The 71,043-nt window shown below is 48.6% G+C and overlaps 1 protein-coding gene across 4 annotated transcripts; it reads right to left on the bottom strand.

The window, feature by feature from the left end:
* Positions 1–31,848: 31,848 nt before the first annotated feature.
* Positions 31,849–54,419, bottom strand: IRX5 (iroquois homeobox 5). Of its 4 annotated transcripts, none has more exons than XM_072827041.1 (5): positions 53,675–54,419; positions 52,168–52,573; positions 51,228–52,007; positions 32,976–33,059; positions 31,849–31,863 (listed from the first exon to the last, which is right to left on the bottom strand). In XM_072827041.1, exons 1-4 carry the CDS (start codon positions 53,921–53,923, stop codon positions 32,995–32,997), a joined length of 1,500 nt encoding a protein of 499 aa, XP_072683142.1. In that variant the 5' UTR covers positions 53,924–54,419; the 3' UTR covers positions 31,849–31,863; positions 32,976–32,994. The 4 variants fall into 4 exon arrangements, 3 of the variants coding, with proteins under 3 accessions (XP_072683142.1, XP_072683141.1, XP_072683143.1); XR_012031445.1 differs by lacking the exon at positions 31,849–31,863 and adding an exon at positions 43,812–43,891 and having other exon boundaries at positions 32,945–33,059; positions 53,675–54,418; XM_072827040.1 differs by lacking the exon at positions 31,849–31,863 and having other exon boundaries at positions 32,945–33,059.
* Between the last annotated feature and the right edge of the window lie 16,624 nt (positions 54,420–71,043).

A 71,043-nucleotide genomic window follows, 5' to 3' on the forward strand; every position in this document is an offset into this window, starting at 1 on the left:
TGGACCATTGGCCGGAGCAGCAGGTACCGTACCCCCAGCCGCCCAGAGCTTCTAGAAGTCCCTCCTCCCTGCCTGCCGCCCCAGCCCAGCTCGGCAGCCCCGACTCGGGTAATTTCCAACGATAATTATTTAGTGTGCACAAAGGCCTGGCTTGTTTTCTCGTCCGGGTGGGGGCCTGGGCAGCTCTGTTTGGGCCGGGAATTGTTGTAGGGCCTCTGTTTAGCCAGCTCTGTCTCCTCTTTGTTAACATTCCTCACTAACTGTGGCTCCTCTGGGGCTGGAGAAGAGGGAGAAAAGGCGGCACCCGTGTCCGCTCACTTCTGTGACCTCGCTCCCAGCATCCTGAACCCCTGGGAAACTCCGGCCCTGCTCCCCTCCCACCACCCCCTCTGGGGACAGGAACACCAGGCCGGCAACTGACGGGGCCCAGAAATAACTCCACTCACCTGGCAGGTGCAAGCCCCCCATCTCTGGCAATTGCTTTAAACACGGGGGCCTTTCCCGTTACCCACTGTGGGCCGAAAACAGTCATTAGGTGTCACTTTCTATGGCAGTCTCCTCTCTCTTTGGGGGCAGAGCAGATAATTACACACCTGGCCCTTTGCTACCTTGCACAGCCCCCAGGACAAATGCTACCTAGGTCTCCTCGGTACTCGGAGCCCATTCCCACCCAGCACTTACACGGCCGACAAATGAATGTTTTTGCCTGTCCTCGGTTCACATAAATAGCCACAAATTCCTATAATTAACTACAGTAAGCTAGGCTGGGATTAAAACAAAGACGGGCTTGTTTACTGGGATGTTCTGAAACAAGCAATTTTCAACATTACAGTGTCAACTGCTGTCTCTGTCTTTGTTAAGCAAGGCATGGGGTAAGGGGGGGCCGGGCATGAATGGTGAGGGGCCCCAGCTGGGAGATGGGAAGGAGGGGTGGGGATGATAGTTTCTGATGTTTCAGCCAAAAACCCTTTGTCCATGGGTCATTGGGTCCCTAAGACTCCAAGACCAACTCAACCTCCAGGGGAGCCAGGCATAGCCAAGTAGACTCCCTCTCCCCTTCTCAGAGGACAGGGTTTGAGGGCCCCCAGAAGGGTTTCCGCCCTTATTCCTGGCAAAACTGTGTCCTTCCACCCACCCAGCAAAATTCCTGGTTTCCACCATCAAGTATTCAAGTGGGATGGAGTTTTGGAGACCACCTGCCCCAGGCCTTCCTTTTCCAGACAGGGAAACTGAGGCCAAGAGAGGTGAGCTTAGCTAACTGCTCAAGATAACCTGGTGAGTTGCTGATCAGGTGAGATTTGAACTCAGGTTTCCTAGTTCCTAGGGTCTGCAAACGAGGGCCCGCAGGCCGACCCTGCCTGCCACCTGCCTTTTTTATAGCCTGCGAGCTAAAAGCAGCTTTCATATGTTTAAATGGCTAAAAAAACATTAAAAGAAGAATAATAGGACAGGGCATCTGAAAATTACATGAAATTTAAGGGTCCCTAAAGAAAAACTCTTTCCGAAACACAGTTTCCATATTGTCTCTGGCTGCTTTCAAGCTGTGTGAGCTGAGTAACTGCCAGAGGCTGGATGACCCACAGAGTCTAAAATATTTACTATCACACCTCTTGCAGGAAAAGTTTGCTGATCCTTGCCCTGCCACATTATATGCTGCCTTATTGCTCTATTAAAAATAAGACAGGATTTTTTTTTTCCTTTTAAAAAAGATTTTATTTATTTATTCATGCGAGACACACGGAGAGAGGCAGAGGCACAGGCAGAGGGATAAGCAGGCTCCCTGAGGGTTGCCCAATGCGGGACTCGACCCTGGAACCCCGGGATCACGACCTGAGCCAAAAGCAGACAGTCAATCACTGAGCCACTCAGGTGTCCCAGGACTTTTTTTTTTTTTTTTTTTTTTTTTTATCAATGGTTTATTTTCTACTTGGTGGGATTCTTTCTTCAAACAAAATCTGGGGCAGACCCTCCATGGGAAAAGCCTGTCAGAAGGAACCTATTCTGTTAAGTTGGGTGGGAGTGGGGTGCCAACCGTGAGGAGGCTCTGTGGACTCCCCAAGGAGCTGGAAGAGTGTCTGAAACCCCCGGGAGATAAATAACATCTCCTGCTCAGGCCTCCTTGTCCACAGCAGAGCTGCAGGGGGAAGGGTCTACACGGCCTGCATTACGATTTCAGCGGAGGAGCCAGGTTTCTTAGATGGTCCCCGAGGGAGGAATGGCAAGGAGACTCTTCTCACAAGGTGGCCTGACTCCACCTGTGCGGGGCAACTGAATTTAACATTTGGCACGTCTTTTTGAGCTCCTCCTCTGTGCCAGGTCGTGGGCTGAGCTTTAAGGAGGGTAAGGGAGCAGACGGGACAAGGCTCCGGCCCCCACAGAGCTGATATTCTAGTAAGAGAGACAGCGTGGAGAGGTTGAGGAATGCGGAGGATACTCAGACAAGGAAGAGAAATGGAGTAAGGAGAGAGAGAGAGAGAGAGGGAGGAAGGGAAGGAGGGAGGGAGAGAGGGAGGGAGAGGGAGAGGTGTGCAATGCTAGCATGCTAGCTAAGGAGAAAGAGGAGAATGAGGAGGTAAATTTGAGCAGTGAATGAATGAATGAATGAATGAATGAAAAAAATAAAATGGTAGAGAAAAATCCAAATTTTGGACAGGGCTGGAGCAGGCTGGCCCACATGGGTTCCTAGATAGAAACCTCAGGGAACCCTAGAGAGGCAGATTTGACTTTGACATGGAAAGATGGCCTTGAAAACTTCGAGATCTGTGATAGCCCAGGGGTGGGGAAGGTTTCCCACCCCACCCCACCCCCGCAGTCATACCTTAAAACCCTGTGTCCCATCACTTGTGATCCTAGCCAGACAGCAAAGCACGGACGCATGTCCCTGTTGGCAAGACCCGGTATCTGAGACCCAAAGAAGTCAATGGGGAAGACGCTAGGATCCAGGTGCCCGGGCGTCTGGAGCGGCATCCAGGGAGGAGGGGGTGCCCGGGACCACGCGCAGTGAGCCCAGCTTGCACCTGCCGCAGCTTCCATATCTGCCTCCCGTGGCCTCCGATGGAACTGTCTGGCGTCCGACCCCATCTGTGTTTCTTTGTTCATCTTGATGATCTGCCTTAATGGTGCTGCCATAAAGGCAACTCGGCACGTGGCAAGGTGACAAAGCTCATAAAAAGTCAAAAAGGTATTTAATAGCCCCCAGGTGGTGATAAGGGCGTCTGCGGGCACTGCCTCCTGAGCCAAGGGACCACTGGTCAGAAGCGGGGAGAGGCGCCGGGGGCAGAGAGGCCAACGGGGTGGTGTGCGGAGAAAGCAGGAGGCTTCACCCACGCGACCTCCAGCAAGTCACCCTCTCTGGCCTCTGCCACCACCCCTCAAACATGGGGCTGAGTGGAATGTAGCAGTACAACCTCTCGGGGTTGCCGTGAAGAGCCAATGAGGTGCCAGGCAGGCAGCCCTATACGAACTGTTCGAGATGGGCAGGCCCCGCAGATGATGTAACTGACAGGGACAGGGCAACGAGGGTCCCGTCTGGCCAAGGGAAGGTCCTGACCCATCTGAACGTCCCGGGTCTCATTAAGCAACAGGCTTCCTGCAGGAATTAAAGACAAGGCCTTCTTGGGGCCAGGCCCTGTGGGCTCCAATCCCACCCTGGGCTCAGATTCTAACGCTGATGCTCAGAGGTCATGTGACTTGGGCCAAGGGGCTCTATTTCTGGGGATCTCGGGGTCACCATCCATAAAATGGGGCTAATCAAGGGGCTCACTCGTATGTAGGGGTCACCACCAGAACTACCTGTGTTAGCCCCATAAATAACACAGTCCGAGCGTGCCCGGTTCCTCGTTACTAAAAGGCACCACCCCTGCTGCCCAGGGCCATCGTGAGGACAGATCTGGGTTCTGAGCACACGGGAAGGATTGTTCTCACGGGGGTCTGGGGCCGGTTTGGGGAATTTGGCCTGGTGGGGAGGGGTGGGGACGGCAAGGGGGGCCGGGCCTTGCTTCTCGATTCTTTCTCTTCTGCTGGTCTGTCCCGCGGCAGGAGTCGGGAACTGGCCAGATCTGCTGTGCGTTGCAGCTTTCTTCTTCGTCCAGTGATTGGCTTCATCCAGTTGACTTTACTGAGCTCCAGGCACTAGTCTGTGTGCTGGAGACAGGAAGGGGCCCCAACAGACCAGGGCCCTGCCTTGCGGGGACGGGGGGCCGACTTTTCCAGAGGAGGCAAGAAATACGTATGGGAACAGATACATGATAGCAGCCACAGTAGAAAGGAAACAAAGACAGGAGAGGGGCCAGGGGGCAGGGGCTGGGGACTGGTTTTCACAAACTGGGCAGCCAAGGTGTGTCTGAGGAGGTGAGGGCCGAGCCCATGTATTTTTACGGGGCCTTCGTGTGCCAGGGAGACCTGAGCGAGACGCGCAATCTGGTCACTTTGCACATCTTGCTGCCACCTTCAGGGTGTGGGGGAGGCCGTCCTGATCTGTCGCTGAGGGCACAGTCCAGACCCCAAGGTGTCCATCCTCGGCGAGCCCAGGGGCCGGCGAGAGACAGGCACCTGGCCCCTCAGAACCAGTGCTGCAATCAGCCCCGAGGAGAGCTATTTTTTATTCGGACCAAAGGTACAATTAACAGCCTCCGCTTGGGCCTCGCCCAGCCCCAGAGCCTCTGCTCCTGCCTGACTGACCAGCAGGAGGGAGGGGACCCTCTCAGTACCCCTCAGTCAACTGCCAGGGCTATTTTGGTGACTGTTATTTGGGCAAGGAGTGGGCTAGTGGCTTGTGGGAGGGAGGGAAGGAGGGAAGATGCTAAAAATATGGAGGCCACACTGAGGTGACTGGCCTCTACCCTCTCACGGGTCTGGCCTCCCTTCCTGGGTGAGGAGAGCCTGGTCCTGTTCTCCCCTGGGGGACAAGCTACTGAGGACTCAAAACCACCTGACAGCCCTTTTGTCCTGGCTAATGTTAGTCATGGCCACCATTAGTCGGGGGGGTGGGGGGGGTGGGGGGTGGTAACCTGCCGAGGTCACACAGCCAGTAGGTGGAGGACAGATGTCTGGGATGTTGAGAAGCAGCTATAAGTGGAGCGAAGGCCAGCCCAGTGAGAGTGGCCTCCTGCTGAGGATATGGTTTGGAAGAAATCCATGATGGCATCACCACCCCCGGGCCCCTCCCAGCCTCCCATAGCTGCAGGAAGACCCCAGCCACCCCACCACCTGTGCCCCCTGTCCACACACCTGAATCCCACCGGCCAAGGTCGGCTCGTCCAAGATGGTGAAGTGAGGGCCATGGGCAGCTATGACCTCCCTCATCTCCTGAGCAAGGGAGCTGGGGGGGCAGGGGTAGGAGCACCCCCCTGAGTGGCTCTGCTACACTGGGATCATGGACATACACCCCACTTCCCAGGCCCCACACCTTTGGCTCCGACCACCTTGTAGACAGCTATCTGGTGACCCCCTCACCCCCCTACCCCCGTCCAGTGGCTTCTCCCAGATGGCAGCTCCCCATCTGGATCTGTGACTTATTCAGCTTGAAAGTCAAGGTCGACTGCACGAGGGAGCCCCACCTCCCCAGGGGAGAACCGAAGAGGCCCCTGATGTTGGGATTTAGTTATCTGTCGATTCGCTCCTTTGCTCATTTGAAAGGAATTCCTTTCTTAAATACTTGGTGAGTGAGAGCATCATCTGCACGTAGGAACCGTCCCAGGCGCTGGGCGTCCAGAGGGGGGCAAACAAAAGCCCCGCGTTCTAGCAGAACGTACAGGACAGAAGGAAGCGACAGCACGCAGATAAATGCATCACTATGTCTGGCGGGGATGGGCCTCATGAAAAGAATAAAACAAGGTTAAAGAAATAGGGAGTGTGTGTGCATGTGTACGTGAGCGTGCGTGCGTGCGTGTGTGTGTGTGTGTGTGTGTGTGTGTAGGGGCTGGGATGGTGAGCAGGGCCAGTCATAGCTGCACCAGCACTGGGAACTGGTGAGGGGGTGAGCCGTCCAGGTACCTGGAGCATTCCAGGAGAGGGTGTGAAGTCCAGAGGTGCTGAGGGGGCTGCAGGCTTGCAGGAGAAGGGGGAGACCTCCGCACCCTCATCCACCTCCTCCTGCCCCCGTCGGCCCGGGGATGGAGGTGAGCCCTGCACCCTCTCTTGCCCATCCTAGCACCCTCTCCCCAGGGCGGTCCTCTCCCCTCTGAGCCCCTGAACCTTCACCCTACAATTACCATCCTCTGCCCAGGGCTATTTCCTGCAGACTTGTAAATAGAACCTCTTTCAGCTCCACACACATTATGGTTTGTCTAAAACGGTGTCAAAGGAGCCAATTTTCCTGAACGGGGACCATTGACAAGAGGTAAAGTTTACAGAGGACTCCCGCAAGCCTGCGGGACTCAAAAACAAGAGCTTGGGGGTGACGCAAGCACCCAGCTAAGTCTGCTAGAAGAGACTAGAATAGCCGGGCAGGCCTGGGGCTTCTCATGGGGTGGATTTTCTCTGGGACACGGAAATACATAACATGGGCGGCCCACAGCTTGACCTGCGTTCCCAGGAGGGCCCGGCTCAGGTCGGGGGGCGCCTGGGTGCCACCGGCCCCCCTGCGCTCTCTCCTCGCTCTGGGCTGCTTACCCTGGTGAGCAGAAGCCAATGATGTTTGATTTGCCAGGCACCTTGCAGAAGCCGAGACGCATTACTGTGTGGGAGAGGAAAGAGACGTCGAGAGGTAGATGGCTCCAAGGCCTCTTCTCCAGCCTCCGTGCCGTTGGTGACAGCCCAGACGGCCACCAGCCATGTGACACGTGAGCCCATCTAGGCAGAAGCAGCTCACAGTCACAGGCCTGGGTGGAGTGGAAGGCAGGCTGCGCCAGGGGACCCCCGTGAAGTTAGAGTCATTAGCCCAGGCTCCAGATGAAGAAGATGAGGTCCAGGGAGACGTCAGACGTTTAATGCTTAAAGTCTCATGTTTGGGACGCCTGGGTGGCTCAGCGGTTGGGCGTCTGCCTTCAGCTCAGGGTGTGACCCCGGGGTCCCGGGATCGAGTCCCGCAATGGGCTCCCTGCAGGGAGCCTGCTTCTCCCTCTGCCTGTGTCTCAGCCTCTCTCTCTCTGTCTCTCGTGAATAAATAAAAATCTTAAAAAAAAAATAATAATAAAGTCTCATTAAGTGGCAGAGGCTGGATTTGAATTCCAGCCTGCCTGACCCCAAATAGTGGGAGTCTCCCACTATTCCAGAAACCTCTCAATTCTGACTCCACTCGGCCCTAGCGAACCCTGGGCAGAGCCCTGCGAGCGGGAACCTCAGCAGACCGTGACCTTCCCGCGGCCCCAGAGCAGCGTCCTGTGCCAGCTCCGTTGCTCCTGGCTCTTTCCAAGGCCCAGACCTGAACCCGACAGGGCACATGCTGCTGCCTTGGCTGAGGTTCCCGCCTCACTTACGCTTCTATGAATAAAGGCTCAGAGAGCATTTTAGGAACCCAAACCACCTAGTAATCTTCCCTGCCTTTTTTTTAAAAAACAAAGCAAAACAAAACAAAAGACTGGAACAGATGTTCAAGGAGCATCTTAGCTAGAGAAGCCCGCTCACTTGGATCACATAAAGAAAGCTCCAGGATCGGCTCTGGATACAGACTTACCTCATGGTCACTTAACTTCCCCAAGCCTCAGGTTTGTCACTTGCCCAATAAGAGACGTGCTAATATCCACCCTGTCAATATCCCCTATGTCTCAAGAACTGGTTGGGGGAGAAATACCAGCGTCAGGATCAGACTCACCTGGGTTTGAATTCGCAGCCCTACTGTTTCTAGTCATGTGATCCCTGGTATCTGAGAGTCCCCGCTGTGGGTCTCCGTTTTCTCGGCTGCAAAATGGGACTAACAATCTTGCTCTGGCTCTCTTCCATGATGAGCTCGAGGCTCCTGGGAAGGGGGGGGGGGGGCTATAGTGTATCATAAGGTTTTCCTTCTCCCTCTGAGGACTTGCAGTTGTTAAAGGACATATATATACGTGAACACACACAAATATAAAGTGAACATGTGACAACGATTCTATTTAACTCATTAATTAATGACGCAACTGTAAGATATACAACTGTTCAAAAGCACATCAAAGAACCACATGTACAGGCAATCAAGAAAGCTGAAATGAACTTAGAAGTCAATGCAAAAATAATCTACCCAAGCCTCATGAATCAACTGCATTCTGACCAAACAAAGTTCGTTTGCATTCCTATGGACAGGAAGTATTTGAATTATTATTCATTTTCCACAATTTTCAGAGATGTAAAATAGCTCAACGACTCGGCCACTTGGGGAGAAACCAGAAGGATGAGCTAGACAGGACACAGAGCACTGAGGTTTTTTGTTTTTGTTTTTGTTTTTTTTTTCTGTTTATTTCCAGGCCTTTCCCAATAATTCCTGACACAATCATGGTGCCCTCCCCACGCCTCCCCTTCACTTCCAAAACGGAGCAGCAAAGCAATGTGTGTCTCTTGAGCCACTCAATTCAAGGTGGCAGGAAAAGTTTCACCCTAGGGATGAGCTTCACTTAATCCATAGCAGCTGCCTAGAGAGCTGCATGGAGAAGACTGAGGCTGCTCAGCATGGGAGGGAGTGGGTCTGACCTGGGAGCGACAGGTGCACAGAACAATCCTATCACTACCCTTTTCAGTGTGATCCTCTATGATCCTCTTTTCCTTTCTGGCTGGCTGGACTAATAAAGGACCCCAGGGTGACACTGGGAGTCAAGTGCTATAAAGGACAGAGCCACAAGAGGGAAGATGCCTGAGTCCCCGGATTGCAGGATAACCTCTCCCATCAGAGATACTGGACACAAGTGAGAAATTAACCTTTTTCTGTATTAAACCACTGAGGTTCTGGGGGTTATGTGTTGTAGCAGCTGGTATTACCTTATCTTTTCCAGGCTTCACCTCCCTGGGTTTGAAATCTGGTTTACTTGCTGTATGAGCTGGGAAAAGTGACTTTACTTCTCTGAACTGTGAATTCCTCAAATGCACAGAGCAGGGATTGTGATATATCCATCACAGCTTTGTTGGGAGAATCAAATAAGAAAACGTATATGGTAGGAGCCCGTGCCCCCTGTCAGGGGAGACTTAAAATTGAAAGCATCTACTAAGAATTGGTCCTGTCCTCTGGTGAAGCACAGACAGACCTCTTTACAATTCTATAAGAGAAGCCAGCTTCAAGTCGAGGCAGAAAGAGAGAAATGGAATGTTCCTTAACCCAATAAGCGTGAGGGGTGAGGGTGGCAGTGGTTCCCAGCACACGGCAGCAAAGCCACACTAATTGAGGAAATGGTCCTTCTTCCACATGGGAAAACATTTGAACTGACTCCAAAGAAGATGAATGTTCGCAGTGAGGGGTGTGCAGCCTCACAGGTGATCTAGAAAGGACGTCGGTACACATCTCTTGGATGGGGAGATGGAAGTGGAATTGGAGCACTCACTTTTACCTTCATTCATGGGGCTTGATCCCAACCCTAGTCCCCCTTTGGGGCTTGTAGTGGCTGAGCTGGGGGGGTTGGGGGTGTGGGAAGCAATCTGTGCACAGAACCTCTTTCCTCCCATCCTGTAGGAAGCAGAGTGTCTTGAGGACAGATTTGGGGCCACCATTTTGCAGAGCTCAAAAATGCCTATGTATTTTGGGATATATATATATTAAGCATCGGCCTTCAGCTCAGATCATGATCTCAGAGTCCTGGGATCGAGCCCCACATCCAGCTTCCTGCTCAGCGGGGAGTGTACTTCTCCCTCTCCCTCTGAGCTCTCTCTCTCTCAAATAAATAAAATCTGTTTTAAAATGCCTAAATAAAAAAATAAAAAAAATAAAAAAATAAAATAAAATAAAATGCCTAAATATAGAGAAATGTGGGAATATTTTTAAAATAAAAATTTTTAAAGATCATATTTATTTGTTATTTGTTCACGAGAGACACAGGGAGAGAGGCAGAGACATAGGCAGAGGGAGAAGCAGGCTCCATGTGGGGAGTCCGATGTGGGATTCGATCACAGGACCTCAGGATCATGCCCTGAGCCGAAGGCAGACGCTCAACTGCTGAGCCGCCCAGGCATCTCTTAAAATAAAAATTTTAAGAGAGAAAGTAATCAGAAGGATAAAGATCATCATAGTGGCGTGGGGTGGGAGAAGTAGGGAACGATCCCAGTAAAGGTTTGGGTCTGCAAAGACCTTCGTAAAACAGGAGAATGACCAAGCTAGTTATCATTCCCAACCTTTATCTCTGCCACCTTGTCTTCTATAAGAAGTAGTGAACCTTAAAGAAACTTTGCTGTTACAACTAATAAATGAATTCAGTACAGTTGCAGGATACAAATCAACATGCAAAAATCAGTTACATTTCTGTACACTAATAATGAACTAGCAGAAAAATAAATTAAGAAAACAATCCCATTTACAACTGCATCAAAAAGAATAAAATACCTAGGAACGAACTTAACCAAGGAAGCAAAAAAGAGCTCACTGGAAAATAGAAGCCACTGATGAAAAAAATAGAAGAAGACACAAATAAACAGAAAGGTATTCCATGCTCACTGATTGGAAGAATTGATTTTGTTTAAAAAGTCTGTAGTACCCAAAGCCATCTACAGATTCAGTGCAATCCCTATCAAAATTTTGGTTTCATTGTTCACGGAACTAGAATGAATAATCCTAAAGTGTAGAACGACCCAAAATCCCAAATAGCCAAAGCAATCTTGAACTTTGAAGAACAAAGCTGGAGATATCACACTCCCTGATTTCAAACTATATCACAAAGCTATAGCAACCCAAACGGTATGATATTGGAATAAAAAGAGACACACAGATCAATGGAACAGAATAGAGAGACCAGAAATAAACCCACAGATAAATGGTCAATTAATTTATGAAAAAGGGGTTCAGAGGGCAGAAGACAAGCGAGCAAGCTCCAGATGTTTACACTGCAGTCTGGAGCCTTTGGTCTGGCAGAGACACTGAGGATGTGGCATGGCCAGAGGAAGCAGCCACCAGCCCCACTTCTCTTCTTTTGGGGGTTCTTGTAGGGACGAGGCTGAGGAAGATCCATTGCTACTGCATGAAAATGTGTGGCTGCCACTCCTCGTCAGCAGCCAAGTGAGACTTATGCCCCAACAGCACGAAGACAAGATCTTGAGGCAGGAGAGAGCAAGACCAAATTCCCTGATCTCCACCTTGCCATGGCCTAGGATCCCCCCTCTTCAGAATTACCCAGACATAAATGGGCCTGGTGTGAGGTGGTGGGTGATGGGGTATATGTGTGTTGGTATGCTCAAGGGCTGGTATGGCTATGAAATTACCAAGTGGTAATTTCCCCACCAAGTGTCAGTTCCCCACCAAGTGTCAGTTCTCCACCAAGTGTCAGTTCCCCAAATGTGGCACAGTATGCTTGTATCGAAGAGTTCTATCTAGGGCCGCTTGGGTGGATCAGTTGGTTAAGCCTCTGATTCTCGATTTCAGCTCAGGTCTTGATCTCAGGGTCATGGGTTCAAACCTCACATTGTGTTCCATGCTGGGTGTGAAGTCTACTGAAAGAAAAGAAAAAGCATTGTATCTAGAACAAGGGAGACATTGGCCTCGCACTGACCAGACCCTTCAGGGCTGCTGTATTATCATCAGCACCATCATCGCGCGGACCCTCACCTTCTCCATGGTCATCACCATCACCACTACCATTACTAGCATTATTCATCATTATTACATCCTTAGCACCTAAAGCAGAGTGAATGCAAATGTTGTCGCATAGGTAAGAGGATGCATAGATGAGAAAAGGCAAGAGCTAACAGCTCTGGCAGATAGAGGCACCTAGATGCCTTAATCTCAACTAAGAACCAAACTGAGCCTGGTTGCCTAGAGCTTCTGGTACCACATGACAGGAAGTGGATACCAAGCATGCTCATCCCCGAGCACTGGTGTTTCCCGCTCCATGCTGAGAAGATAAAATAGCAATTCCCGGGATCCCTGGGTGGTGCAGCGGCTTGGTGCCTGCCTTTGGCCCAGGGCGCGATCCTGGAGACCTGGGATCGAGTCCCACGTCGGGCTCCCGGTGCATGGAGCCTGCTTCTCCCTCTGCCTGTGTCTCTGCCTCTCTCTCTCTCTCTCTCTCTGTGACTATCATAAATAAAAAAAAAAAAAAAAAAAAAAATTTAAAATAGCAATTCCCTTCATTTGGACTATAAGGGGAAGTTTATGAGGAAAAGTAGAAGAGAGGACGAGAGAAATGTGGGTTCTGGTCTTACTGCTATAACTTCGTCTCTCTATGGCTGTTTCCCCCTCTGTAAAATGGAGTATCAATAATCCTTATTGCGCAGGACTGCTCTAACAGTTAAATGAAGGCATGTAAAGCATTCGTTTGACTACAGGCAATCTGCTATCATTATTAGTACTCTTGTCAAGTGTTATTACTCATCAGAAGATTCCTGAAGCTGGAATTGGAGCTGGGAGCTTGGAGGCCTCAGAAGTGGAGAACACCGTATATGGTCATAGCCCATGGGACCTCAGGTCGCTTCACCGCTCGTGGACATGCCTCTGGCCAGTGCACACTCTTGAGATTGAATCCTGGTGTGATGGTTAATTTTATGTCGGTTTGGCTAGACTGTGGTAACCAGTTGTTTGGTCAAACATTCGCCTAGATGTTGCTGTAAAGACATTTTTTAGATGTGGTTAACATTTGTATTAAATTAAGTAAAGATTAGAGCCTCATCCAATCAGCAGAAGACCCGAAGAACAAAGACTGAGGTTTCTCCGAAAAGGAGTTCAGCTCCAGATTGCAACAGAGAAATTCTGAGTTTGCACTCAAGACTGAAATATCAGCTCTTCTCTGAATCCCCCGCCTGCCAACTTGCCCTACGATGGGGGACTCGCCAGCCTCCACGAGTCATACGAGCCAATTCCTGAAAATAAATCTCTCTCTGGAGACATGTATGTAAATATGCATAAATATATTTTATTTATAATTATAAATATATAATTATGTATTGTTTACATATCATGTATATTAGAGAGAGAGTTGGAAATCCTCAGGAACCTGCAGGAAGCACTTGATTCTCGAAAGGAGATCAGAATTGAGTCTGCACCCTCAAGGGATGCTGCTTCATTTGGAGAAAACAGTTGCTAAATTATGCAATCTTTGCTGACTTCCAGTCACATTCCCCTAATATCACGACCGCCATAGCTGGAGTGACTGTGAACTCTGCAGTAGGCCCTGGTGTTTCTCTGAGCCCCCTGTCTTACAAGCCACACGCTCGGCCTTCACATGAGAGGCTTGCTGCTCAAGTGGAGGCGGGTGGAGCCCACAGGCAGAAAGGAGAGCCCTCCTGCACCCTGCGTGGCCACCCACAGACGCGGGGACACACATCACTCTTATGAACAGGTTTACAGCCAGCGACTGCTTCTTGGAATGGAAGCCCAACAGTTCCAAATGCATCTATCATCTTGTCAACCTCCCTGGCTGTTGGGGGGAACCTGAGAACTGCCTTTTTAAATTTAAACATTCGGAATGGCTCACTCTTACACTTAGGACACTTTGAAGTGGAAATGTACTTGGCACTCAGAGTGATCCTTTACATAAGCTCTGAAAGCCTGCACCCCAGCCACTGAGACATGCCACCTTTCCCACCAGTCCCGCTTGCTTCTTACAGGGACTGTATTCTCGGCTGAGTTACTGGGGGAAGTTGAGGTCTGCAACGACTTGGACAGGGACTTGAGTTTTGCATCTGAATTTTTCTAGCTGTCTGACTTTGAGCAAGGGTCTCAAACTCTCCGTCCCAGAGTTCTTTGTTATGTAAAAATGAGATGACAGTGATTGTAGTCCCTCCCTTACCACCGTCGTGACAGGGTGAAGGGAATGTGGAGAATCACCAAGTTGACTCTGAAATGCTTCCACCCAGAAGTGACACACTCATAGTCTAAGTAGGTTCCAAGCCACACTCAGCTTTTTTTTTTAACTTTTTTTTTTAATTTTTATTTATTTATGATAGTCACAGAGAGAGAGAGAGAGAGAGAGAGAGGCAGAGAGAGAAGCAGGCTCCATGCACGGGGAGCCCGACGTGGGATTCGATCCGGGGTCTCCAGGATCGCGCCCTGGGCCAAAGGCAGGCGCCAAACCGCTGTGCCACCCAGGGATCCCCACACTCAGCTTTAAGGGGAGAAAGAAGTGCCATTCCTCTATCTATCTGGGTGGAACATGGAACTGGAAATTTGGGCTAATAGTCCTCATCCCAAAGCCAGAGGAGGAGGAGCATGTGGGAGAGAATCCCTTAGATCAGAGAGGGCTTTGGAGACTGTGACGAGCTTTCCCATTCATTACTATCCTCAGAATATTCTGGCCACTGGGATGCCCATGTTATAACCAGGAACCACCAAACCTTCCAATGTCATGTCTATAAAGTCACATTGGTGTCAAGAAATACAACCGTAATTGTTGAGGGCTAAGGAGAAAAGAACACAGATAAACTTAATATGAAAAGATCCAGTGGTGCCAGATGAGGACCAACTGACGGATGATGGAATGCTTCTGAGACTCCAGAAGAGCACTGGTGTAACAGCACCATATTCTTATTTCAAGTGGTGATTTAGTTCTGTAAAACAAAATTATTCTTCATATTAAATGCTTTTATTTTACAATTTGGATGTTTATATTATGGAATTTGGATGTTACTGCTTTAAAAATATATATTTATATTTTTAAATTTTATTTTGTGAGGCTTGAACTCACATTCTTGAGATTGAGACCTGAGCTGAGATCAGGAGTCGGACACTCAACTGACTGATCCACCCAGGGGCCCCAAATGTTACTGCTTTTTTCACTAAGTTTATATTTAATTCATCCATGCAATTGCACTATGCTGTTGTGTAAGGACTATAAGCTAGTTTTATATTTGTAATTTGCAGGGGACACCTGCTGATCTTTTGGCCACCAGAGTCTCCTTCCAAATGGAGAAGCTGAAAAAAAAAAAAAACACAAATGGAGAAGCCAAAACCAACGATTTGCTTTCCCAGCCTCCCTTGCAGCTAGAGAACAATCACATGACCTGGGTCCACCAATCAGATGAATTATCACCAGACTTTGATCAGAAGCTTAGGATGGGGCGCTTGGTTGGCTCAGTGGTTGAGCGTCTGCCTTCCACTCAGGTCGTGATCCCAGGCTCCTGGGATGGAGTCTTGCATCAGGCTCCCCGCAGGGAGCCTGCTTCTCTCTCTGCCTCTGCCTCTGCCTCTCTGTGTGTGTCTCACATGAATAAGGAAATAAAATCTTTAAAACAAAAAGGAAGCTTAGAATGGAAAAAAGGAGAAAAGGTATATAGAACCCTTTCAGAGGAGGTTGGCAGCTAGGACAGCTGAGGTACAGCCTCGGTGATGTCTGCAGAAACAGCTCGGGCATCTCTGCCAGCACAGGCCCCAGGCTGGTCTCTGTAGGACCAGTTCTGCCTTTGTCTGGATGTTATGGGGTCTCCTTCCCTGTTCTCTGGTCCTCAGTGAAAGCCTAGAAGACACTCTATATCTTTCCACTAATATGTTTTCTCCTTTTATTCACCACCACTGTTTTCTGTTGTTGGCATCATATATCTGAATATTGAAGTGATGTTAAAATAAAAATAATCTGTGTCAAAACTCAGCATCCACAAGAAGCATCCCCTCCCCCCAAAGGATTGGGTACATAACCTAAATCTGATCATTGCTAATCTAGTGGGACTCTTATTTTAAAATCGAAAGACTGCGGATGAGATAGGAGAAGGAAGGTGCCAGGGTCCCACAGTGGGTGAGCAAGACCCCAGACCAGGACCCAGATTTCTTGCCTTTAGGCTTCAAGTAGCTTCCAGGGAAGCAGCCCAGCGGGGGCATGCTGGCCTTCTCTGGGGCCGTGGCAGGTGGGGAGGACGTGAAGCATGATACAGGAGCTGATAATGGAAGCCAGTCAGCTGTCTGCACCCCCTCGGAGCCTCCTGACAAGGGGCATCCCAGGACTCACCACGAGCGCTGCTGGCCACGGACCCGAATGCAAGAGGGGGTGGGGCAAGCGGCTCTTGCCCCCAGAGCCACCAGACAATCGCCCCACAGTCCACAGCCCTCCTGTAAACAAGCTGTTGTGCCTGAAAGAACATGATAATAGCAGGCCCTGCCATCCTGCCCTCTCTCTGTGTCGGGGTAGGTCTGCAATTACCGTCTTAACCGACTCAGATATGGTTCACAAAGGGTATGCATTTTCCGAAGCTGTATACAATTTCTGCAAACTTTCTCCTCCCCTCTCTCGTCTTCGGGGGCTGGGGGCTCAGGCTCCCTCCCTCCAGCCACACCCCCCGAACTTCTGTGAGGCCAATGGGGAGGCGTGCTCAAGAGGACACAGCAGCAGGGCTTTCCTTCCTCACCACTAATACATCCACGGCACCAAATCATTAGGCTGGAGGTGGGGGCAGCACGGCGTGGAAGGGTCCCCACCCACTGTCCCTGCCCAGACCTTCACCGCACCTGAACTTTCTAAGTCAAAGAGGTAGTCTTTCTGGCAAAGTATGGCTCTCATATAGTACCTGCTGACCAACCTTTATCTCTGAGAATACCAAAGGCGCTTCTACACAGGAAGCCCGGTCTAGGAGCATGTTAAAAAGTCTATCTGCCCAGGCATGAGCCGAGTGACGGGGAGGAGTGGTTTGGACAGGCCTGACCTGAGTCTCTGAAAAGTAGCTCCTGGCACCCAACACTCACTGTGAGCCCTGCAGGCCCAGTAACTGGTGTTGGGGAGGTGCTGCCAAATAAGGAAAGAGGATGGGAAGTACAAAAAGCAGGAGCCAAGGAAACTTCTGGGCTGTAGAGAAAGCCATTGATAATGCCTGAATCCGACCTAATCTTCACTTAATCTCCAGGTGCTTTAGTTCCTCACCTGTAAAGCTGGGGGGTGATGATTCTACCAATCAGGACGAGCTAGGTTATCCTGCAATAACAAACCACCCCAAAAGCTCAGTGGCTTCCAACAACACAGGTTTATTTCCCGCTCATGTTACGGGTCCATGGCAGGTCAGCCAGGAGTTTCTGCTCCTTGTATTCGGAGCGGCGACCAACTCAAACGTTGCTGGTTGATGAACTGAGGGGAAAGAGAATGATGAAGGTCTTGAGCCAGCAACCTGCTCCGGCTTATGTATAACACATGTCCCCTCTGTTCACGCTCATTGGCCAGAACTAGCCTCTTGGTCCATCCAACCACAGGGAGCCATGACCTAGAGAGGAAAGTCCAAAATACCCAGTGGACAGCATTAATGCCAACCACGAAAATCACAGAATGTACTTCTAGGGTTGTTGAGGAAATGAAATGACCAAAATTTGCAGTAAGTTCTATATAAGGACAGGCTGCTTGTGTTGTGATGATGATGATGGTGGTGGTGGTGGTGGTGGTGCTTCTTATTAGTAAGGATATTAGAATAGGACCCAAGTAGGCGTGCCTGGGTGGCTCAGTTGGTTAAGCATCTGCCTTCAGCTCAGGTCATGATTTTGGGGTCCTGGGATGGAGCCCCAAGTCAGACTCCCTGCTCAGCAGGGGGTCTGCTTCTTCCTCTCCCTCTGCCCACCCCCACTCATGCTCTATCTCTCTCTCTCAAATAAGTAAATAAAATGCTTTTTTAAAAAAACAGGATTCAAGTAAACTATCAATGAAGGTATAACCACTGCTCTAAATTGCTATTAAAATGGTATTAGAAAATTTGGTTTCCTGGCTCTGCCACTAATTTACTGTGTGATCTTAGGAAAGATGCTGTCCACCTCTGATCTTCTGATTCTTCTTTTATACAATAAGGGTATTGGGTTTATTACCTGGGAATGAGCTTGGGGTTAGTAGAATGTAAATCAAAGGAGTCAAGGGGTTGGCTTTTGCTCACCCCACTAGCTGGGGTGGCATGCGCTCCTTGGTGCTGAGCTCAGGAAAACCCTTGACTTTGGAGCAGTCTGCATCAGGCTTATGAATCTCAATCCCTAAATTATGGGTGACAGTGGCTTCTTAAAGAGGAAATGAATTGTTGCAACACAATCCAGCCATGTTGTATCGATATGATTAGCTAGTTATCCATGGAGTGCAGTAATTTGCTTTGATTTTTAAGTATCCGTTAGCAGCCAAGTCCTAATGAGGCGGCTCTAAATTGATTAGATACTCCAAGATACAGCACGGTTCACAGATTGTTTCAGAAAACTGTCAAGAACCCGAGACTGGCATTTCATTGGATTTAATGATTGCCGGAGAAGGTGTGCATCCCAGCCAGATACAATCACATTTGTCAGCATGATCCTTTTAAGCACAATTCAATTAAAGTGTTATTCTCTAATTTTATTAGAACCAGAGCCCAGAGCTAATGCAGGCTCCTGATATTGCGTCAGGAGGGGAGTGTGCACAATTTAATTTCCCTAATTGGAGTTTAGTGATCTAACATGCTTTTCATATCTTAATTCTTGGGATAATCTCCAGTTTTTGCACCTGCTACAATTCCTTTAATGGAAATGAGGAATCAGATGCAGCGGTTATTCCTGGCATGGAATCACTGGGTCACATCTGCCTCATTGAAGGGAATTTGCACATCTGGATCCTCTGCTTTGACCTGATCCTTTCCCACTTATCTTGGCCTTGACTTTGATAAGGAGCATCTCTAGCCTGCTTATGACCAGCATTTACAACCAGGCTGCCAGCCTCAGAATGAGGCTATGGGAAGAGCATGGGCTGGTTGGAAATCTCAGCTCCAATCATACAGCCATCCATCCACTGATCAATACTTAGCAGGCACCTACTGTGTGCCGGTACTGTGTTAGGTGTTGAACAAATCAGACATGGTCTCTGATATCGGAATTCAGAGCCTGCTGGGGACAGGGTCCAAAAATAGGAATCACCTGAATAACAAAACATTGGCCCTTGTGATAAAAGATGTGAGGGGATAGGACAATATAAAAGAGACATTGTTCTACTCTAGGTTTGGTCATAAGGAGGGCCTTTGAGGATTTCATCCAAGACTCTAAGGAGTTCCTGTGGTCTTGTATGAGGGCCAAGGGAAATGCTTTGAAGCCCTCATGCAGGGCTCTCCTTTTGGTTGCAATGTCAACTCCCTGCCCCAGAGAACTCCATTCTCCAGGTCTCGAGAAGTACCCCAATGCAGGAAGAAGCCTGGAACATTTGCGGAGCCAATAGTGGGTCATTTAATTTAAATGAAGTGGAAGGTTCCAAGAATTTAGGTTAGAGAGGATGGAGGCCAGATCCAATAGAACCTTATAGGTCTCAGTTTATGGCTTTTGTCCCCATGCCCCAGTGTGGGCAGTATATGATGAGGCCACCCACTTACCAGTCAAGGTGAGGTGGAGTATTTTATTACTGACATTGTCTAGAATTGCTAGTGCGTGGTGATAACAAGACTATAAGAAGAGAAAAACAGCAAAAATGTATTGAGCTCTGTGCTCTGCTCTTCTTTGCATTATCATTGGATTCTTTTGATGGCCATAGGAGGGCACTGTGATTGTCTTGTCTACAGATGGGAGAACGGGTTCAAGGAGGTAAGTACTTTGTGCAAGGTCACCAGCTAGTGAATAACAGAGGAGTCTGGCGGAGCCTTACCCACTTGATCTCCTGATGTCATACCCTCCCCTCTACCCTGAAGCATAGGGCCTGTGAAAAAAGGAAGTTCTGAAGCTTCATCTAGGCCACGTTGGATGTCTAAAGCCCCGTGGACCTCACCTACCTCCCTCCTCAGCTCTAGACTGGCCTAAGCCAGTCTGACTCTGGCCAATATTCAATGGCAAGATGTCCAGGACCTCCCTCATTCCTGACACAATTACTCTTGGGACCTGGCCTCGCCACATCAGCTGGTGTAGGTCTCGCTGAAGAAATATCACCCTCACCATGGTCACAGCTACATGACAAGTAAGGATGCTTCTCACTGATCAGAAATGGCTTCCCGGGATCCCTGGGTGGCGCAGCGGTTTAGCGCCTGCCTTTGGCCCAGGGCGCGATCCTGGAGACCCAGGATCGAATCCCACGTCGGGCTCCCGGTGCATGGAGCCTGCTTGTCCCTCTGCCTGTGTCTCTGCCTCTCTCTTTCTCTCTGTGTGACTATCATAAATAAATAAATTAAAAAAAAAAAAGAAATGGCTTCCCATTGTGCTCAGAGTCCAACTTCAAGTTCTTTCTGTGGTCCATAAAGCTCTGGAAAATCTGGCCCCTGCTCTATCTCCAACTCTGTCTCCTAATACTCACCCTCTTCTGTGCTCCAAGTCTTCTTTCTGCTCCTCCCTTTCTTCTCAGTACTTTTGGATTTATTGAACCCTCTATCTAGAACATTCTCCATCTAGGATATTCTCCCCACAAATCCTTTTTCAAATCTGAGTTCAGATGTCACCTCTCACACAGGCTTTTCCTGACCAGCCAATCAAAACTATCCCTCCATTCTTGGTCCTATCCATCTATTCTATATTTTCTTACAGCACCTATCACTATCAAAAATTATCTGACATATGCATGTTTTTGCTTATTTATTATCTCTCCCTCCTGACTAGAATGTAGTCCCATCAGGGTAGTCCTAGTCTATTTTATTTTATCCAGCACCTACTACACTGCCTGGTGCACAGTAGACGATTAATAAATATTTGTTGAATGGATGTATTAATGGGAAGATGGACAGGAGGGTGGATGGATGAATAGGTAGATGGATGGATGGATCAATGGATAGATGATGGATGGATGATGGTTGGAAAGATGAGTGAATATATTGATGGATGTCACAGAAAGAGCAACTAGAACCTTAGACCATCGGGCCTAGAATAATCTTCAGAAAGAAGGTCTAAGCCTCTCATCTTCCAGAAAAATAAGCTGATATCCTAAGATGAGAATAGACTCATCCAAGCCCAGAAACCTGGATTATAGTACTGCCTTTGATTCTGGAAAAGAAAGAAATAGGGGGAAAAAACAGAAATGAAAGAAAGAAGAAAGAAAGAAAGAAAGAAAGAAAGAAAGAAAGAAAGAAAGAAAAGCAAGCAAGTGTGCTGAGTAACTAGAGGAGGTCTAAGTGATAAAGTGGAAAGAGCACTGGATTAGGACTCAAGCATTTTGCCAAATTGAGTCTAATATGTTTTCAGATATCCAGCCTCATATTCCTTAATCAACTGAGTTTTAGCCCACATGACCACCCCCCAACCTCGGCTGCTAGGCTAAGAGATCAGCTGATCCATAAGCAGCAACTCCATTGCAACCCTGCCTGAACGCATGAGCTAACCAATCCTAGATCCTTCTTGGGGATCTGACCCAGGAAACACCAGGAGAAGAAAGTGTAGCAGAAACACGGAGTCATGATAAAGAACAAAGTTGCAGACTAGGACCACAAACTTGTTTTATTCAGCCTTCAGAATAAAAGTTGAAAACTTAAATTTGCTGCTGACATGTAAAACTCAGACATCATATAGAAATCCAGATACCTGCCTTTGCTGAAGAGATCAAATCAGGCAAGGCTAGGCCCACATGCCTGTGGGGCAACCATTGGCTGGCACAGAGCAACAACTGCCCTTTGTATCTGTCACTCACAGTACATCGAGGAAAACAAAACCCATTCCAAGAATGCAACAGGATTTAAGGCAGGTCCTTAGCTACAAAGATGTTCAAAGAGCTTAAAAAAAAAAAAAAATCAATGAGGAGAAGGTGAAGCAATCCTGAGCTAGGAACCAGGACAAAAGGGACAGAGAGGAGGTGATATTACAACAGCTCCAGCATAGACACTGCTGAGAGAGTCTAGAACCATGGGGGGGGCCTGCCCTGCAAGAGTGAGGATTGTGGAGAGAGGGGCCAGCCAGCAGGAGGAGGAGTCACAGATCTAGCACACCTGCTGCCAGAGACACTATCCACAACAGAGAGAGAGAGAGAGAGAAATACCCTGGCTTCTCCCTTCTTCCTGTCCACCCACTCCACTCCACCCCACGTCTCCCACCAGCACCTCCTATTGGCTGAACCAGTTGTTAAAGGATCATGGGAAATGTAGTTTACAGGCATCCACCCTGTGATGCAGCACACAACAGGAAAGGGAAGGGGAATCCATCTGAGAACAAACAGGTGAATGACCTTTCAGATGGCACAGATGCTATCCACTTGCCACCTGGCCCACTGCACCCATTATGTTAACTGCCTGGACCCATGGGCAAGTGCATTTGTGACCCGTGGTGTTGAGAGAGGACCCAAGAGCCAAGCAAGTCTGGACAAGTTGGTGTTTTAAGACAGCAAAATTCTGAGAAAGCAGGTATAAGAGTAGAGGAACAAGGTACCTCTTGGGAGGCTGAAGAAGCCAACTGTCAGTGAGGCTTCAAGGGTGGTAGAGCCATATAGACAGGGAACACATGCACTCCTGACTTGAGACTGGAGCCTCTCTTTGATTCGTGCTCTTCCAGAAGCTGGTGGCCTTCTTTCTCTGGTTCTTGCCAGTGTGCCCTCTATGACATGATGTCCCTAAAATGACCCTGTTTCTTGCTAGCAGTAGAACCCAAATGGAGGGGATTCCTGGGTTGCTCAGTGGTTTGGTGCCTGCCTTCAGCCCAGGGCATGATCCTGGAGTCCCGGGGATCAAGTCCCACATTAGGCTCCTTACATGGAGCCTGTTTCTCCCTCTACCTGTGTCTCTGCCTCTCTCTCTCTCTCTCTCTCTCTCCTCTGTGTGTGTGTGTGTGTGTCTCATGAATAAATAATTAAATCTTTAAAAAAAAAAAAAAAAGAGCCCAAATGGAACAGGCAACTTTGAGCTCTGTAGTACTTCCCTCACTCTCAGGACATCTGCTTCCTGATGATCTTATTTGAGTTTTATAATAATATGGGAGATGGGCAAATAGTCATTCCCATTGGACAGATGAGATAACTGAGGCCAAAAGAAAGATTTTATTCAAGGTCACACAGGGAGTCGCTGGCCTAGCCAGGACCTGCCCCCCACCCCCCCGAAGGCCCACTTCTAGGAGTTTCAGCTCCTCATCATCTTGTCCATTGTGTCACTGACGAAGGTGCCCCTCCTAACAACTCAACTCCTTTGAACTCCCAAGGGCAGGCTTTTGCTCTTAACATGCATGAGCTCATGTCAGCTTCCCAACACTCCTGTACCCACGTACTCTCAGTACCTGCCTTGCAGAGGAAGTAAAACTGAGATTCAAGGAGGAAACGTGATCTGCCCGAGGTTTATGGCTTTTTATCAGCAAGTCAACAGGCTTGCTCTCTTTGGGTCCAGGCCAGATGGCACCTCCCATGCCTCACATCATATCCCCAGGTTGAGACATGAGATGGTAGATACTGATGACAACGAGCCCTGACTGTGTACTTGTAATATGTCAGCTACTTTTCTAAGTGTTTTACAAGTATTAACACATGTAATCCTTGCACGAGCCCTATGAGGAAGCTATGACTTGCTGCCATTACAGATGAGGAAACCAAGGCCCAGAGAGGTCAGGCAGTTTGCCTAGGATCACACAGCTGGGAAGCAGTGCGGTCTGGTCCAGAGTCCCTCTGCTTCTCTGTCTCATCCGCTAGACGAAAGCCCCCTTCAGGCCTGGGGGGACTAAGCTGCATAGGAGAACAGCATCTAGGGATGGGGACGGGTATCCAGGGGAGCACTGGCCTCCCCAACTCAGCACAGTACCAGATGAATAGCATGTGGAGCCCAGACCAAGGGCTGGAGGGCACTCCCAGCTGGGATGGCAGGGACCTGAAAATGAGATGCTCTTGTCTGAGCCCCACACCCTCCCCCACCAGGGGCTGGGTTCACTAATGGAAACCCACAGGCTGTGGCCAGTGAAAGATGTTGCTGCTGGGGCAGGTGGGCACCTTGCTCTGCACAGGGGTGATCTCACTGTCAGAAACGATTAGGGGTGAAGTTTGTCTGCTAAGTCAGGCTGGGGGCCGAGGCAGGGGAGCGGGAGAGGGAGGCTATTAAAGCAGAAAGAGAAGCAGACAGAAGATGGGGGGGGGTGGGAGGAGGCGGAGTGAGATGGGGAGAGAGAGGGGGAAGAGAAGAGAGACATATTGAAGCAATTGGGAGAAAAGCAAAATGAGAGAGCAGGATTGCGAGCAAGCCCTTCTTCGTGTCCCCTCCCCCATGCCTCTCATCCATCCCTCTTTTCCTCCCTTTCCCCCCTTCCAATCCCCCACCCACACCCCAAGTTGGCGACTGTCATCCTATAAATAAAAAACAGAATGAGACTGGCCTTCTGGAGGATGATTGAGGGAAATGATTAAATAATTGTCTTTGCAAGCCCTGGCTGAATAAAATGATTCTTTCCAGCCTGTTCTTCCCCGGGGTGGGGTGGGGGGGAAGGAGGCTGGGGTGGTGGGGGAAGGGCAGGGGAACCAGGTCACATGCCTGCTGGTGGAATTACCTCTCAGACTCTCTCATGGGTGCTGAAGATTCATTTCATCTCATCATCATGTCTGACTGTCCTGGCCAGGTAAGTGCTCACGACAGTGAAAAATGATCTGTGGCTCTGGAAAGGGCACCGGAGAAATAAAGGCAGGCCTCCAGCCTCCATCCCGGAGTGGGAACCCAGAAGCCAGCACCTGGGGTGACAAGGGAGACCAGAAGAGTCCCCTGAGACCCCCCAGATTCCTCAGCCCCGCGTTCCACGTCTTTAGGGCAGGAACCTCTGCTACTCTTCTAGGCCCCAGGGAGAGAGAGGGTCACCCCCAATTATGTCCCTGCTCCAACCGAGCAAGGGTTATGATGCTCCCTGACTTTCATTTGATCAAAAAGATGAACTTGTCCCCCCCCCCGCCCCCCCAAGAGAGTAACTTCAATAACACACTTTCCTCCACAACTTGAAATCCTAGCTCTGGAGCTTCTGGTTAGAACTCCCAGCTACAGGTGACCAGCTCCCACGAAAAGTCTCTGTAACTGGTGGGATTTCTTTTTGTTTCTGTATTTGATAGCGACAGTGCTAATGGCTCGTCACACTGCGCCCCTGGCACCACTTGGCTATGTCTCCTTCCTTCCTGCCTCCCACCCCCTCCCTTATTTCAACAAGCATTGGCTGGCACCTGCTCTGGTGCCCAACCCTGTTCCAAGCTCTGAGAATATATAGCAGTGAAGAAGACAAACGAGGGGCACCTGGGGGGCTCAGGGGGTTAAGTGTCCGACTCGTGGTTTCAGCTCATGTCACGATCTCAGGGTCGCGAGATGAGCCCCAGGTCGGGCTCTCCACGTAGCACAGAGCCTGCTTGCGGTTCTCTCCCTCTCCGTCCCCCTCTCCCTCTCCCCCTCCTCCATTCGAGCTCTCTTTCTCTCTCAAATAAATAAATAAATAAAATCTATTTTTTAAAAAAAAGAAGTCAAACGAGGTCCCTGCCTTCATGTAATTTACATTCTACAAGAGATTACAGCCCATCGATAAATCCACAGACAACAACACTCTAGTGTTCAGTGCTACTTTTTTCTTTAAAAGGGGGGTCCTGGGTGGGGCAGGGAGGGATGGGGTGGGCGGGGGCGCTAGGAGGCCAGGCAGCAGGGAAGGCTCTCTGAGGGGGTCTGTGAGCAAGTGGAAGGGTGGTCGGAGGTGAGGTGGGCGTGGGAGGATGCGGGTGGGTCCGTGTGGGGCCGACTGAGCGCTGGCTGAGATGAGGGCCATCTGGCTGCGGGCCTGGAGGGGGACACAGAGGCCGTGGCCCCGTGAGAGGAGAGCCAGCGGGTGGCGGGGGACATGGGGCTGTGTTGGGAAGCTAGAGCTGGCCGGATTTGCCTAGACATTGGAGAAAGAGTGGAATTATCTTTGGTTGCTGGCTGGGTGAAGGGAAGCCGAGGATGCCGTCCCCCACCTTCCGCGGCCCCCACCGACCTCGACCTTCCTGCCTGAGCTCCCTGGTGGCCGGTGGAGGAGAAGGCCCTCCTCGCAGAACAGTTACTCTTGCCACCCCTGGCGGAGGCCCCTCTGCGGTGTTACAGCCCCCTTTTTGCACAGGGAAAAAAAAAATATGCCTCGATTTCCATTGATCCATCCTGAATCAATGCTTTTAAAAAATCTCACGCACATTTGGCTTAAGAGCCAAAGCATACATTTTATGTTTTGACATGGTGTCATCGATCGGAGGCCGCGCGTGTGCCCCACCTGCTGGAGCCCCCGCCCACCCTGGCGGCTGGCCTGGTCGCAGTGCGTCCTTAATGGCCTTGCCCCCGCCTGCACCCTCCACACCTCCCCTGGCCCTCAGCACGGGGCCCTTTCTCAGGTTTTTTGAAAGGATCGATATGGTGCTGGGGCCCCCCGCTGCTGCCTGTCACTCACTCTCCACCATGCTATAAATTATGTATCTGCCTCTCTCTCTGGCTCCGGCTAATTTCTATTGCATTCGGCCGTGGCCCCGCGATGCTTGACTCTTCTCGGCCTCGGAAGCAGGGGTGCAGTTGAACTTCAGCGGGGACGCGGGGCAGGGCAGCGGGCTTAGGGAGAGGGGTGGTAATGGGGGAGAAGGAGGCAGCAGCTGGAGGTGGGAATGGAGTGGGGGGTGGGCTGGCACTCGGGGCAACTGAGCGGCTTCCTCGGTGGCCCTGGGACATTTTCAGGGGGCAGGGGGCCATCAGGGCCCATCTCCCCCACCTAGGACGGAGGAACATAATTCTGGGGCAGAAGGAAGAGATTCAAGGTGGCATAAAATGGATCTTCTGCCTCGGTTTTTATGCCAACAGGGAATTTTGCCAAGACCGGAGCAAGCCATCGGTAGTGAAGACAGTGGACACAGCACCCGCTTGCTGGGGAGTGGGCTGTCCTGGCTCCGGAGGCTCCAGAGCACCCACCCAGAATGCTGCGTGGTGTGTTCCAAGAGCAGTGGGCTGGAAGGCAGGAGCTCCCCTATTTGCTGTATGACAAAGAGACAAGCCAGTTCCCTTTCTGCAAAGGCATAGGCAGGAGACCAAAGAAGCTGGTGTTTGTGGACAGCTGGCAATTAGTAGACACTTACTATGTACTATCTCAGGTCAGCTTCACAACAGCCTGGGGACAGTCCCAACGCCTATTCACAGATGAGCAAACTGAAATCTGAGAGGTTTAGCCAGTGGCCCAAGATCACACAGCTAGAATTGAGAGTTAAACCAGCACTATCCAGCTCCGAAGACCTGCTCTCTAGTCACTCTGCCCTGCTCCTCTTGAGGTTCCCGAGGCCCCTTCCTGGTCTCTTCCTCTCTGGTTCTCTGAGAATCTGTTCCAGTGGGCTTTGCACTCTTGCTTCCCCTGCCCTCGGAGCCTTTCCCGGCTACAGTCCTGGCACCTTCTCCCCCTCTCCTCAATCTGCATAATCACCATGCCCTCCTCTATGTTGACCTGACAAAGGTGCCCAGTAGGTTCCTATGTTTTCCCCACCTAAGCGAATTTTTGCAATGAGACATAGATGAAGATTTGAGCCAGAAATCCAGGTTATATCATCTCTGCTTTGCAAGTTTCACCTAGAGCAAATCCTTTCCTCCATTTGACCTTATTTTTCTCATCTGTGAAATGAGTATAAGGTAATGCACATTTTATGTGCCTCATAACAGACCCAAGGAGGAGGGAGAGAAATGGGGTAATTCTTCAAGATCAAAATAGGTAACCAGTGAGGAAAGATTTTGAATCTCTGAAACATTGTACACAGGAAAGATTACTACAAATCTTTGTGCAAACACAGAGGTGTTTGTTTTTTTTAATTATTTATTGGGGCACCTGGGTGGCTCAGTGGTTGAGCATCAGCCTTTGGCTCGGGTCATGATCCCAGGGTCCTGGGATCGAGTTCCGCATCGGGCTCCCCACAGGGAGCCTGATTTTCACTCTGCATATGTCTCTGCCTCTCATGAATAAATAAATAAAATATTTTTAAATAAAGATATATTCATTTTAGAAAGAGAGCATGAGCAGAAGAAGTAGAGGGAGAGGGAGAGAGAATCTCAAGCAGATTCCACATTGAGCATGGAGCCCAACTTGAGCATCGATCTCACAATCCTGAGATCAGAGCCTGAGCAGAAATCAAGTGTCAGGCAACTAACTGGCTGAGCTGCCCAGGTGCCCCACAAACACAGACTGTTTTACTCTGCACTCCAGGGAGTAAGACTCTGATGCTCTGGGTAATACTAAAGGGGAAACTGGGAAGATAATCTAGCTCTGCTAGGTGATAATGACTTCTGTCTACTGGTCTTGGGGTTTCACTAAGGCCTGGGGTGGATTTTGAACAAGGAACAATGTTTCCAAATTGAGAACGATCACAGTCCCTGACCCCTGTTCCACTGATGTGAGTGGATCTCTAACCGACAGAGCCCCCAGGTCTACAAAGCTCAGAGCTCAGAGCATCCACTCCTGCCTCCCAGGGAGGAAGGGTCTCCAGCCCTGAGCTGAGAACCAAGCAGAGAGACCTATTACTTTGAAATTCACTCATATAGGCACTCATTTATGAGTAAGTCAGTATCTGTAAAGCACTTGGCACAGTGCCTGGCACACAGTAGGTGCTCTATAAGTGCCCATCTTCATCATTCATTCATCATTTTACTCATTCGCTCCTCAATCACAGCACTGGTTTGTTTGCACCACACCAGGGGTGACACTTGTACGTATCAGGGGCCTTGCTCAGTCCCTTTCTGAAGCCAGACCCTGGACCAGGGCCTTTGGGCTGCACCCATGAATAAGAGAGCACCCCACCCAAGGAGCTCAGTCTGTAGCAGAGGAGATGGAGATGTCTATAAATATCAGTACCTCCAGGGTAAGGTAGAAAGCAAGAAATAGCCTTTACAAGAACCGAGGAGGAGGCAAGGGGTAGGTAGGGATCTCAGTAACCTTCAGGACGGGCTGTCAGGGACACACCAGAGGTGGAAAAATCTAGTAGCGCCTGCCCCACCTGCAGGGGGCAGCAGTGACCCATCTCCAATGTTTTTTGTTCAGGAACAGTAAGGCCAGGATTGCCAGGTCTTCAGACTTTTTTTTAGAAAAGCTGGAAATCCAAATTTTGTTGCAATATTTTCCAATTTTTAAAAATATAAAGCGGGATGCCTGGGTGGCTCAGCGGTTGAGTGTCTGCCTTTGGTCCAGGGCGTGATCCTGGGATCCAGGACCGAGTCCTTCATCTGGCTCCCTGCATGGAGCCTGCTTCTCCCTCTGCCTATGTCTGTGCCCCTCTCTGTGTCTCTCATAAATAAATAAAAAATCTTTTAAAAATGTTTTAAATATATATATATATAAGGGCACCTGCGTGGCTCAGTCAATTAAGCATCTGCCTTCAGCTCAGATCATGATCTCGGGGTCCTGGGAATGAGGCCTACATCAGGGCTCCCTGCTCCGTGGAGAGTCTGCTTCTCCCTCCGCCCCTCACCCCACTTGAGCTTCTCTCAAATAAATTTTTTAAAAAGCAAATATAGGGGATCCCTGGATGGCTCAATGGTTTGGCACCTGCCTTTGGCCCAGGGCGTGGTCCTGGAGACCCAGGATCGAGTCCCACGTCGGGCTCCCTGCATGGAGCCTGCTTCTTCCTCTGCCTGTGTCTCTGCCTCTCTCTCTCTCTGTCTCTCCTGAATAAATAAATAAAATCTTTAATTACAAAAAAAAGCAAATATATAACGCAAATCAAACAAAAGGGCCACCGATTTGCAAGTCTGGTTTGAGCTTTACAAGAAATCAATGCTTTCCCAGGGAAGGCTTCGTGGTGGTGTTTCAACCTGACCTTGAGGACTTGTTGATTCTGACAAATGGGGCAGGAAGACAGGATTAATAGGGACCTTAGAGAGAGAATCCAGTTCATCAACTTCATTTCTCAGATTAGAAAACAGAGGTCCCAGGGACTGGTTCCACTTGGTTGCTAGTTAATAGGGAATGTGAAAATGAGGACAACTTTTGAAGCATAGATGGGAGACAAATTGTAGAGGGCCTTGAATGCCAGCCTAAGGAACCTGGATCCAAAACATTATGCCTGAGAGCTAACCCTTCGGTCACTTACCATGGGCCAGGCTCCACGCACCATCTCATTTAATCTCCCCAGTGCAACTACTGTCATCCCCATTTTACAGATGAGCAAACTGAGGCTTCGAGTGTTTGAGAATCATACCAAGTCCTCACAGCCGGCCAACAGCAGAGCAGGGGCTCAGATCCAGGCCTTTCGACTCCCAGAGTCTGTGTTCCCCACTACCATGTGACACAGCGAGAGAAGAGTAGAGCAGTGGATTTCCAAGAGATGTGCCACTGCCTACACATACTTTTAAATCCTCTCACTCATATACTCCCAGGGCCCTGTTTTGTTTTATTGACTTGAAGATTAGGTTTCCACATTTCTTGAGAACTCTCTCCCCTCCCCTTTTTAAACACAGCTGTCTTGGAGGGTGGGGAGGAGGAGTGTTTTAAACAGGAGTTGTTCAACTAATTGCCAATTATCTCTGAATAGGGTATGGTTTCCAACAGCTGTAAGGGATTTTGGTCCCCATCCATTGCCTACTGTTGCTGGTACTTGGAGTGTGTTGAGATATTCTTGGCCTCTTGCTTCAAAGAGACGAACCAGTGCCTCAAACCTCCCCCCACCCCCCATTCCTGCAGACTCTCTCAGCCCTCTTTTGTACTGGCTGGCTGGCTTAGGAGGCACTGGCTGTTTCTGGCTATAAGAAGATGGGCAGAGACTCTCTTTCTTTCTCTGAGCATGAGTGGCTTGGTACTTATGGGGGCCAAATTCTCCCTGGGGTCTTAATACCTGTGCTGTCACTTCCCAGTCTGTTCTAGCATCTCCCTAAATGTGCAAAGGGTTCTTGCTCAAATATGACACCAGACTTCACCTCCTTCCTGCTCAATCCAGGAGAAAGCTCCAAAGAAAACCCTGTAATACAAAATGCCAGAAGACCCCAATGCAGATGGGTGATGTTAATTGTCCCTTCTGGCTCTGTCTGCTGGATTCCTGGGAACAGGCCGAGGGGCAAACCTTTGTAAATGTTAATCTCCTTATGCTTAAGATATCACACTAGCTTTGATGTTTGCAAACATGTTGACTCCTATCTTGGTTGAGGGTGTGTGGCCCAGACAGGCCAAATGCCTGTTTTGTCTTTCGTCTTCCTCCAGGAGGGTTCAGTGATAATATGTTCACCTCCAGCTGAAGTATGAAAAAGCCTCTCTTCAAAGCCAGGTTGGGGTGAGGGGTGGGCAAGATGCAGTGATGCTTGGGGCCACTACACCCTCATCCCCAGAAACCAAACTCAAGTTGAGTCATTGTCTCACCCAAGACCCATTGGAGTCAAGTAGATGACCCTGTCCATTATAAACTCCCGCTGATGTAGGAAGGAGGAAAAAAGGATGGGTTTAAAAAAAAAATCCATTCATATTTTTATAGTTAGAGTCGTGCTAGTCCTGCAACAAATCAAACCAAGAGTGTATAATGGCTCAAATACAATGGAAGTTTATTTTTGCCCGATGTCAAGTCCAAAATGGATGCTCCTGATTGGAGGTGGCCTTCCTCCAAGAGATGATTCAGGAATCCACATATTCATTGTCTTGAGGTTCTTTTATTTTCCTGCATGCTGTCCAAGGTTGTTGTGCTCATCTGCAACAAGCTGTGGAAGGAGAAAGAGAGGGAGGAGAAGGCACACCCACTTCTTCACAGCGAGCACCCGGAGGTATCACTTCCTATCAGATTCCGTTGCCAAGACTGAGTCATATGACTTCACCTAGAAGCCAGGCAGGAAGCCAGAGTTCCGGCTTGTCACTGACACCCACTGATGACCTACACTCAGGAAATGGGAGCGTGGGTCTTTGGTGGACAGTTCGCCTCTCTGCCACATACTTGGGTTGTAAGGAGACCCCTGGGATCTGGTTGAGTTAGAGTCAGGAGGTATAGACTTGAGCTTTCAGTCTGGCTGTCAGAGTCCTTTGGGGTGGATCATGTCATCTCTGAGTCTCAATTTCCTAATCTGGAAAGTGGGGATAATGCAGAAGGGAAGGGGGAAGGGACGACCATGTTACATACCATCAGACATTCTCCCTGCAGTTACCCACTCATTTTAGATATAATAGTATTTGAGGAAAAATGTGATGATGTCGACAATTTATATGGCTTCCAATGGAGGGGAAAAAATGGTTGAGAGAGCTAGTGATGCTGGACCTAGATTCCTGGATGATGACTAACAGCTAGAGCTGAACGTTGGAGAGGCATCACCACAAAGTATCATACCATCCCCACCACCACCCCTGTGTGGTCCACTTTACTCATTTACATGGCTCATCTTGTCCCTATCAGCAAGCAATTTTGAGACCCGTGAGCTATACCAGTGTCATATAGGTTAGTAATGATAATCCCTCTCAAGCTGGGGAATGTTTTACTCCCACTATTCTGCTTCCCAAGGAACTTAGGCATTAGCCAAGCCTCCTCCCCAGCTGCAGAAGCCTCGTGCATCAGCTTAAAGAACTGATCAGCTCTCTAAATTGCTTATCAACAATGAAGGTCGAGGTATAGAATGTTTTTTAATTGTTGATTTTTTAAGATCTTGGCAAGACCATTAATGTTATGAATATACCGCAGCACAAACTTCAGAGTCTTGTCAGTTTTCATAATGTAATGAATGGAGAAGGTTTGATTCAGATCCTTGTGAGTCCAATAATATGATTAGGAGGCTGGCCTGCTAGGAGGTTGGAGCACTAGGGGAAATGACTGGCTGATTGCTCTAATTGATTGGCACCAGTGGTGATGCCAGGGGCATGGCTTGGTTGGGGCAGGCTAGTTATCTTCTGCCAATGTCCACTTGGATATCCCCGGGAAGGCAGTAGATGAACAATCATGGAAACCTTTAAAAGTCTGTCGACAGAAGATAAGTTAAGAAATAGAATTATGTAAGACTGCTGGGCAGAGCAGGGCAGCAGTAGAAAAGAGAGAGAAAGAGGGAGGGAGAAGGCAGGAGAAGAAGAAGGAGGAGAAAGAGGGGAATGATTCTCCATCTATTATTTGGGACAGACTAAAAGATGCTGCTGTAACAAAAGAGCCAAAATCTCAATGGCTTGAATCAACAAAGGTTTATTTCTTGCTCACGGTCTGGATCCATCGAGGGTCAGCAGGGCTCTCTGCTCCACATTGTCCTCAGTCTGGGACCCAGGCTGATGGAGCCTCCACCATCTGGAACATTATTATGGGAGGGAAAGAGAGAGAGTGGTAAATCATGCAGTGGCTGTTAAAGAACCCCACCTGGAAGTGACACATACCACTTCTCTGTACATTTCACTGGCAAAGGAAGTCTTAGGCCATGCCCCACCCAGAATGACTGGAGAAGTACAATCCCACCACACACCCAGGAGAAAAATGGGAAGTCTGTGATCAATCGTCATATCTACCTCTCAGAGTTTGCAGGATTCTGGATCTGGAAAGGATCTATACTTGTTGGGACTCTTTGGGTTGCACTGAAGAAGAAACTACTTAGAAGGGAATTTATTAACTCCCTAAGCCCAAATCCAGCAGCAGATCTGTCAGTCTTCAGGCAAAGCTGAATCCAAGGATTCAAGGTCTCTAAGGGCTGCTCTCTTGCCATCTCTCAGCTCTGTTCCCTTCCATGTGGACTTCCTTCTCAGGTTCCCTAGTACCAGAGTGGAAGTCCAATGGGAAAAGACTGACTCCACCCCTCCCCCATTTTAATAAAAATCCTGAGCCTCAAAGTCATTGGACCAAATTAGGTCACATGTCCATTGCTGAACCAATTATTGTATCCAGGGCAAATGGAATGCTAGTCAGGCTTACATCCTAAGTCTAGAGTCGAATTAACTTCACAAAAATCTCATGGACCAAGGAAAGGGTAAGGGTGGATCTCCAGGGAATTTTAGGATGCTGGACCAGAATGGGTGTCCAAAAATATACACAAAGAAAACAATGCCCAACCACTACAGGATGCAGAGGGGCTCCCACTCAATGATTTTCCAAGTCTTGTTTTGTAGATATGCTTTAGGGATTGCCAGTGAAGGCTAGGATGGGGTTCCTGCACTCCTTAATCTCCTTTTCAATTAAAGTAGTTCTACTATGTTCCACAGAAAAATCTTTTTGGAACCAAAACGGGAGGTCCTCTGCTTTCAAAAAAAGAAAGAAAGAAAACATGCAAGCAGGGGGATTAAACACTACTGCTCTTTGATTCCTCCTCCTCATTTTACAAGAAATTGAAATTCAGAAAGATTAGTAGATTTCTCCTCATATCTCAGCCAGAATTGGTCGTATGGACACCTAGCTGCAAGGGATGCTGGGAAAGTAAGCATCTGGCAAAGGGGAATGAAATGATCACGAATGACCTAGACATAAATGGCATATCCCTTAAGGCTGGGCACATTGCCACCCCCAGCAATGTTGAAGTTCCTTCAGGAAAAAAGGAAGGAAATGGCTTTCACGGAGCTGTTGGCTATGGTGGTATGAGTCTGATCTCACTGAGAATTACTTCAGGCTATGGCTGGCCCTTATGCCTCTGTTTATTCCTCCATTGGTCTCTAAAATTTGCCTGCAATGATCTCCTTTACCCCTCCCCAAGGTCCTATGAGACAATGAATCATACACTGACTTTTAAAGTGTCACCCAAGGGTGGCCTGGCTGGCTCAGTCAGTAGAGTACATGGCTCTTGATCTTGGGGTCATAGTTCCAGCCCCACATCTGGGACAGAGTTTTTTTTTTTAAGATTTTATTTATTTATTCATGAGAGACACAGAGAGAGAGGCAGAGACACAGGCAGAGGGAGAAGCGGGCTTCCTGCGGGGAGCCTAATGTGGGACTCAATCCCAGGACCCCAGGATCATGCCCTGAGCCGAAGGCAGATGCTCAACCACTGAGCCACTCAGGCGTCCCAGAGTTTATTTTTTTAAAAATTTTTTTAAAAAGCCTGTGAATTGCATACCCAAGATCATGCAACTAGTAAATTTTGCTCATCCCTTACTATATGCCTTTAGCACAGAGATAGACAGAAGACTGAGGGAGGAGGGAGCTTTGAGCACAGTCCTTTTACCACATAGAGATTGACTCTACAGGGTGGGGGACAGAGTGAGAATGTTGGGCATGCCAGGCAGAGGGAACAGCGTGTGTGAAGGCCTGGAGGCCAAACAATACAGAACAATAGAAAACAGTTTTACATATTTAGAGCATAAATTCTGAAGGAGCATCATCTTATGGAGTTTGGGCCTTGCATGAGGCCAATAGAGAGCCATTAAATACTTCAGGTGGGGATTTATGTCATTACATATGCAGTCTATCTTCAGTGGGGAAAATCAACTAACTGCAGGAGCAGGACAAGAGCTGGGAGGCCATCAAGGTGGCAGGAGGTGACAGTGATCAGTGGCCTGGATCACAGTGATGGTGGCAGGAATGAAGGGGAAGTGTAGCCTCAAGAGAAAAATCAGAGGTGTGGAATCCACCAAATCTGAGTCCAGATTTGGTAACTGGAGGTGACAATTGGGAGAAGTTGGGAAAAGCTGAGACTGACTCATAGGTTTCTTTTTACTTTTTTTTTTTTTTAAAGATTCATTCATTTATTTGAGAGACAGAGAGAGAGCGGAGGGAGGAGCAGAGGGAGAGAATCTTCCAGCAGACGTCCTGGTGGGTGCAGAGCACAACGTGAGGCTCAATCCCATGATCCATGAGATCACGACCTAAGCTGAAACCAAGAGTCGGATGCTCAATCGACTGAGCCTCCCTGGTGCCCCCTGACTCATGAGTGTCTAGATGGTGATGCCCTTTACTGAGGTGGGGCCGGTGGGAGCGAAAGACGGAGGACAGGAACCCAGGCAGCCTGGCTCTGGAGCCTACACTCCTAGTCACAACGTGCTTAGGACTCAGGACTGGGCTTGGGGCATTAAGGGAACCCTGATCAACGTGAGAAACCTCCCTCACTGGATGTGGGTACACTGGACTTCCCAAGCCTTCATGCAGCCAGCTCTGGACCCTGTGTCCGAGCCACCCCAGGCCTTTGCTCCTCCATTCCATCCAAGATAGATACCTGTGTCCTCAGCTTTGCCCCAGGACAGACAACCAGGGTGCCTGATACACATCCTGATAGAACTCTAGTATGCGCTTTACTATTTCCTCAACCTGTGTTCCCAGAAAATCACTTGGATGCTCTCACCTCAATAACCCTGAAGCTAAGCCTCTACACCTGACACAGTATTTATAGCAAGGAGACAAACATAAATTATTTAAGCACTTGATAAACTCATCTTAAAAAAAATGTTGAAGAATCAATGCCCCCAAAGAGCTAAGTCAAATAAATAGTTTCAAAAAAAAAAAAAAAAGAGGAAGGACTGCCCTGCCAGATTTTGAGACTGTGCTGCAAAGCCATAATAGGACAAACGGTATAGTACTGACTTAAGACAAATAGACCGGGAGAGCTTAAAACCACATCTCCCTATTTATAGAAGCATACGTGCAAAGACAAAATGTCAGTTCAAAGGTCATGGAAGTGTGTGCTTTCTGGAATCATCTTGTTTCTGTCCTAATGTACAGGCACTGAGTATGTTATAGGCGGTGCTAAAATGAATGGCTTCCTAAAGCACTCCATGCACAGGCTCACACTTATTCCAACCAGACTTCTAGGACTCAGATAGTGTCATCACTACTTTACTGTGAGGAACTCAGGTTCTGAGAGGTTAAGATGCTTGCCCAGGTCACACAGCTAGTATGTGGCAGAGGTGGGATGCAGACTCAGCTTACTCTGACCCCAGAGCCAATGCTCTCTGCTGTCTCTTCCTCAGCAGCAGCCCCACACAGAGAGAAAGCAGTGTAGGCTGGAGCCCTTGAGAAAGCCTAGAAGCTCCCAGAAGCCCTTGAACTCAATCTCCAATCTCTGAAGCATGAGTGGCTTTAGGCAGGTGACTGGCATGGATTGTTCTGAGCCTAAGAATCCAGCCTGGAAAAAAGGCTTGGAGTGAGTGTTTAGCCAGTGGGACCACACAGCACAGGATACCCATGAGGGGTCTTGGGAGACAGGACCACATAGGAGAGAGGGGTCAGACTCATGAAGAGCCTCGACTGACAGAGAGGAATTGGAACTTTGAATCTTTTTGAAGTGCAGCTTTGATTTTGTCACTCTCCTGCTCTACAACCTTCTATAGCTCCCCTGGCTACTGTCTCCTAGTTAATAAGGGGAGAGTATGTAGATGCAAAGATGTGGGGGAAAGCCTGGAGACAGACCTATTAGACATCACAGTCCAAGAGGAAGAGGACAAGGTGTGCAGGGGAGGTGAGAAAGGAAGAACATGTGGTTTGGGGCAGGATTCTGTGAAAAGCCCCCACCCTTCTACCCCCACCAGCATCCTACTACTCTCACAAAATTAAGGGTCACTGCTTCCCTGAAGCATCAGATAACATTGCAAGGTTAGCAACAAGCAGGGACCTTATTATACTCACAGAAATGAGCCATGAAGAGCCAGAGAAATAGCTACTGCCTAAAGCAGCAAAGAATAGCCAACAACTCCCTCCTGTGCTCCTCTAGGCACAGAAAATAAGGGTCAGACATTCCCAGGGGTTCATATCTGGCACCAACTCAGGCAAGTAAATCTTTCAGGGCCTTGGTTTCTTCATCTGTAAAGAGTGCCCACCCTATAGGTTTGATGAGGTTCTACTGAGATCATGTACATAAAACCTTCCATATAATAACGGGCATATCCTAGGAGCTCAATAAGGTAGCTACTACTGTTGATAACCAAATAATTGTTTAAGCAACACACTAACCCTTGAACCATGTGATCAGCAGCTTTCGACAAAAGAATAGGTGTTAGAATTTTTAAATATCACATATTTTACAGCCCCCACCCTCACCCACTGTGAGGTGGAGGCAGGTGGGCTTTAGGACCAAAAAAATGTCAGAAGACAAATTCCACTCGATTCAATTCCAGAAGTTATAAATTGTCATTCTTCCCGCTATGGAGATTGCTAACTATAAATGGGTGGAGAGATAGATGGGCAGATAGTAAATCGTGAAAGCTGAACATGTGTTCTCTCTTTGAGGTACTGATTGCAGAAAGAAAGAAAGAGAAAGAAAAAGAAAGAAAGAAAGAAAGAAAGAAAGAAAGAAAGAAAGAAAGAAAGAAAGAAAGAAAGAAAGAAAGAAAGAGGAAGAAAAACCAGTTCCTCTTCCACAGGCCCCTTCTTGTGTGACAGAAGCCCACAGTGTCACCTCTAGGAGTTTCTCATTATTCAGCAGTTTTTGGAATGAGTGATTGATGTAATTAAAGTTATTGGTAAAGAAAGACTCAGTCACCAAGGAATAGATGAGTCAGCAGAAAGTTTAAGTAATGAAATAATGTTCCAAGGAGTGATTCTTAAAATAAGCTCCCCCCCTCCACCACCACCACTTAACTCTAGACATCTTAACCATTGCCGGTCAGCAAAAAGAACTGAAGTAGTTAAGACGTGGGGAAAACACCACGCGATTATAGAAATTCTCGGGTGAAGTCATTTCAACAAAAAGAAACCGTTGTATGGAGTCGTATTAGGAAAAGCATACATTTCTAGAGCATCAACCATGTGCTTTGGTGAGCTTTGCTCACGTTAGATCATTGAATCCTCACCTCTGTGGTGGATACCATAGGTATCCCTGCTTTTTGGATGAGGACACTGAATTTCAGAGACGTTAAGGAAATCTCCCGGGGCTGCACAGCGGGCAGTTGGCTCAGATGGGAACGGAAGCCAGGCAGGTGGGCGCTGGGGCCCACCTACCTGTTCAATCACCACAGCTCCTGGGCCTCTCTGTTTGGATTTCTCAGCCATTTAAACTGGTTCACTAATATACTCTGGAGAACAGAGTGCTGGCGGGATTTGAACTCATGTCAGGCTGACCCCAGAGCAGTTTCAAATTTCACATTTCTTTTTTTTTTTAAGATTTTATTTATTTATTTATGAGAGACACAGAGAGAGGCAGAGACATAGACAGAGGGAGAAGCAGCCAGTAGGGACCCCAATGTGGAACTCGATCCCAGGACCCCAGGATCACACCTGAGCTGAAGGCAGATGCTCAACCACGGAGCCACCTAGGCATACCCAAAATTCATATTTCTGCGGGAGAATACAAACCAGTGCATTGACTTAGGATCCATTCACTTGTTTTCATTTCTGCTACCATGTACTGGGCCCTGGACCCTGTGTTGGTTTCACAAAGGTGACTGGGGCAGGGAGACCATCAGGAGGATATAGGACAGTCCATATGACAGATGACAAAGGCCCAGACCAGAGCAGCGGAGAGGAGGCAGTTGAATGAGATCCCATAGGAGGATCTATGGGACCTGGGAAGTAAGGGCATATGGAGGAAAGAGGGGAGGCCCCACCAGGTGAGCAAGCTGTGCAGGAGGTCCTCACCTGGGAAGAGAAGAGGAGGAAGGGGCAAGATGTGATGAGGAGTATTGACTTCCAGTGACATTACATCCAGGGCCCAACAGTCCCCCACTTATTAACCATAAACAAGATTACTATGTGTCACCGTGGGTGGCTTCAGAAAAAGGAGAGTGGGTTGGGCACTTGCCACTTGTGAGCAGCTGGATAAAGAGGACATGCGGAGCAGCTAGGGGCAGGGAGCTCTCAAATTGGGGAGGTGGCATCTAGCTCCTCAAGCCCTTCACCTCCCCCCATACAACTTTGTTCAGAGTTGGAGGCCCAAGCCCCTTCTCCTTTTCCTAAAGAAGGAAAGAAGGTCCAGAGTCTTTTGTGGTGTGAAATGGTATATTGGTCTTGGCCATTTCTCCCCCAAGAATGGCCCACAGACAAGAAGGGGGCTGAGGCCTTGCAGATCCAAGGGGACAGAAAGAACAGCAGCTCAACAAGTTTGCAAAGATCCTCCCAGTTTGGTCCTGCCTTCTCCAAAACAGGTGTGGACATGGGCATGACAGTACAAGGGATTTATTAAGAAAGGAGCATGGGTGGGCAGCCCAGGTGGCTCAGCGGTTTAGCGCTGCCTTCAGCCCAGAGTGTGATCCTGGAGACCCGGGATCGAGTCCCGTGTCGGGCTCCCTGCATGGAGCCTGCTTCTCCCTCTACCTGTGTCTCTGCCTCTCTGTCTCTCTCTCCTCTCTGTGTATTCTCATGAATAAATAAAAATATTTTTTTAAAAAAAAGAAAGGATCATGGGGGGGCACCTGGGGGGCTCAGGGGTTAAGCACCTGCCTTTGGTGTGATCCTGGGGTCCTGGGATCAAGTCCCACATCGGGATTCCCACAGGAAGCCTGCTTCTCCCTCTGCCTATGTCTCTGCCTCTCTCTGTGTCTCTCTCTTTTTTTTTTTAAGTTTGTTTCTCTTTTGTTTTTCTCTGTGTCTCTCAATAAATAAATAAAACTGAAAGAGAGAGAGAGAAAGAAAAGAAAAGAAAAGAAAAGAAAAGAAAGAAAGAAAGAAAGAAAGAAAGAAAGAAAGAGAAAGAAAAAGAAAAAGAAAAGAAAAAAGAAAAGGAAAGGAAAGGAAAGGAAAGGAAAGGAAAGGAAAGAAAAGAAAAGAAAAGAAAAGAAAAGAAAAGAAAAGAAAAGAAAAGAAAAGAAAAGAAAAGAAAAAGAAGCATAGGGGAACCAAGGTGGGGATGGGGAGGCAGCCATCCCCAGCTCTGTCACCAAACAGCTTTGTCATCTTGAGCACCTTGAACAAGTCAGGGATCATCGTTCCCATATCTGTAAAACGAACAGTTCCTATTTTCCAAAATGTGTTAAGCACATCTCTGGGGCCACAGGACATGGTGCTAGGTAGGGCGAAGAGATGCTCACGTGGCCCGCATGCCTTTGAATTCAGCCTGCAAAGCAGGTAGGGAGCCCAATGCCAGAATGGGGAATGGGGTTGGGGAGACTTCTGGGAGCAACCAGAGACCCCCAGAGATGTGCTCACCTTCCAAGCCCAGGCCACCAAGAACCTCACTTCATGAATTTGCTTTTTATCATTGTCTTGTTTTGATGGAAAGTGATTGTCGCTTTTCAGTTACAGCAACGGTATAAATATTCCTTTCAAAATGATGGTGACAAAACTCAAAAACTCGAAGGATGTTATTATGTTAATAGTAGTTGCAATGAGGCTGGGACAGGGGTTTGGAGGATGGATGCCCAGAAGGTTTTGAAGAGCGCTTAGCGAAGCAAGGGCTCATTCCTTACAGACTCAGGTCCCATGGAGCCTTCTCAGACATTGCTTCTACATGGTCCAGGACCTGTCAGGTGTTTGCCAGATTCAAAGGGGGAAATTAAAAAGGAAAAAGAAAGTAAGGATGGAAAAAAAAATGTCTGGAGAGAAAAACAACCCCACCAACCAAAATAAACCAGGCCAGTGATTTTTCTACCGCACTCTTCATGAGAGCAGAGAGGTGGTGTTTATTCTAAATGAGTCCTTTGCTCCAAGCTGCCACTAATCCACGCTTTTCTGTGATCCAGGAAAGCTGGTCCTCAACAGCCAATGAAGATCTTTGCACGTATGAGTATTTGGAAAAAGAGCCACCTATTACCTCAGGGTTTGGATTTAGATGCTGGATACAAATAGAGGGCAAACAAAACTAACAAACAAATAAAAAAAAGAAAAAGGAAAAAAAAAAAACCATTGTGGTTTGGATCTAAAAAAAAAAAAGTCTCAGAAATGACAACTGTGTGGTAAGTCTGATGTCAAACCGAGTTAGCCGGGGAAGGTGTCTGGGATGCTCTGGAACGGTGAGGGTATTTGGAATCTAGGGCTAACAGATGTCTCACTCTGCTTAAAAGATGTCAAGATGCTGTTCCTAAGGGCCTGTGGGTTCCCTTGGGGACAAAGCCACTGATAGTTTTACAGAAAAAAAAATGCCCAAGCTGACGACCATATATTCAACACAAGGAGTCAAGAAAAGAATTGAAGGAGAAAAAACAAAAAAACAAAACCAGTCAAGCTGAGACATAAGGAAAGGAAGGAAGGAATTAAAAAATAAATACATGAAAGATTCACGATTCAGGGCCTTGCCCCCTACTCAAATCTTTGGTAGGAGTTGCTCTGTGAACCTCTGGGTAAAAAGAACATTGATTTTTGTTCTCATTATGTAGGATAATGGTGGGCAGGCAGACAGTCACTTCCAAAAGGAGGAGCAAGCAAATCTCCTCAGATAGCAATGACTTCTGGAAGAAAACCCTCCCTGGCAGGGACATCAGGCTCAGTCCCTAGTTGCTGCTGAGTGTCTGGGAGAGATGGCACATTCCTAGCCTTCCCCTCATCTGTACCTTGCACACGGAGTCCTGAGGAGGCAGCCGTCCTCCAGCAGCATTGGAGGAGGGCTAAGATGTTTCCCGGCCCAGCCTAAAAATATCTCCCTTGACAGCCTGTCACAGTGTCTGAGATTCCACCATTATAAATTCATTCCTCTCTGTTAAGGCGTTTTGTTTCCAGTTCTCTGTTAAAATACAGATATCCCCGAGAATTTAGCTTGGGTGAGGCACAGACGAGACACAGCCCAGGAGTTAGCGGGCCTAGATTCTCACTCAGTTCTGCCTGTAAGCTCACTGTGAGCTTGGGCGAGTCATTTTCTTTCTGGACTTCAGTTTCTCCACTGATAGAAAGAAAGAAAGAAAGAAAGAAAGAAAGAAAGAAAGAAAGAAAGAAAGAAAGAAAGAAAGAAAGAAAGAAGGAAGGAAAGGAAGGAAAGGAGGAAGGAAGGAAGGAAGGAAGGAAGGAAGGAAGGAAGGAAGGAAGGAAGGAAGGAAGGAAGGAAAGAAGGAAGGAAGGAAGGAAGGAAGGAAGGAAGGAAGGAAGGAAGGAAGGAAGGAAGGAAGGGAGGGAGGAAGGGAGGAAAAGGGCAAATGTTGTGGGCAGGGAGCTCTGAGATGTCTGATTCCCGGAAGGAGCATGACATGTTCGCTTTAGGGTTTGCCCTGGACTCTGTGCTCTTTGTCACTGGAGACCCAGCATGCCCATTTGGGCAGTTCTTTTGAGCTGAAGGGTTTGGAGGTCAGGTCAGACAGTGTCTTATTTTCTAATAATAATAATAATAATAATAATAATAATAATAATAATTTTTTAAAATACCTGTTCCTCTCTTATATTTGACATCTCAACAAATGGCATCTCCCAAGCCCCTTAGTGCTCAGGTCGAAACCCTTGGAGGCATCTAGAACTACCCCCTGCACCTCACCCCCCTCCCCACATTCAATCTATCAGCAAAGCCTGTTGACTCTACTTTCAAAATGCAGCCTAAATCTGATAACTGGGAGCAACCACCACTTCTCTGGCTACAACTGTGGTCCAAGACAGTGTTTTCTCTCCCTGGATTCTCCATCAGCCCCCTAACTGGGCCCTGCTTCTATCTTGTCCACCCAGAGTCTCAGCTCCTCATGTCTAAGAATGCCTTGAAGACATAAATTAGATCCCATCACTCCCCCCAGACCATCCCTCTCTTCCTTTCTCTCTCTCATCATTAAACCCAAAGATCCCACTAGTAACAATAAAGCCCCATATAACCTGGCTTTGCCTTGGCCTCATCATCTCCAACAAAGGTCCCCTTAGTGTTGCTCGAATCTCTTCCTACCTCAGGATCTTTGCACTTGCTATTCCTTCTGCCCAGAAATCATCCCCTCCAATATCTTCATGGCCTACTCCCCAACTTCTTTCAGGTGTCTACTCCAGGGCCACCTCTTAAGGAATGCTTTCCAGACTGCCCTGGCTAAAATGGCTAAAAGAGCACACCCCCTTCCATGTCCTTATCCTACTAAATTTTTCAGCCAATACCCATCACCCAGACATTATGAGAAGACATCATCACATTCATTTGTTCACTTTACATCTCCTCCTCCACAGTGTAAGCTCCAGAAGGGCAACCTTTGTTTTGTTCACCGTTGTAAAATCATACCTGGAATGGTGCACCTGGGATATCTTAGGTGCTCAGTTAGTAGATATGAGAGGAAGGGAACAGAACAGGTTAAGCAGAACTGCACTAACCTGGAGGCTAAATCTAAGGATTCCGTTGGAGGGATCAATGCCAAGGTCCTTCCTGCACTATTCCAGCAGGGTAGGATGTCCTGGGGAGTCAAAGGTAGAGTGGAGTGTCAGAAGAGGGAGGTGGGGCAGCATGGAGGATACAGGGTAGGCAGGGGAGGTAAAGCATCTCAGCTGAATTTATAAGTTTATGGGCTGCAAGTTCTTGATTGAGACCAGAGGAAGCTAAACAGCCATTGTGGACAAGTTCCAAAAGACAGGATCCTGCAGACAAAGGGTAGGTTGTCAGTGAACCACCAGGAGGACCAGCCTGAAATTGGTTCTACACCAAAGCAGGTTTTCTCAGGTCTGATCAGGTCACTCCTCTGTCTAACTGCCTTCTCAGGCTCCCAGTGTCCCCCATCAAGCCCCAGGGAGTGTAGCGAGGCCAGAGAAGGTGGGAGGAGGGAGAGTGCTAAGGAACATCAGCCATTATGTGGCAGGATCTCCCCAAAGCCTCAGTCTCCTGCCCTTCCCTCTTATCCCCAGGCCTTGGCTAGTGTCTCTCATGAAGTAAAGTCATAAGAGAGCATCACCCTAGTAACTATATTGAAGGACAAGTGGGTGCCTGCCACTCAATAGAATCCTCACAAAACCAGGGGAGGTACAGGCTTCATTTTACAGACGAGGCCACTGAGGTTCAGAGAGGTTATTCTGATGGTCCAAGACATACAACCTAGTAAGTTGCAGAGGTTAGGACTTAGCCACCAAAGCCCAAGCACCCAACCCCGTGAGCCATAACGTCTCTGAGCTGCAGCCCACGTCTCCATCCCGACACTGCCTGGGGTTCCCGGGTCACAGCAGTCCCAGTAATTGAGAGGCTGAGGCTGGAGAGGCTAGAGAGGCTGGAGAGGCTGCCTCCCGCTTTGGGCCTGCAGCCACAGGAGCCTGGCCTCCCCCCAGGCCTGAGCAGCCCGCCCGCAGGGGGCGATGATGGCTCGGCGGGAGTCGCCCTGAACGCGGGGTTGGCCAGCAGAAAGCAGCGAAGGGCAAGGAAAGCGCCGAGGGCCAGGGCCAGGTGCTAGGGAACCCCTTGCAGCGCTGAGCAACCCCACGTGGGGGGGCTGCACCCCAGCTGTGTTGAGCGCCGCCGCCAGGCCGCTGATGCGGTCGGGAGCTCTCCAGCCCTTGTTTGATGAGCAGCGGCCAATAAATTCATTAATCATCATTTTATGCCTCATCAAACCCCCTCCAAGCCCCTCCATGGGAGTTACACAAATTAGCCCCTGAAAAGACAGTAATTTCAGTATAGCGAGGTAAGTGCTTTCTGATGGGCTCCGCGCACAGAGCTCTCCTGACAAGCCAATCCATCAGCGCGTTGGGGTTGGGGCGCGGCCGGCCTCCCCTGCTCCAGCCCTCCCGGCCCTGGCCAGCCTAGCCTCCGCGGGCTACCTGGAGAGGGCCTCCGACTAGGGCACCCCGGCCGCGGCTCCTTTACAGCCGCACCGCAGGCTGGGTGTCCAGCCTCCTGTCCTCACGCACCCCCACCTCCTCCCCAGCCCTTCCCAACAGAAGAGAAATCTGGCGGTGGGGGAAATCCCAGGCCCCATTTAGGGAACGAACAGGGAGGGCGACGGAGGACTAGCGCTCAAGTTCTGAACTCCAGCCCCGGGGAGGGGAGAGCCAAGCAGCCCTTTCTCCTCCTAATGTCTAGATGTCCGGGTTCTGGGACCCCTTGAAATTACTGAAGATCTGTATGTATTGTGTGCGCCCTTTATGGGGCGGGGGTGGCAATCCATGGCATCCTGACAATTGGGAAAGAAATCCCAATCTTTCCAAAAGAGAGCCATCTGGGAACAGAGAAGGGGGTCCTTCTGTCTAAAGGGCGGCTCCACGGGACCCTGGTGGCGGAGGTGGGGGTGGGGCGTGCCTAGCCTTTTCTGTGGCCCCTGCGTCTTTCTCTCTGAGGCCGTCACCTGGGGTGAAAGACGACGCCTGGGGAAGAGAGTAAGAAAGGATTTTCTGTCGAATGGGCCGGGCCAGTTGGACTCCAGCCTGGAGAGCTGAGCATGACAGGAGAAAGGAAAGAGCCGGAGAAAATTGTGGTGAGGAGTAGGATATTTGCAAACACGAAGCCCGCCCGGCGCCTTCTCACTTTCTGGTCCTGGTGCCCAGAATGTCCCACGGGCACCCTACTCGGCGGGCAGGGGCCATGCAAACGGGGTCGAGCCTACCGGCCAGCGCACCGTGACCGGCCAGAGCCCCAGCGCCGAGCGACGCGCAGCTCCTTCATTAGCTTCCCCTCCGCGGCGCTGCATGCCTCGGAAAATAAGTTAGCAAACGGGGAGCCGTTTATCTCTTTTATCTTGGGGCCTGATCCAATTAAATAAGTGCACATTTACATTTGCATCCATCAGGCGGGAGCGCTGAGAGCCCGGGGTTTGCTCCGAGCAAATAAAAGCAGATTTCACTGGGAAAAGTGGCGTCTGGGCGCGCCGGGCTCGTCCGGGCGCCGGAAACGAGCGCAGCCAGGAGGGCCGCTTTAGGGACTCAGAACTGGGGCCTACGGCCAACAGGAGGCTAGAGACCCGCAAGGCCGGGAGAGGCAGGCCTGGGCAGGGGCTGCAGCCAGAGCTGCATCCCCGCCCCAGAGGCGATCCTCCGTTAGGCCACAACCTGGGCCCCGCCTTGTGCCCTGGACCCAAGTCACATTTAAACGAAAACGAAAAGGAGACTAACTCTGGCCAGGTCACCGAGGGAGACCCCTGAGGTGGGTCTAGGGACAGTCCTGCCGTTTTGGCCAGTTTGGAAGGAGGGCAGGTGGCAAGGTCTCAGTCAGGCCCGATTTTCCTATTCGATGGCCCGAGTGGAAAGAGATTCCAAGAACCAGGCCGAGGACGCGCCTCCGCTTTTCCCCCCAGTATCTCTGCAAGACGGGAAGACCAGTTGATACCAGCGGTTAGCGCTTCTGGAGGGGTGAAAGGGGACGCCCAGGTGTGCACCTCTTGCTTTGCAGCGCCCACCTCATTAAGACGCTTTCGAAATAGGAGGGTTTTAAGAATGCGCAGGTAGTTTTGTTTTCCCTTTTCCTGTGTCTGTACAACCCATAGACCAAAAGACGGAAACGGTTTTGGGGGGTGCGGTCTCGTGGTAGACCCCAGGCACCCGAAACCGCAGGTGAACCAAAACTGCGCGGGTTCCGGGACCCTGGCGTGGCGAGGCCCGCAGAAGCGGAAGCGCGCACCTGAAGCGGAGCGGAGCACCGGCCCCACCCGCACACTTGCTCCAGCCGCAGCCGTAGGCATATTTCTCAATTGCCTGCTGCCTGGTTTCCGAGCCCGTGGCCAAACCGTGGCGGGAATCGGTAGGGTTAAAACTATTCTAGTCGCGGGCCCCGCTTTCCAAATCGTCAGTGCTGTCTGGGTCGTGGGACCCGAGACGCAGCGGGTGCGGCTGGCGGGACAGCTTCGGGGGTGCAGAACTAAGATCCCGCTGAGGGGTGGGGGGCAAGGCCAGGTCTTGCCTAAACTCCTCCTCTCTTCCAACCGCGTGGCGCCCGGGGACCAGTAGGCGGCGCCCTTCCTAAACAGCATCCGCGTCCCGCTCCCTCTTGGGAGCGCAATCACATTCCTTTCACTTTGGGCGCTTTGCAAAGCGCTATTGCTTGTCTCTGCCCGAGGTGGCGGCTGGTCGTGGGGGACAGGTGGGCCGGGAGGCACGATCGGTTCTAAAACTGCACGTGCGGACCCTCCCCCGCAACCCTCCAGGCTCCCAGAGCTGCGCACCTCTAGCAAAAGGAGAGGCCCCGAAGGGTTTGTAAACCAGGCCGCGATGCAGGCCCCGCACCCAGGCCAGGGAACCACACTGCGGGCCCCAGCACCCCGAGCCAAGGAGCGGGAGGTGCCGCAGGAATGTCCCCTTTCTGTAGCTCCTCCTCGGTGCCCGCTGAGGCGCCCTCGGGGATTGACTAGGGTTGTTGGCTCTTCACCCCCAAATCCCATGAACTGATTCGGCCCCGCAAAGAGAGGAAAGGGAAGGGAAGGGAACGGACCCAGCAGGTTCTGGTTCGGCGCTGCCTCAGGGGGATGACCCTATAGACCCCACGCAGTGACCCCGCTGCCCCTGCTGCCTGGGATTCAGCCCTCCTGGTCCCTAACTGCCCAGCTAAGCGCTCCTCCGGGGGCCGGAACCAGCACAGCCCAGCGCAGGTGGCAAACGCCCGCGCAACCCCGGCACCCAGGTGTCAGGCACTGCCTCGCGCAGCTTCCGCGCCCCAGTCCAAGCCTGCGAACCAGCCCCGACCCCACTGCACGCCACAAGTTTGCCCCCAGCGCCTCTCAGACGCTGCGCCTTCCAGACGCCCCGAGACGCGGCCGGGCGGGGCTCCAGGAGGCACTCGGGGTCGTAAAGACGCGAAACTACTTCTAGGATTAAGCGCGGGAGACATCTCCGAACTATCCAAACCCCGAACTGCCCGGCAGGCTCCCCCTAACTGGGAAGTCTCTAGACACCAGAAAAACCACTGGCCACGAAACCCAGCTCTGCAAGGGGCAAACCCCACACTTAATGGGAGGTTTGCATGCAAGATGAAGCACGTAAAGAAGCCCGTAGACACTGCAGAGGCCAAGGGCAGGAGGGATGCGGGCCAGGGGCAGGGACTCGGGCTCCAGCCTTCGCGCCCCAGCCGGTCTCGCTCTTCTGGCGGGGGAGGCTCCTCGCGCCGCCCCTCGTTGGGGAGAAACGCCGGGGGCCCCCGGGTGCGGGGTCCCGTTCCCAGGCAGCCCCGTGGGCATTCGGCTCCCGGCCCCGAGCCTCGGCGCTCCGCCTGGGGAGGCCCGCGCCGCGCTATTTGCATATTCCCGGGAACACAGGGAGGCCTGCAATTTTCTTTTTAAAATCATTAGGCAGGGTTTAGGGCCAGCGCTTCCAAAACCCCGCAGAGTTGATGTCGTCCTTAAACCCTCTCTTAAGAGAAGGGGACTGGCCTATTCTTCTGACTTTTTTAGAAGAGAAGGTGACTCCTGGGGCTGCATATTCAACTGGGGGTGGGGGCGAGGGGGTGGAAAGCTGATTGTGAACGAGGCAGTCGGCGGGGTGGGTGGAGGGGGCCGGGGCGCGGGGGTAGGGGGGTTGGTGGGTGGAGGGCAAGTCATCTCTGGAATTCAATTGTTAAAAAAAAAAATCATTTATAATTAAAGGGACAAAATAAAATACGATCGTCTCATGCATATTTAATCATTCGCACTTCCAGCTTTGAAACCATTTTTCCCTGCGTGAATTTTCTCACTCATTTAAACTCTTAAGTCGACTGTTGTTCGCAAAAACATCTGGACAATGCAGTTTTCAAACTTGTTTAAATTCGAACAAGCTAATGGAACCCCGTCGCAGGTTACAAAAAAAAAAAAAAAAAAGAAAAAAAGCAAAAGTTAAACCTCCGGTGAAAGTTTGGGGTGTGTTTAAAAAACAAGTAGGGTTGAAGTAATCTTGAATAGAAATGCAAATATGTGCATTCCGATTTAGCCTAATTAAACTAGTGTTATGTGCAAACACATTCTCTCTACACTCGGGCTTTGGGTTTAATAGAGCAAATTAATTCCCCTCGATGGAGTATGTTTTTGCTGTAAACCCTCCCCTCCCCCGACCACCGAAAATTTCCCACGAAGTAAAACACGTCCGCGGGTCCATCTCTCCGGCGCAAAATGGAGACGCGAACCCCGACAGTACAGGCGGGCCTCGGGCACCGGGCGGTGTCTCTTCCTCTTTTGGGGTTGAGACTCATCCTGATTTTTCATTTTGAAATGAACCATGCGGGATTTAAACGGGGCGGGGGCGGGGGCGGGGGCGGGGGCGGGGGGGAACCTCAGAAATACTTTAGCTACTTGGACTCTCGACTCCGAGAGGGGAAAAGTGCTAACGCGACGACAAGCCAGATCGAGTTCACAACAGCCTCATTATCTAAGGCCAATGTCCTCGAACTTTTTAAAAGCCACTTGTCCAAAAAAGGGGCCGGTGCGTGGAGCGGGGGCTGGGGGCGCCCCGCGGGCGGCTGGGGGCTCCCCTCACCGCCCCCAAGCGACTGTGGCGCGCCCTCCCCCACTTCCGCCCACTCTCTCCAATCTCCGACTCTGCAAAGTGTAGGCTTGTAATTCAGGACAAGTGTGACACCTACCTGTGAAAGGGGGGAACCGTCCCCTAGCCGGTCCCGCGGCCCCAGCCTCGCTGCGGCGCGGGGATCTGCGGGGCCGCCTACCACCCGCACTGTCGCGGCTGGAACATCTACTAATTTAATCAAATCCAGCGAAGAGATCAATGCCCAATTTTGAAGGGGTAGGGAAAAGAGTGACTTGGGAAAGCCTCCTCCTTGGCATCCCCTAACGCTCCCCGCCCGCATTAGCCCACAGCACCTTTGAAATAGTAATAAGGGCTAAATCCGGCATAAAATCGAACTCATTAGCAAAGTTCACCAGCTGATTGCTTTGCATAAAACACGACACTGATTGGAAGTAATTAGGTTAAGCGATGGAGCTCGGGTGGTGCGCGTCTCGAGCAGGCTTTGCCATCTCTTCTCCCTTCTGGGCACACACTTGGGTCTCTCTCCTCCTTCCTCCAGGGTCCAATCTCCCCCAAGCAGCCCCCCATCAGTGATCCAAATCTGCATTCCCGGCAGGGCTGGGGTCCCCGGGGCTTGCCGCCTAATTATGGTTTCCCCTTGGCACACTGAGGTTGCTCTGCGGAACCTTTCATTCCCCACTTCGAGAAAAAAAAAAAAAAAAAAAAGTTGCAGTTTCCACCTTTTGTCCAAGGCGATGGACAGTTTATTGAGGCTTCTAAAAAGTAATGAGTGGCTCTGATTATGTTAAAATCTCTTTTAATTAAATATTTTGCATTTTACAAAGGCGGCTGCAGTTTCCTTTACTTTTTAAATCTAAGAGTATAACCTGTTTCCTTTCTGTAATAATACTTTAGCTCATACCCAGCAAAAAATCAATAGGTGTAAAAAAATTAAATTAAACTTGTATTTTTAAACTATGAAACAGTTTGGGGGAACACAAATGTATATATTTATATTACAAAAAAAAACATTAAATGCCTGTACAGGTGTCTTAATTTCATAATTTACTTCAAAGATATTGAATTATCAATTTAAATACAAAAATGCTACATTAAATATACAGAATAAGATTTAATACAAATCCTTTTTTAATTTTTTTTTTCTTTTCGGTTGGTTAAGACATTTTTGCGTGGGGAGGGGAGATGTTTACATGTGTATGTCATCCATCTCCGTGAACTATAAACTTTTTAATAGGAGGGGTAGTTTTGTTTCTCTCTCTTGTTGATGGAAAAATAACTGCCAAGGCCATGTTTTTTTTTTTTTTTTTTTTTTTTAATAAATTAGGAAAGTCCGGGACCGACGCAGCCCGCGTTAAATGTCGGACATACCTTTCTTCAATTCATAGGGAGAGTCTTTGCACAGGTCTAGTTGAGACTGGCTCCGCAACATTTTCGGGTCTTTAGCCAAAGCGTCCGCTCGGTTCAACACGGTCTGGTTTAATCCATTGAAATGCGAGCCCGGACCGGTTGTGGGGCCCGGCCCTGGCCCTGGGTGGCCGTGAAGGTGTCCAAAGGAGCCATAGTTCGTGTAGCCGGGATAGAAGGGCGCCGTGTAGTAGAGAGGCCGGGACAGCACCGTCCCGCCTGGAAAGGGACACTGCGCCGAGGGCGAGCGCGCTGGCGCCGGGGCCGGCGATGCGCGGCTGCCTCCCAGGGCCTGCCCCGCCACCGGCCCGGGGCACGGTGGGCAGGGAGAGCCTTCGCTCCCGCCGCCCCCGTCCTTGACCTTGTCCGAGGATGTGGCGATCTCTGCCAGAGACCACAGTTTGGGCTTGGCGAGCACCGCCTGTGGCGGCGGCGGTGGCGGAGAGTGTATGACCGAGGGCCCGCCGGGACCGGGGGGCAGCTCGCCCGCGGCTGGGTGCGGGCCCGGAGCCGGCGCGCCCGAGGGGTAGTGAGGGGCCGGGTCCTCGGCCAGCCGCGCTGCCGCCGGCCCGGCCGGGGAGGGCCCGCCGGCGCGGGGGGGCCCGGGCAGCGCGTCCAGACGGCCCTCGGATGGCGGCTCCTTAAAATCCGAGTCGCTGAGGCTGCCCTCCGTCTCCTTGCCGGCGGGGGTGGGCGGCCCCTGCAGCCGTTCGCAGCCCGCAGCCGCCTTCTGCTCCGCTCCTCCTGCGGGCGAAACCCCAGGCCGTCAGGGGCGCGGGGGCTGCGCGCGGCGGGGCCCGGGTCCCCGCCCGCAGAGGCGGAGAAGAGCCTCGCCCCCAACCTCCGGGACCCCGCTTTCCCTTCTAGCTCCCGCTCCAACACACCCTCTCCCGGGCCCACCAACCTGCTTCGGGGCCCTCGGAGTCGCCCTTGCCCTCGGGCTTCTGGGGCTCGTCCTCGTCGTTCTTCTCCAGATCGATGTTCTCCTCCTCCTCCTCGTCCTCGCTGCGGTTCCGCGGCGTCCACGTCATCTTGTTCTCCTTCTTGAGGCGCCGGCGCGCGTTGGCGAACCAGGTGGACACCTGGGTGAGGGTCATCTTGGTGATGATGGCCAGCATGATCTTCTCGCCCTTGGTGGGGTAGGGGTTCTTGCGGTGCTCGTTCAGCCAGGCCTTGAGCGTGGCGGTGGCGTCTCGCGTGGCGTTCTTTCGGTACGCGGGGTCCCCGTAGGGATAGGAGCCCAGGGGCGCCGCGTATGGGTGGTACCCCAGGGAGCCGGCCATGCCCGGTGTATGGTCGTAGGGCGAGCCCTGCAAGGAACAGGCAGAGAGAAGGTGAGCGTGGGCCGTGGTCCCCAGAACCACCCAGACGACCAGGGGCACACTTGCCCTGCGCCCAGGGGTCCGCGAGCCGCGAGGCCCAAACGCCGGCTTCCCCAGGGGTAGGGCTGGCGGGCTCAGACCCGGGGCAACTCCTCCTCCTCCTCCTCCTCCTCCTCCTCCTCCGCAGGCAGCGGGGGCGCCAACTCCTGACTCCGGTCCTTCCGGGGCGCCTGACGCCGTCCCGGCCTCGGCGACACCCTGCAGGGCCAGTCCGCCCCCCAAGCGCGGATCCGGCCACCGCGGCCAGGCCCTCCGCCCAGACAGAGGCCTGGGCAGCGGCAGCGACTCGGCACTTCGCGCCCTGATGGCTGCGCGGCAGGCGCCGAGGAGGGAGGGCGAGAGGAGTCAGGGCATTCTTCGCCTCTCAGAGAAAGGCAAAGGAAAAGCTAAGCCTTGCGCGGGCACTCCCACCCCTCCAAAAATGTTACCCCAAACCGAAGCCACAGCGCTTTTCCAGAAAGTGCACCCGGCCGAAAAATCCCGGATGCACCGCAGCTCGGCCGACTTTTCAGAAATTTAATACCTCCAAATCGGATTGCGAAGATAGGATTACGGATTTGCAACATTTTGGAGGACTAATTAAAGGCGAGGCCAAACACATTTACATAGACTTAGCACGCTTCTGCTCGGATTTCTGGTCCATTTCTTTGGAACTACTTTCCCAAAATGGCAAAACCCGAAATAAAATAAAATACAATACAATAAAATACAATGAGATTTGCAGGGCGGCCCGGGGCTCCGGTTCGAACCGAACGCTGCTCTTCAATTGCAGCGACCTCTCCCCCAAAAGCCCTGTCAGCTCAGCGCCCCAAGCAGGACGCGCGGCTCCGCTCTCCGAGCAACTCCAGAGCCCGAGGCCCGGGCGAAGCCGAGCGAGACGGTCGCCCAAGTTTGCAGGGGCCGCGAAGCTCGGCGGGGGCGGTCCGCGGTGGCGCCGCGGCCCGTGTCCTCCGCGGCCCCCGCCCGCCCGCCCGCCCGCCCGGCGCGGCCCCAGCTGCCCTCGCCCGCCGCGGCTCCCAGCTCACTCACCACGTACGACGAGAAGGCGGCGGCGGCGGCTGCCGCGGGGTCGGCCCCGTACTGGAGGTGCGAGTTGTAGCCCGGCGAGGGCGCCGTGAAGGCGGTGGAGCCGGCGTAGGGCGAGAACGCGGAGCCCGACGACGAGCGGCCGAGCTCATCCGTGCGGGGCCCCGAGATGACGCTGGTGCTGTACGCCGGGCACGAGTAGAGCGCCAGCGAGGCGGACGGCTGGTACAAGTAGCCCTGCGGGTAGGACATGGCCACACACGGGCATGGGGCGCGCCGCGCCGCGGCCGCCAACGAGCCGGGCGGCGCCCTGCGAGGGCGAGCGCGCGGGCACCTGGCCTCCGGCTGCCCCCGGCTGCCGCTTGTCGGGCCCCGGCTCCCGGGCTCCGGCCCGCGGCGCCTCCTCGCTGGCTTCCCGCGCGCCTCCGGCGGCGACTGCCGAGCCCGCTCCTCCGCGCGCCTCGCTCGCCCCGGTTGGGTTTGCCCCCCCTCCCCTGCTGCTTTCTCTTTTTCCCCCTCGCTCTTTGCACTGGGGGGCTCTGCTTTTGGCTTCGCAAAGGTCCTGCCAAGATGCTAAGTTGGAAATTGAGGATTCTGACGCCTTGTGCGCGCCCGAAGCTCCTCCTTCCCGGGGTGTAGTCGGTGGGAGGACTGGCAGGAACCTCTGGGCGGCCGCAGCCAACCCGGCCGCCAGGCGCGCCTCGCCCTCTCCCTCTTCCTCCCCGGCTCCCTCTCCCGCTCGCTGGCGCTCCCCTCGCCCCTCCCTCGCGCCCGCCTCTCCTCCGCGGCCCTCCTCTCCACCCTCCTTTTTTTCTCCCCCCTCCTCTCCCGGGTCTCTCTCCCTCTCTTCTCTCTTTCTCAGACTCTCGAGCGCCGGCCCCAGGATGACAATCACATCCCAGGCGCGCCGATCTTTTCCAACTTTCCTTCCCAGCTAAGTCGGGGTGGAGCGGCGGATCCGACGCGAGGCGGGCCCTGGTGGCGGGTCCGGTCGCTCCGAGGCACAAAGGCGACGAGGCGGCTGACTGGGCGCCCGCGAGCGCTCCGCTCTGTGCCGGCCGCAGGAAACCGCGCAATTAGCGGACGTCTTGCTCCGCGAGAGGCTGGGCTCCCAGGCGGACCGCCGCCTACCTGCCCCCGGCTTCTCCCCCCCCCCAGCCGGGGAGCCGGGGAGCCAGTTGGAGACCCGGAATGGAGGTCCCTGGGAGAGACGGAGGGGTGCCTTCGTCCAGGGCGCAGGGGGGCCGAGATGAGCGGCCCTCTCCGCCAGCAGCAGCAGGTGGGCGAGACACAGGCCCTGGACATCTGCACGTCTCCGGCCTCCCTTCCACCAGCTCCCCGCCAAACGGCGAGGGCGGGGCGGGGCCCGGGACGGCGGGGTAGCCTTTCTCTGGAGGAGAGGTAACGGGTGGGAGCTGCCCTACGGAGAAGCAGCTGTCCCGGAGCGGGCCTCCGGACCCTCCCGCCCCCGCCAGGACGCACCGCCTCTTTCTCGGGGCTTTCCATCCTCGGCTCCCCCTGCCAGGCCGGGGGTGGGAGTGGGGGTGGAGGGTGAGGGTCCCCTTCCCCTTAGCGCGCACTCTAACACCCGCCCCCGCTGCATTGCAAACACCCGGCATTGCCCAACCCAACCACTGTTTGTTCAGCGAGGCGCTGGCAAGGCAAACACACACAACTGAGTCACAGGCAGAGCCCTTGCCCACGACGGCCACACGGATAGAATACAAAACAGCCCCCCTGCCTGGCTCTCCAGCCCGCGCCGCCCGAAGCCAGACGCGCTCGAACTCCGGGACAGACAGGGGCGCTGGTGAACCTAAACAGGGGGCTGCTGGCACGGGGCGGGGCACTCCCCTGAAGCTCGGGCGCAGGGACTTGGTGAACTTGTATAAGCCTGGGCCACACGCAAGCCGAAGCACAAGCACGCGGTTCCCCACGATGCCTGTCGCCGGCAAGATACGCTTTATTTCCAGAGCTCCAGTCCCCGCACAGCAACCGGGTCGGTCAACTCGGTGGCGTTGGGCGGCGGGACTTCACGCACGCGCGCTAACTCCTCCCCCGCGTCCGCTTCCTCCCGGCCCCGCCCCTCCAGCCCACATTGGACAGTGCTTCGGTCGGCCCCGCCCAGTGCCTCCCTGCCTCCGTCTCTGATTGGACGCTGGCCTCCGTTGGCCCTGCCCCTCAGCGACGGCAGCCCGCGGCCCTCCGAGTCCCGGCGCCGAGGGGGTGGGGCCGGGCGGGGCGGCGGCGCGCTATTGTCATGGAGACGAGAAGCCGGCGGCCGCGGAGGCGGGCGCAACCCGGCCCAGGTGGCTGCCAGCCCGCGGAGACGGCGGCGAGGCGCAGCGGCGGGGACTGCCGGTCGGCGCGGGAGGGAGCGCGGAGCTGGGCAGTGCTGGCCACGCGGGCAGCAGGGTTCGGTGGAGGCCGGGTGGTCGCGGGGGGCGACCCCGCCCCGCTGCCTCCGCTCCCGCCTCCCGCGGCCCTGGCGCTGCTCAGCGCCCGCCCCCGGCTCCGCCCGCCGCCGCCGCCGCCGCCGCGGCCCCTCGCGCTAACGGTCGGTAGCGGCCCGCGCGCGCCGCCCGCCGGGGGCTCGCGCCAGCCACGAGGGAGCGTCCGCAGCCCGCGCGCCCGCGCCGGACAGTAGGTGAGTCCCGCGCCCGCCGGTGCCGCCGCGGCCGGCCGGGCCTCCTGCCCTCGAGCCGCGCCCGCGGCCCCCCGTGCCCCGGACGGACGCGGCGGCGCCCCGCGCGGCGGCGGGCGGGCCTCTCGCGAGGTCGCGGGCCCCGGGCCGGCGCGCGTGGGCGTGTCCCCGCCACCCACGCGCGGCCGAGGCCGCGGAGCCGCGGAGGAGGGGAGTCGCGGACACCGACGTCCTCCTTCCAGCAGCGGCCGCCCCGGGCCGCCCCCGCCCCGCCCCCGCCCTCCCCTCGGTCCTCCTCCTGCCGTGGTTTCGGTGTCGGGGGCTGGAGAGAATCCTGAAAGATGCTGAAGCATTTCGAATTTATGGTTCTGTTGCTGTGGTTGTCACCTCCGCTCTACGTCAAATTTAAGACTCATTTCTTAAGGATGTCTCTATTTTCTGCTTTATTTGCACATTGATGGCTCCGCTGCTCGGCTGGCCGCGGCCGCCCCGCGTCTCCGACTTGTGCTAATACGTGAAATGGAAGAACTGGTGGGATCTAGATAGCATCTGGCGGGGGTCCTCCGTGTCCGTGGGGAAGTCTTTTTCCTTTTCTGGTGGTAAACACGAGGTTTTTCCCTTTTTGATCCTGGCCGTGGGTACGGTTGAGGTCCGCTCTCCCCTCCCTGCCTTCTCCTTTATCGTCAGCTTTCCCGCTTGGGTCCCTGCTCCCCGGCGAAGCCGCGGTCCGGCTGGCCTCGTGCTGGAGCTTCGCCCCCGCGGAGGGGGGAGCCCTCGCCCCCTCCTCCCACGTTCCCCAGATGACTCCTCTTTTGGCGTGGGGGGGGAGGGGGGAGGCGGGGGGATTATTCTTGCATTTGTGTCTTTCTGAACATTTTTAACTTCCACTGAGGGTAGGCGTGCCCTGTTTGTTTTTAACGTGGCGCTTTAAAAAATTGGGATCTTAAGACTTCCTAAAAAAGGTTCATTGGTTTGTCGCGTCCGCACGGATGCGGTTACGCGTAACTCTTAACATGCAAAGCTTCCAAGTAAGATCCACAATTGCATGGCTAAGACATGGCCGCAGAGCTTGCTCCTCGAGTTTTGGCTGTGCAGTTGTCATCGTTTAAATCAAGTGCAAAAGAGGTTATTCCTGTTTATTTAGCGTAATAACTGTTTACAGTTAAAACTTTAAAGACCCATAAAAGTGGGTCTGCTGTATTTTAAAGATCTCATCATTCTTGTAGGAGAGACACAACACGGGCACTAGGAAAGGCAACAGATTGCTCCTGTCATATCGCTTTGCTGTTTCGGAGTGTACTTAAAGGATTATGATTGATAAGGCTGTCTTGCCAGAGAATGTTGACACAGGTGTGCATCGTTATCTTAATTAAGATCCTGAGAAAATGTTGTCTATAAAATGGTGACATAAGAAGGGCGGCATATTTTTGTACAGTTTTGCTTTTGGAGAATTTAATTGCACTTGAAACCTGTCTTTGAGCTTCCAGATTTTGTGAGCACTTTGGCAACAGAAGTTTTAGAGAGAAATGGTAGTTTAATGTTAAGTGCTCTGGCATGTAGTAATACTACTTGTGGCTTTTGGGCCATGCCTTTGTCAGCTTTCTTTGTGCTCTTTGTGGAGTCATGGTTACTAACTTAGGGGGAAAAAAAGCATAAATGAGACAGTCTGTTATTAAGCAAACATTTATTAGCGTTGAGAATAAACCTGTAGAGGAAGGCTCGCTTAATGCGCAGAAACAGGAATATAATAAGAAGGCAAATATAGGAGAAATTTATGCTACTTTATATTTTGGGAAACTGTCTCCTAGAATGTTTTAATGATCTAAAGTAGTTTCTCTTTTCACATCATCAAGTACTTAGCTTAGTTCTTTATGGAATGCCTTGTTTTTATTAACAGAAAGAGAAGAAAACTGTTTTATTTCTTCCAAAATACTGTCTATAAATTCAAATTATGGGCAAGTGGGCATAAGTGCATTTAGCCTCTTATTAGTTTAAGGATCTGAATCATAACCTGGGCGACCACTAAAATAATATTACTGTCCTTTACTTCAGATTTCTGAATGCAAAACAATAGCGAGACGGATGCTGCTGATTATATTACCCTTGGCTCACCCAGCACCTAATACCCTTTAACATAAGTATTGCATTAAGATTTTCCCCCCTCTCTTTGTAGCTCATGATTTCCTGGAAGCTGGCTGTCCATCACTGTGTATATAAGATGTGTGAGTGTTTTTCTTTAATATTAAAACTCATTGTAGAAAGAGGAAATGAAAGTGGAGGAGGCCATAGGCATATGATCGGAGAAGCCAGGTGTAGAGTCACAGCTCATTCGTGACTCCAAGGATAATTAGCTGGCTAGAATTACATGGTAAACTAAAATCAAAGAAAGACTTATTTAGATTTGTTTGCTGAAACTAAAACAAGAGCATTAATTTCGAGATAATTACTTTACTTATCCCCCATGCCCCCCATCAAAATTTTTGTTCTGGCAGCTAAGATCAGCATCCCTATGCTGTTTATCCATGTGTTATTTTCAAATTTTATATGCAGTGTTAAAAGAAATGACATAAGAATGTGAACTAATTACCTATTGTCTGTTTTAATGAATAACACTAAATAATTGTTAATATATTTTTACATTATAGAAAGCTTAGGAAAAAATTAAACATTCTTCAGTTGATAATGTGCAAGTAAATGAAGTCATGTAGTCATAAGCGAGTTAAATGTGTTCTTTAAAATAGAATATCAAGAGAGTATCATATTTGGAATACTGTTTTAGCTCTGAGGTAGCACAGCCTTTTTTGTGTAGTAATAGCTCAATATGTATATAAGTATATTTCTCTTCAATTTCTACATTTTATTGGCTTTTAATTTTAACATCTTTTTGGTATATTGTTAGCTGTTTTATAGAGAATAATTCTGCTTGAAAGATGCAGTTGATGCAACTCTAAGAAGATGTAAAATCCTGGACTTGTTTTTCTCTTGTGCAGTAATGACTATGGTTTGCTGTCACAGCACTACTCTGAAGTATGATACTTATAACTTATTTCTGCATAAATTCACGGTGTTTTCATAGCTAGAGTATACCTAAGCACCAATTTAGCTTGGCAAATTAACTTAGATGCTTCAAAATTGAAAACTAGTATATTCTAATGTAGTTCAAGTTTAAATCTTTATTAGTAAGGATGCACTTAACATTTGTTCAGGAGAAGGAAATACAATTTTCTCCTGCAGTTGTCATTTATGTAATTCATTTTTCTAGCCTTTTCTCAGGCTAATGATATTCCACACCTTGATACAGCCTTTATTTGTTTATTTGGAGTAATATGGAGTGATACCTTGGAGAAAATTAGATTAGATATTCCTATCTAATATCCCCAAAGTATTTAACTAGTCTTCTGTGTTTCTTTAAGCAGAATCATTTTCATTTTTGCGTGTGTGTGTGTGTGTGTGCAGTTTATAAGTATGACGCTTCCATAATGCATTTGGATGTTTTAGTTCACTTCTGAATTATGGGGTTCCTCCAAATGTTGGCTGAAATTTGTCCTTGCATATCCCCAAGCTCATCTGCAAGTGAGTGTCTGTAACACAGTATGTTTATGTATGGAGTAAACCCAAAATAGCATCAGTGTTGGTTTTACCAAAGTATTTATATTGGTAATAGGAACTAAGTACAGAATGTAAAGAATGTCACTTGAGGCCTTTGATTATTAAAATTTTACTAAATGCATTCGCCAGAGGTTCAGTAAATTAGAAAAATTTCTGATTCGTGGAAATACACTGAATAATTAATTTTTTATGATATCATTGGATGGTGAAATTTATAAACTCAGTGCTTTCCATAAAAGTCAAGACTGAGGTTACATTTTATAGGAATGGAATTATTATTTAAAGGAAATAATCTGTTTATACCAAATTATAGTCTTTCATTATTTTCATTACCCAGCTCTTTTAAGAATAACTTTAATAGGAGGATCAACTCCAGGCATGGGTACTAAACTCTTTTAATGACAGAGGGTGTACAGGTATGTGTAAAGCTTGTCATTTCTCATCAAAATAGGGGCCGCTGAATATAAAGATGAGAAAAAATTCTTTTGCAGAATATTCACGTTGTCTATTGGGGAGAGCAAGGAACTGGATTTAGTGGTAGAGAATATTTTGTTAAGTAAAAAAGATGATCGTATGACCAAAGGAAAAAAGGCTAATTTAAACAGAAAGCAACTCTAGTTAGTACAGCCTGCGTAGAACAAATGCTTCTGTATAAACTTTCAAAGGGCTTAAAGTGATTTTTAACATAAAAATGAAGTGATACATAATTGTTTTCAAATAATACACTTGTGTTGCCCAGTCTCTGATTGGGTCTTATGGAGATGGGGTTTCATGTATGACCAGGAGCTGATGCCTTACAGCAAGTTAGAAAATACACAACAGGAATCTAAGGAAAATGTGAAGTAGTGAGCAGCTGATTTCTCTCCATTTGACTTTAAGCTTAATCTTTGTTGTTTTGTTGTTGTTTTCAACCATGTTGAATTTTTACTGAGTATTGGTTGGCGATTCCCCCCCCCCCCGCCCCCACCCTAAGAAAAATCTAAACCTATATGCAGATGGGTTTTGTTTTATATCTGTTGTCAGCCAAAATTTGCTATTAAGATTCATGTTTCATCTGTATTGATGATATTCATATGTATTAAAACTGGTACTCTTTTTATATAAAATAGGTGGGAGTGTCCCCTATTTAAAAAAAATATGAAGAAAACATGTCATTTCAACAGTAATGGGTTATGGTTGATTAATTGAGACGGTTGTACTAAATGTTCTCTAGTGGAAATAGCTAGAGTATGCTTTTTGAGAAATGTGTCATTCAGGAATAAAATCAATTGAAGTATTGGTAATTAAATTGTAATTCCATGAAGGAAGGAAGTGAAGGAAAGATGAAGCTAACTGTTGCTGTTTTTCTTTTTAAGAATCTACAGTTCATAATGGAGCTTCTGTACTGGCTATCGGAAGGAGGAGATTCGGAAGATAGGGAGGTAATATTATCTCTTTTAAAAGAATACTTTCCTCTGTAATCCTGAGCCTTTATTACATATAAGAACTTTATCTACCAGACAGCAATTTCTTTAAATGTGGGGTATGAAACGATCTGATTTTCCTGTGCTGAGTTTTGAGCTGCTTCTCCGAGGACTGTGGGCTGTGCCCGGAGAGCTGAGAAATCTCATCTAGGCATACTCAGCACCCTTAAAATAGCTTCTTTCTGAGAATTAGATCTGTGATGGTGGCCTCCCCAGTTCTAGTAGACGTCATTTTAGTTTGTGGCTGATGTGCGTGCATTCAGCATGTTGCTTGGCTGTCCTCATTTACCTCCCAGTCTTTGTTGCCTTCTCTGGGAATGCACTCTCTGCAGGGCGATCTACTGCCAGCCTCACCCAGACTCTGAGTGGGAGACTTGGTGGTTGACAACTGGCTCCAGAGCTCTGCCAAGGAGTGAGCCTGGGCCCAGCCTGGGCTGCTCTGGTGCAAGGGGTCGCACACACATGGGTCCTTTGCCTTGTTGTTCACCCCTTTAGGTCCCTTTCCATTTTCCTTGCAATCCTAGGTTACGGATAATATACTTTCCTTTTCCTCTCATTAGGTTGGCTTGCTGCTTCCTCTGCAGCTGTTGCAGGGATTCACATGGAATGGAAGACTCTGTTTTACTCTGGATGATATCGTTGATCATTTACCCTTGTGGGGTTTTTTTTTTTTTTTCCATTTTCAAACATCTAATGTTAGTGTTAAAGAATGACTCTAAGATTATTGAGGAACAATATTCATGCACAATTTGTAGCCAGAAGAAATTTGTATCATGCTGTGTTGCCACATTGAATATGCAGGTGAAATTAAAAACAGAGTAAAACTCTTTTATGAAAGACCACTGACTGTGTCTAAGAATGTTTATGTAGGCTTTAGTTGGGGAATGATATTTATATCTATTTTTTTTCCTTTTTAAGAAAAATGATATACTTTTCTAGTCACCAAAAACATCTACTTCTTGAACTATACCTGTGGAGGGATATTAATAGGACAATAAAGGGTTTCATGGTATCCAATTATATAATTAGGAAATTGGTAAGCAGTGTGGTAGCTAAAACCAAATTCTTCCATTAAAAGAGCTAGTGTACATTTAAAAACAAAAACCTGCAGAAAACAGACTCTTTGAACTTTAAATCAAATGACGTTTTCGGTTAACAGAACAAGAAGGGGAAATATACCAATCTCAGGTTCTTGTATTGATGCCAAGGTAGCAGTTGTAAGCCGAGGAAGCCATTAAGATGTAGCCTAGGAAAAATGGTGATATCAAAGTGATTACTTGGAAAGCAGTTTACATTCACAAAACAATTCAATATTATGACCTTGACCAACTTTTACACTTCAGATGCTTGGGTTATTACTCCAGTTTTTAAAATATCACTCGATAGCTCGGGTATAGAATGCAAGGGTATTTTTGAAGTGACTGGGTCTTGCTGGTCATCTTAAAATAGGCAACAGTATTACAAAGTTGAAATGCAATATGTATTAATAGAAGGAAAATATAAAATTTAATATCCGGGTCACTCAGAGACCTTTATACCTACTTTAAAAGTATAATCTTGACATCTATGATACGATTTTTTTGTCTTTGTTATATGAGCAGAATTATGGATATTCTACAATCCAGATGTCTCATTTATTAATCCCAAATCCCATTCTCTGTAGTGGACATTGAAAATAAAAGGTGTATGTGGGAGAGTCAAGTTTTGAGTCAGAGGCTAATTTATTAAGCATTCGGACGTAGACCAGCAGCCTTGATTAATGTGGGACCGTGAAAGCGGACAGGTGAAACTGTTTTTCAGCTGAAATTTACTAATGCAGCAGTCATTAAAATTAAATGTTTGTTAACATAATAGCGATGGCGTTTTCTCCTCCTCCTCCTTGTGGTTTTGTCCAACTAGATGTTACAGTGGCAGTTGTACTGACTGTTGAGTGTTTAAATGATGACACCATTATGTGAAGTGATTTTGAAATGAGAGATTTCAGCCAAGAATTACATCTGCTCCCATCTCCTTCAAATCATACTCTCTGGCAGTACAGATTATGATTGATTTGTTTGTGACAGATTGCAGGAAACAGTCATTGATTTTTCAATATTTTACCTTAAAATTATTTACAGTTGTAACCATGGGGAGGTATTTCCATGGGCTGTCAGCCCCTGAAAGACTAGGATAATATTCCCTGCTCTCTGACAAGACAAATTACCTGTAATGAGTGCAGTAGCTGAAGGGTATACTTTTATTTTAAAATATGTCAATAACCCCAGTGACTAAACGAATATTGATTTAGCATAATGAAGCCTGAGTAATGTGAAAATGAGCTTTTTCAAGGAGCCTGGTAAAGACTTTCTTTTTAGCTGGTTGTAAGAAGCTTTTCATTCTTTTCAACCAGCTCCTGGAGATAAGGAGTTTTATATGCAAACCATCAGGAATGATAGTGTTGTTTGTGATAACAACCTGGGGCCAAATATTTTTGCCTTTACTTTTATCGATTCTTTTTTGCAAATCTGATTTTGAGTCTTAACTTTCAGTCATAGAATTTGATTTCCTTGATCTTATCTTTAACCGACTTAGTATATTCACAGTTGCAGCATATTTTGCATTAGAACCTCCAGTCATGAATATTAAAATATAACTATATGTATGATCATTTGTAGATGACATAATCATTATCTTAGGACATTTCAAATGGGTTATTGTAGAATTTAATGCACCGTATTTTATGGGAGAATAATTCCCAGTCCCTGGACATCAGATTGCTTTCAGTGAACGAAGATTAATTTACTTAGGCATCGGTGCATGTTTTCATTTTTGTCCAACTTCCCTCCCATTTTTTGAATGTAATTCCCAACTTTTCATAGATTAAGACCCTAATGCATAAGGTCCTCCAGGCAAGAATAATAGTAGAGAAGTATATAGCTGTATTTTAGAATCCATCAAGGAGCCTGAAGACTTTGTGCCTGAATAAGTATCTTCGTATCTAACTTGGTTAGGAGAAAATAGGGTAAAAATTGCTAGTAATATATAGCAGAAAAAAGGAAGTATTTGAACAAGATATCAAACTGATAATTCGTGGAACTCCAACGTACTTTATGATAACTAATAGTAACGGCATCTTATTAAAAGCAGTAGGTAAAGGCCCTTTAAAAATTAATAATGAGTTCCGATTGAAATAAAATTCAGATGGCTCTTTGTGAGTGCTAGTTATCTTGTAGGATGGCCCTGGAAATGTTGCAATAAAATGAAAAATAGAAACCTATTTCTTAATGGAAAAAAGGATAGACTCTAGAACAAAAATTATCATTTCCCCCATCCTCAGGAATTTGCCTAAGGGTGTGACACTCTGTCACTGGTCTTAGTTGTATTCTGCAGTAGATCCGACGCTTTATAAAATCACTGGTCCCATGGTTTCAGATACTGTAAGATTCTATTTCTCTATCACCCCCTCCCCCAAATTCTTGTGCTTTTTCTATAAACAGACCTTTGAAACTAGAACTGTGAGAAGTACATCATTATTACATATAAAACTGGTTGCCCACAAACTCTTCAATTATTAATTGGCTTTACAGTTCTTTTTTTTAAGTTGATGTACTAACTGTACAACTTATCCATGGATAAGGTGATATCTATAGATATGCCTTCCAGAAAAAGAAATGAATATAGGTTTTTTTCTCCGTAGTTTTTTTAAATAAAACATTTTTTTTTTCCAGACAAATCTAGGCTAATGAGAACATCTATATTGTCATTTATTTTGGAGATAAAAAATAAATGTATTATTCTCAGCACTTCTTGACCACATCATATGGTTTAAACTTGTGGGTTCATTTTACAGTGCATGTATAGAACTACTTATGTGAAGTAGGTTTTAATAAATATGTAGTTAAAGTAAGGCTTTTTCTGGGGAAATGATTCTCTTTTGGATACTACGTACTTCTCCATTTCCCCCCCTTGGGAAAAAAAAATACTCTGCCCTTGTTCTTTAAGGAAAAATTATTTATATAGAGTGTTTTTAAATCATGCAACTTATTGCCTGGGGTTAGTTAAGACATTTTTTTTTTTTTTTTTTTTTTTGGAAAAGGAGAAAATGCCCCCTTTTAAAAAATCTTTCTTGTTATTTGTATCTATTAAGATAAACAGTTTACTTTGATACGGTACATACCAATCTACTTAGTTAATTTTTTTTCCAGAATTCATTTTGCTGTATTTGGTCTGACCTTCTATGATAACTTAATATAGGAACAAATTAGCATATAATTCTATTTTCCATGTGACCTCAACCAGTTGCAGAATCATACCACCACTTTTGGAGGGCAATTCGATAGTGTATGTAGACTGTAGCATTAAGTGTTTGCAAATGTTTAGGGCATCCTGGCTAATGTGATATCGAAAAGATTTCAAAATCATCAGTGAGAGGAAATACCCCAATTACTAACGTATGAAAACACCTCCTAAAGGTACCATTTTTAATTAATGTACATAATTGATTGGTGATTTGTCTTTCCCCTAAGCAGAAAGTGCAGTTGGTGAAGTCTGAGATATTAGGGATTGAACATGACAGTGATCATGACAACTAAATAGATCTTTTTTTCTTTTTTTTCTCTTTTAGATTTGGATATCAGGCTTTGAAACTTCCTGTGGTCTGTTCAATCTAGACACAAAGGACCTGGGACAATCAAGTGCTCAAGAGGTTTAAATTGTTTTGGATGTTCCTATTTATAGACAAAAATATTTTTCCAATTCAGATCCTCACTTGTTACACAGAAGGTCATGTTCTTCTTGATCATCCATTTTGTTTGAAATGACTAGTATTGTAGAGTATCACCAAACATTTTCTGTTTGAATCAAAGCATAGAAAAAATAAAATCAATTCTGTATGTTGACTTTTTTCTAAAATGTCTTTATTGGATCGAATGAATGTTTATACTTGAAAAAAGAGGGTTCCGGAAAAAAAAAAATCCCTGTCTCTGTCATAGCGATTCTTCCAGCAGTTCAGCATAGTTATATATGTAATATAACTATTACAGTTATGGGAGAAAAAAGACTTGAAAAGTATCCATGCATTTTTTTTTTTTTTTACTTCTCTATATTAATCCCCTTGGAATAGAACATTTCTCCTCACAAAATCTATTAGCGCAACTCAGATACATGAAAATGTTGCCTTAACGGGCAGATCATTTGATATGTGTTTGAATATTTGATTTATGTAAAGAAGATGATATCCAGTTCTTTCACAGAGTTCTTATATTTGTGTAGACCGACTAATAATGGGTTGCCTTGCCATTGGGAAATGCCTTGTTGTGGTGTGTGGCATCTGTAGGAAAACAGAAGGATTCCTCTGGCCTCTGCGGTGTCTGATCAGAGACAGTCCTCAGTGCGGAAACTGGGGAGATTCACAGATGCCGGTGACACCCATAGAAACTACTGTGGGTCACTGTTTTGTGCTTGACCCAGTTTGTACTCCATCCACTTCTGTAGTTTCTACAAAGAATCAAAGGTGCGGTGATTATTCTTAAGCTTGGATCTCAATATCGCCAAGTAAATTTATTAGGCTAGACTATTTCTTTTTAAATTTTTAATTAAACTTTGTATTTCAAAATAATTCCAGATTTCACCCGCAGCTAACTAATGGAGGGCTCCCATATACTTTTTACCCGGTTTTGCCAATAGTGACGCTAATAACATGTAGTGTAATATCACAGCCTGGCCGTTAACGTTGCTACAGAAGGTACAGAACATTCCCATCACCACAGGGATTCCTCATATTATCCTTTCATATCCATACTCCCATCTCTCTTGCCCCTTCTCCTTAACCCCAGCAACCACTCGTCTGTTCTCCATTTCTATCATTTTGTCTTTGCCAGAATGTCACAGAAGTGGAATTCCATAGTGTGTTACCTTTTGGAATTGGCTTTTCTTGCTCAGCATATTTTACTGGAAATTCAACTTGTACTTATTCAGGACTTTGTTCTTTTTTATTGTTGGGTAGTATTCCATGGTATGGTGGTCCTGCAGATTGTTTAACTAACTAACCATTCACCAGTCGGGACTTCAGGGTTGTTTCCGGTTTCTGACTGTTACGAATAAAAGGGCTATAAACATTCGTGTACAGGTTTTTGTGTGAACATAAGTTTTCATTTTTCCTGGGAAAAATGCCCAGGAGTGCAATTGTGGGTCATATGATAATTACACAGAGTATTTCTTTTTATGACTAGACTTGATTTTGTGTGTGTGGAAGGGGAGACAAGGCGGACATCGACATTTTTGCGGTGTCTTTGCTTTAACTGGATTTGTTTCTGATTTTAAAATATGCAGACTATCTTGAATAACTTGTAGCCAGATATCAAAAACAGTTCTCCACAACCTAGATTTTGTTCTTATTTTTAGAGAAATACTTCTGGAAAAAATTGCTGCTTTTTTTTTTGTAAACAATTTGTATGTAGAGGGATAAAGGTAGATATATATTGTAGAGAAGGTGCTGCAGAGCTGACGGGTTACTTAGAGAAATGTAGGGGGAGTTTTCCAAGTGTTAATACAGACTTGGCGTTCAAGGACATACCATGGTAGCTTCCAAACTGATAGACTCATGCTTTTGTCACTCTCATCTTGCCTACGGTTTTTTACTTGTAGAATTAAATCATTATCTTAACAGTTCGTTCTCTGTAGTGTTGCATTTCATGCTCATTTGATTCAACTATAAGACTTGTGTTTGTAAGGAAAAGAAGGAAATAAAAGCCAAAAAGTGTCTTTCCCTAGTACACGACCCCCAGAAATGTTAACTACTTTATATGGATGCTTACAATGCTTATTGGAAGGAACAGCTCTGTTCCCAACCCTGGTGGAAATTATACTGCTTTATTGTATGTGCCTTGACATAATGAGACATTTACAAAACCATGGATGCTATATTTTGGGGGTGACCCACTGAAAAGATTTTTCGAGGACAATTTTGACTCTTATTTTCTTCCATTATATATACTGACTTTAGAACTCTCAGCAAAGACTGAGCTCCATTTCATTTTTAGAAGCATTGGATGTCACTTACTGGTTACAATGATCCTGCTAACAAAAGTCAATATTATAAATCTTTAATTTTTTCCAGTGAGGCACTAGGCTCAGAGGACCCCAATCTTTCAGGGCTTCTAAATATAGTTTTTATCTCAGCATGTTATGTTTATGACCACAGTGATAGAAATGGCCTAAGACAATAGAATCATCCTTGCCCTTAAAAATGACCTGGTTATAAAAGATAGCATGTGCGCGTGTGATCTTTAAATACCAGTAGGTCACTCATCGTTGAGGAGCTGCCAAAACACCCCATGTTCTGGCACTTCTAGGCACTGGGAACCTAAGAGCCCCCCTCTTCTCTCAGCCTGGTTCTCAGTAGGGCATAGAATAGGGGGTGGGGACAGGGGAGAAAGTAAAAAGAAACCGACAGACCGACATGACTGCGTGCTACTAGAACTCCAGAATCTTCAGAACTCGGAAGAAAGTCTAGGCCAGCTGGAACTGCTGAAGCAGGCCTCACAGAAGATGGCAGGCTTGAAGTTTGAAGGAGCATATATGTGATACAGGGAAGGATATCCGCAGAGACAGAAATGAGCTCCTGTGTGGTTTAGTTGAAAGTAGAGAGGAATCTGGTCTGGCTAGAATTTCCTGGGACATTGCAGGGGTAGTCACTGCCCAAAAGTCTATTTAACAGCTTCCTATGTTTTAGGAACTCACCAGAAATGTGGCATGCTGTTTGAAAGAGTAATATTTAAATTTAAATATGTGGGTTTGAGTGAAAAAAAAAAAAAACAAGTGGGTACTCTTCCTCCTTAAACTAAGGCTTGGAAGTATGTCTTAGCTTTTAAGCCTCCATCTGTTGGTGTGTGTGTGTGTGTATGTATGTATGTAGAACAAAAGATTCTATTTTATTCTCTTTACATTTTATAAGGAATAAGAGGTTTTATACTTCTTCAGTGTCTTAAATGCATAATCTGTAAGACAATCATGCTTCTTAGAATTCTAGTTTATTTGGGGCCTTAAATAACAAAAGAAGTTGGGGACTTAGAAAGATGATTTGATCAAAGTGGTTATAAAAGACATAAAAATTAAGGTAGTCAGGGTTTTATATGTAATAATATTGATCCCAGTATACCCAACTACATGACATTGCCAACACAAATCGTGTTTAGTGCAAGAGCTATGCTAGGTTGGCAACTTAAAAGTCTTGAGTATATATGAAGAGGAAGCATTAAGGGATCATCGTGTAATAGTGTTTAGCAGTTTGAAAAATAAAATAAAACTGCAATTTTAGTCAGGTTTTTAAAATTTTTTTACAAATACTGCAAATCATAGGTTGGTTACCACTAGACTTCCTGACTCTGCCATGATTGCTGTATTCTAGGTCTATTCTTTTAAAATACCAGGCACTTTATAATTTTGTCTATAATTGTTTATATATATATTCTCCACAAAATCTTTTTAGAACAACTTATTGCTAAATTACCTTAACCCACTCGCCATCTTTAAACTTTTATGTATACATACACTAAAGTGTGAGTTGCAAGACACATTGGTGGAGTATTTTATTTTTCTAGGTGCCTTATTCAAAATACCTTTCAAACTCAATGCATAAAAATAGCAGGCCACTTCCTTTTGCATGCTTTTGAAGCTGGAAAAGACTCATTTTACATATGAAGAAACTGAGTCCCAGCAGGATGAAATGACTAACTAGTAAGTAATGATGAGGACCTTTTGAATGGAAAACAAAAAGTAAACTCAGGTGACTTGATGCTTTCCCCAGTTCTGGAAATTCAATTTAGGGAGGCTTCTTTCACAACCAGATTCTTGATGTGTTCTTATTCTATATATGTCAGAAATAAATGTCTACTTTGCCGTCTGCACGTCATATTGACATTTGGTCACCAAATACGGGTATAAGTAGCAAGTTCAAGCGTATTAATCTCAGAACTGAATTTTAATCAATAGAATATTGCATTCATTCACTTCTCTTTGTGCATACCTGCTGTCCCTAAACATTGTAATAAATCCAGGGAACCAAATATGAATCCGACATGTTCCCTAAAATCAGTAAAGTGAGCACAGGGCTCAGGCCTGGAGATGAAAATGGTGAACAGTATGCAGTGTTTGTTTAGGAGCATAGGGCTTAGCATACCGTGGAGATGGGGCATAAATAGACCATTTCACCATTTCAGCCCAGCACAGAATAGTCGCGTGAGCTAGGAGAGTGGCCAGGGAAGGAGAGGTATTAAAGGATTGATGGAAAACACTGAGATGCTGGAAATAAAAGGGCTTGATGACCCATTTCATATGAGGGTAAAGAAGAAGTATGACAATGAGGATGTCCACAGGGCTTATACAATCAGGTCATGGTGTCGGTGTTTTGGGACCAAGATCCCAGCGAGTAGGTCTGATGGGAAGAAATGGCACCCAAACGGTTTTGAGGTGCCAGTAGAATAGCCAAGGAGTTTGGAACTCACCAACGAGTAAGCAGGCAAGAAACAAATCTCTTCTTCCACGGTGGTGCAGATTTTTTTTTCCCCTTAATGGGAAAATTTCTCAAAAAGTGTGTTTGTTTTCTGTCATTATTCCCTGTTTCTTTATCATGTGATACAGCTATGAGAAGCAAGTCTGAGATGAAGGGTTCACTATTACCA

This window comes from Canis lupus, chromosome 5 (assembly GCF_048164855.1).
Source record: "Canis lupus baileyi chromosome 5, mCanLup2.hap1, whole genome shotgun sequence".
Taxonomy (NCBI): domain Eukaryota; kingdom Metazoa; phylum Chordata; class Mammalia; order Carnivora; family Canidae; genus Canis; species Canis lupus.

Excerpts from the sequence above, each read along its gene's own strand:
- IRX5 (XM_072827041.1), bottom strand. The coding sequence starts at position 53,923 with ATGTCCTACCCGCAGGGCTACTTGTACCAGCCGTCCGCCTCGCTGGCG. Across the intron at positions 52,008-52,167 it reads CTCCGAGGGCCCCGAAGCAG|GAGGAGCGGAGCAGAAGGCG; the intron begins GTTGGTGGGCCC and ends TTTCGCCCGCAG. Across the intron at positions 33,060-51,227 it reads TCCCTATGAATTGAAGAAAG|ATGGTGGAGGCTCCATCAGC; the intron begins GTATGTCCGACA and ends ATAATGTTCCAG.